Genomic DNA, 72,089 nt, shown 5'->3' with positions numbered 1-72,089 from the left:
AGACATTGCAGTACTTTTGGCATTTGAAAAAAAATCTTATTGGATATGCAATAGATACCGTAAAAGCTAGTAGAGGTTATTGGCCGTTTTCTTAGATATTTCCCTATAAAGATGAGATTTCAGTAGAGGATCTAAAGTGTTTATAAAGCTATTTAATACATAGATGTAAGATACATTGTTGATTGTTAAACAAAAACAGAACTTAAAGAGAGGTTTTGGATTTTTAAATATCATAAATGTAATAGTAATACACTTTATAAGAAGCTAGTATTTAAGTTAAAACCTATAGGGTGTATTTTACATGGACGGAAAAACAACAAGTATATGTACATAAAATTTTCAAAGGTTAGGCAGATTTAAAAATTTAAAACCACTTAGCATTAAACAATACCATACAATGACATATCTCTACTACAAAGCAAAATGAGCCATTTAATAGGCATACTCTATTACAAAAACATACCTGAGGGGAATTTGTCTTTTGGTAGATTAAGAGTACTGGCCTCAAGATATGTTCTATGGTCATGCATGAAATACAAACATACGTTTTAATGGCTCAAAGTTTAATGAATGGGCAACATGTATGGAAGTTGCCCAAAACACTTTTGAAGCTTTGACACTAACCTGAAATATACAGTGCAATCCTACAAAGGGGCAACATTTGCACATTCCCATGATAATTGATTTATATATGAACCCCACAAAATGAATTGAAACATGAATTATATAAATTAAAATTTCTTAGTCAACAAATGTATGATCTAAGGTGCACCCAATATTACTTGTAATATTAGTAATCTTCCCCATACATATATGTGTAGTGGTGAACTTCAAACATTTTAAACTGTTCATCTATAAGTGAATGATCTGTATTGGTCTATTTATAATCATATACTCATTACCCAGAGGCTGAAATATGGCTTAGCTGGGTTAAGTATGTTCTATAGTATACGCATAATGATTAGTAGTGTTTTGTTGGTTGCATATGACAACATTCTTCAATTGAATTCCACCAAAGGCAAGGATGTGGAGATCTGTAACGAGGGGAAGGAGGGGGCAACTCTGACACTCGAGACCGATCATATGTAGTACCCAGAACCCCAAGCCACGGGAAGCCCCCTCTCCATCCGGCGAGCCCATCCATGCCAGTCTCACTCTCCCACACTCCCTCTCTCTCTTCGTTGGCCGTGCACTACCCGAATGGGCTTATGCCTCTCCACCGCCGTACGCGGCAGCCCAAGCCACCACACTGCCAACGACAGCCTCTTCCTTCACCAGTGAACCCCTTCCTCAGAACCCCAAGCCACAGGAAGCCCCCTCTCCTCCTCCGTCACACGCACGCACGAAACCCATTTATGGGTTTCGCATGGCTTCAAGGCCACCGACGGCCCTAGCGCCGCCGTGTGCCGATTCTAGCACCACCAAGCGCCTCCCCTGGCCACCATGGCTCCTCCCCGATCTCCTCCAAGCCAGCCAATCTCTCCAGCCCTCTCAAGCTCTCTCTCTCACCCACGGCTTCTCCCCCTTTCCCAAGCTCGATCCACCGCTGTGAGCCATCGTGGCACCACCTCAATGCCACCATGAGCTCCACCCCAACCTCCTGAGCTCCTCCATGACCAGCCATGACCAACCAAGCCTCCCTCTCCCATTTCCATGCCTTGAGGCACACAGGTTTCACATGGAAACTCGCTCCGCCACCCCAGCCACCATGAAGACCAATAGCAACCTCCCTTGACCTCCCTTAACCCAACCCTAGGTCCAAACCACCACTTTGAGTGGTGGGTAATCACTGCACGTGATGGATAGCCACTGCGCGTGGTTGACCGCCACTGTACACGGTTAGATCGGCCGTGTTATGCCCCTTGCCACCATCACAAGGCCACCATGAGCCCTTCCAAGACCAGACCTAGCTATCCAAACGCCTAAATAGTCACCGTACGTGAGTTAGCCGCCATGTACGACACTTCCGACATCATCGGCTGTGACGATCAACGAGCAACACACGGGTTATCCCGACAATGGTATAACCCTCTATCCCTCGTTAATTATATTAGATATTGATTATTTGACTAGGTTGTGGACTATGCTGTTGGTTTTGTGAAATTGTGGTATTGTGATGTGGCGTTGTGTAACGAAGTGTTGGGCACTCTGTGTAATGAAGTGTTGGGCTTGTCTATGTTGTACGGAGGTGCATTGTGCCGTGTAGTGTACTGTGAAGTGTTGGGCGTAATTGGGAAGTGTGCTGTGAAGTGTTGTGGACATGTAATGTGGTTGGGGAATATGTGTTGTATTAGTGACGTGGTAGATGGAATGGGAATAGTACACATTGGGTGTACGTTGTGTGCGGCGTAATGTGTGATAAGGAGAGTATATGTAAAATATACCCTCTTGACATAGTGTGGAAAAGGATGAGTACGAGTGGAGTGTACTCAGTGGTGTAGTGTGTGTAAAAGGAGTACACGTGGAGTGTACTCTATGTGATGTGGTGGAGTGATGCACCATATGGCGGATATGCCATAATGGTGATGTGCCGTAGTGTGTATGAAGGGAGTACACGATGAGTGTACTCTGTGTGGGGTATGGTGTATGTGGGGAGTACATGTGGAATGTACTCTATGTGGTGGACGATGCACCATATGGTGTGTATGCCATAGTGGTGATGTGGCGTGTTTTATATGTGGGGAGTACAAGTGGAATGTACTCCATGTGATGGTGAAATGCACCATATGGCGTGTATGCCATAGTGGTGATGTGGCATAACGTGCATGGAGTATATGCAAAGTGTATTCCATGTAGCAGAGTGACACATCATATGGCGGGTGTGCCATAATGGTAATGTGGCGTAGTGCGTACGAAGAGAGTACACGATGAGTGTACTCCGTATGCCTGGGTAATGCACCATGTGGCGGATATGCCATAATGGTGATGTGGCGTGTTGTATATGTAAGGAGTACATGTGGAATGTACTCTATGTGTTGGAGTGATGCACCATATGGTGGGGATGCCATAATGGTGATGTGTCATAGTGTGTATGAAGGGAGTATACGAGGAGTGTACTCCATGTGATATAGTGATGCACCATATGGCTGGTATACCATAATGGTGATGTAGCATGTTGTATATGTGTGGAGTACATGTGGAATGTACTCTATGTGGTGGAGTGATGCACCATATGGTGGGGATGCCATATTGGTGATGTGTCGTAGTGTGTATGAAGGGAGTATACGAGGAGTATACTCCATGTGATATAGTGATGCACCATATGGTTGGTATACCATAGTAGTGATATGGCGTATGTGAAGGGAGTATACGTGGAATGTACTCCACGTGGCAGCGACACTCCGTGTGGCATGTCGTAGAGATAAGGATGGTTATGTGTTTGATGGGGGTGGAACATGATGGATAGTGTGGGGAACTATGGAACAGTGTCCCGAAGTAGCTATGGCATAGCCTGTAGTCTGAGGTGACAAGTGTCACTGTGATGGACTTATGGCTAGGAGTATGCGTGAAGTAGCAGAACAAGTGCAAGAGTGCGCAGCGGAAGCATGACTGAGGAATGTCACAAAGTGACATGACTACTGATAGTCGTGCTTGTGATGGACGAAGTAGTAGAACAAGTGTAAGAGTACACAACGGAAGCATGATTGGGCAACGTCATGAAGTGACGTGGTTATTGGAAGTCATGCTTATGATGGGTGATGTGTTAAAGTGTAGAAATGGCGTAATGGAAACGTGACGAGATGTCACGATGTGACGGGAGTACGTGAGGAACCGTACTCGTGATGTGTCAGGAGTTGACGTAGCAGAATGTTGGGTAACGCGACAAGGCCATAGTGTAGCTCTTGAGCAATCTCTGGCTATGTCACGTGACATAAGGCGTAGTTGTGAATTGAGCCTTGTCGTGTCAAGTGTTGGGATGAACTGTCAAAAGGGACGGGTAGCATGAAGAGTCATGATAGCCGGGTTAAGAGAAGATTGGTATCGGAGTATGGCTCGTCCCTACGAGCAGGTGATCAACATATTATATGTTGATCTTAGGTGATAAAGGGGTAAGGCACTTGTGTAACATGGTGAGACACACGTGTCGGACAGATTCACCATATGTAATGGGTAATCTGTCCTAAGTACAGTTACACGGTGCTTCAGCCTCAGAGTTGTCTTAGAGCCGTGTACTTGTATGGATGGGAATGAGAATTTAGTATGGGCTAAGGTGCATGAAGATAGTAAAGGACGTATTATCTAGGGGATGTGTGATTCCATAAGTCGGAATCATGCGTCGGAATGAGGTCAGTAAGAAGAGTAAGACAAATGTCTTAGTGTCTTAATCCTAAGGTGAATCATGAGTTTACTTTAGTGGATGAGCACTCGAGACAAGACTTTGAGTTGGAAGATGTGGTGACCGTAAGTGGTCCCCGAAGGGTTTAACATAGTAAAGGGCACGTAAGTGCACGGGATAGAAGGAGAGTGTTCTAAGTAAAGCGTAGTTCTATTTCTAGTTTAAGTTGATTATGCATTAGATAGCGAATGACGTTAAGGTTATGTGTATGCATATAGGTTGCCATCTGACAAGCACATGAATGGACTGCATGACATGCAAATAGAATGGAGTCCAGGTAAGTGTTACGTTCATACTCTTCTAGAGTCTTTATAAGATAAAAGAAAATGAAAACGAAAGCTTTTCCTTTATGACGCTTTAAGAAAAGACTAAATACGTTTTATGAAAGCAAATGCTAAGTGTTCAAAGGTATAAGTATGTACAGCCCCTCCTTGGCAGCCCCTTTTTACGCAACCAAAGTATTAATTGTATGCATGTGAATGGATGACTATACGCTGTATCTATTGTATGTATTTTCTGAGAAAATCCATAAACTGATGAAAATGCATGAAAGGCATGACAACGGATGCTTTTATGGATCCTACAAACCGACGCTCTCATGTGCGCCACGAGGTGACGCTCGTGGATGCCATGATTGACGACATTTAAGGTGACGCTTATGGATGCCACGAAAGCTGACGTTTAAGCCCATGTATGTTCTTAAATGACGTTTTCCATGAACAAACTATTAAAGAAAGGATAGAACTGAAATGAACTGAAAGACGAAAAGACGATTTTCGGGCTTACGCCCTAAACGATATTTTCTCATGAAAAGAAATGTTTTCTCATGAAAAGAAAGGACTGTTAAATGAAAGAATGAACTGAATGAAAGCTCCAGCTCTTTCGAGTTGACATGAACGAATGAATGCATGAATGAAAAGAAAGAAAGAAAGAAATGAAAGCATGAATGTATGAAGATACGTAACGGCCACATGATTGAATGAAAAGGGTACCAATGAATGGGCAGATTACAATGCCAGGTAAGTAGTACTGGAAGTGCACCCAGTGCTGCCCCTATGAAAGGGATTCCCAACCCGTGGCCACGGGCGGAATCCAGGTCCAAAAGAAGACCGCTAACCCCAAATACATGGGGCGTAATAGTGTGTACTGGCCTATGAAAGTGATAAGAATGAATGGATGTATGCATGTATGTATGAACGCATGAATGCACGAACCTTTAAGAAATGAAGGCACTGACGGGGGACACGTTTTAAAGAAAGGAAAGTCTTTTAAAAAGAAAGTCCTGTCCAGTGATGTTTTCAAAAGAACCCATACATGCACGAACTCTTGAAGAAATGAAGGCACTAACAGGAGAAACGTTTTACGAAAATGATGCCCATGTTTTAAAGAGAAAAACCTAGTCCAGTGAAGTTTTCAAACGAATGCACGTAAGCACGTATGCAAGCACGTAATAGTATGTACGAGTGATGAATGCATGAATGAGAACCTATGTTGTTATATTTTAACTGTATGAAGTAATGCTTACGAGTCTTCCACTCATTTTAGTTTTTATGCATGTCCCTCCCCCCACAGGAACTGCATGATCAGGATGGACACGGCCCATGGGGAAGAGTACGGAAGTCTAGGCAAGAGTTTTAAACGTAAGAGAGGCCTTTTTATTGTAAAATCAATGTTTTCTGCTGTAAACTTCTTTATTTACCAAAGCACATTTTATTTATGAACGTGGAGTCTCGCACCCTGGGTATGCAAGTGAAAAGTTTTAAATAGGACGGTAATTCTCGTTGTCCTTTTATAAAAATATTTTGGAAAAAGTCCCACCACAAGGACGGGCGTTACATAATTGCACGGAGGTTGAGCAATACATAGAGTAAGTACATCCTGCTTGGAAAGTTTCTGTATTAATTGAAATTTATAGTTTTTAACTTGTGTGATAATGTTTGCTCACATATATGCAGGGAGCACTATAACAAATTGAAAGAAGAGGACCCTCATAACATCGACCGGAGGCACTAGAGTCAATTCCCATCGTGACTCAAGTCATGTGTAACTATACCAAACCACTTTGCATACATATGTCTCCCTTATACAATTTATATTAGTAAAATAATAATTGTGCCTTTCTTAAGTCCTAGATTCGAGAGTTGCATGCAATTAGGCCAATTGAGGTAACCGATGACATATATGCATTAGCATGTGGTCCAGATCTGTAGGTCCCATCATATGCCGAATATATAATGAAGAGAAACAACGTATTGGCTGTTTTGGTAGTCTAGAAAAGGAAGCTTATAATTTGCTTCTGTTCTTGTTCCAGCGAGGAAGCAGAAGTTCTGGTGGTTAGCTTTTGAGGCACTGTACATTTCCAACGCTAGAGTTGCTTCTCTTCTTCCACTAAACAGACATAGAAAGTAACTGTGAATTGTTTGGTCTGCTTCTCTCCTTGACCTCTGACACGCAAGCCAAACCCAAAACCAGGTACAAGTAGTTTTGATTTTCTAATATTTTCCCTCTCCTCCTTCTACCTGGATAGATAATTTTCAAACAGCCTTTTGCTGTGTTTTACACAATCTCACTACATACCTTTCATTTTACGTGTTTTTTGTTATCTAAGTTTGGGAAAAAGTTAGAATATTGGGCTGAATATTCAAGTCTGCCATCTGATTTTTAGAAATTTCAGTTAGCCCTTTTGCATTTCAAAAGGTATAGAACACAGACACTGCAATACTTTTGGCATTTGAAAAAAAATCTTATTGGATATGCAATAGATACCGTAAAAGCTAATAGAGGTTATTGGCTGTTTTCTTAGATATTTCCCCATAAAGATGAGATTTCAGTAGAGGATCTAAAGTGTTTATAAAGCTATTTAATACATAGATGTAAGATACATGGTTGATTGTTAAACAAAAACAGAACTTAAAGAGAGGTTTTGGGTTTTTAAATATCATATATGTAATAGTAATACACTTTATAGGAAGCTAGTACTTAAGTTAAAACCTACAGGGTGTATTTTACATGGACGGAAAAACAACAAGTATATGTACATAAAATTTTCAAAGGTTAGGCAGATTTAAAAATTTAAAACCACTTAGCATTAAACAATACCATACAATGACAGATCTCTACTACAAAGCAAAATGAGCCATTTAACAAGCATACTCTATTACAAAAACATACCTGAAAGGAATTTGTCTTTTTGTAGATTAAAGTACTGGCCTCAAGATATGTTCAATCGTCATGCATGAAATATAAAGGACATAAAGGATGGCCATCGAGGTCCATCGTGCAAAAATGCCTCCATCTTCACTGGTCGAGCTATGTGAATCATTAAAGTATATGCTGACATGAGGCATGAAAGCTGGAGTTTTGTACCTAAGGAAGAGAAGCAAGAGCTAATTGACCGTGTTAGGGTAGGACAGTTATTTTATAGTAACCAATTAAAATGTAGTTCTTTACGCATTTAGCTAAATGTGCATTTGATGACAATATGTAACAACAAGCATAACTGAACTTGCAGGCAGATTTTATATTGGATTGGACAAAAGACAACCATAGGGAAATGGTTGTAACGCATTTGTCCGAAAAGTATAATGCGTATCATTATGAACTGCACCAAGTCTACCTAAAATATGCATCACATGAGGAGGCCCTACGTGGTGGGACACCTGTGGTTCCAAAACTTGTTTGGGAGTTGCTTTGTGAGAGGTGGGCAAGCAGAACATTCAAGGTATATTGTGGTTAGATTTCAGCTTCAAGTATGGCTATTTACGTTGTAATATTTTTTTGGTTTGTGTTAGATGTGATATATATATATATATATGTGTATATATATATGTAAGATGTGATATATATATATATATATACTGTGAGCTATTTAAATTCCAACGGTCATTACACAAAATGAGACTTGATTTCTTGGAAAAAAAAGCAGGAGAAGTCTTAGAAAAACACTATAAGTAGGCAAAAACTAAGGGTGAATCATACCGGCGAGAGGAAATCCTTTGTAAGGATTTTGGAAGAGAAGGTTTGTGCCTTTTATGATGTGTAATATTTGTATTATAAATGTTGTTCAGACTTGAATATTAATGTAGTAGGTTAATTATGTGTGGCAGAGGGAGATAACACCAAATATGATCGTTTTCTATAAAGAAACACATTGGTCAGGACGGAAGGGCAAATTCATCAATGGCACAACTGAACACAATTATGTGGGAAATACTTGTGTTTGAATAAAGTTGTGTTAGACTATATATTGGATCAAAATTAACAGTCTTTTGCTGATTTTCTTTCATATTATTTTCAGAATCTCATGCTAGAGAGATTGAATGAGAAAGATCTAGAGGAGGACGTTGATGAAGAGCAGCTGAAATTTTCAAAGACGTGTTAGGGTTCAAATCTGGATACGCATCAGGGATGGGTCACATGGCCATTCCTGAACCCTCTCCTTCAATGAAGAAGAACAAAGTTTTTATGCATCTAGCGGAGAAGAACGAACGGAACAAAAGTGATGCAGAAATGTATAAGAGCAAAATTGTAACACCCCCTATTTTAGTATATTTTTAATGAGAAAATATTTTTAATTATTCAGAAATTTATTATCTTGTTTTAAAATTATTGGAATTTTAGTTGGGTTAATTTTATGATTTTTAGTTTACGAAAATTATTTTTTGAAGTGTTTTCTCTAAATTAATTATTGTTATGCATTTAAATTTCTTCTCAAATTAAATTAACTTATTGTTGGGTTTAATTATTTATTTTCATTTTAATCATTACGTTTGAATTATTTTATTTCACTTACTGTTTTAAAATTGTTTCCGTTGCATCATTTTTGTGATCCAAGATGTGAGGATTGGACCTCATTTCTTTCCCTACATTTTCTCTTTCCTCTTTTCTTTTTCTTCTTTTCTTCTTTTCCTTTCTTTCTTTTTTCTTTTCTTCCTTGGCCTCTTCTCGCGCGCGCATGACTCTCCCCTCCCTCTCTCCGTCCGTTCCTTCATCCACCCAGCCCCGCCGCCTAATGCCACCGTGCGCGACACCGCCCGGCCCACCGTCCTCCCCAGCCACCGGCGACCACCCCTCTGTAATCTTAGCCCCAACCACCCCGCCGTTAGCTCCCACGCGCATCACCAAGCCGCGGCACTCCTTGCGCCGCTGAGCCGCTGCTCCGCCGTCGCGCCACCTCCGGCCACCATTTTCTCACTACATCATCCTCGACCTCCTAGCAACCCAATGGACCCAACCTCACCTCCAATCTGTCACTGGTGAAGCCCCACCATCAATATTTCCGTTTTGGGTATTTTTGCACTTCAACCACCCTTTGCGCCGCCACCCACGGCCAACCACCACCACCACTAGCTTCACCGACATCCCTAGGCCCTACCCTATCAATCTCGGGTCTTCGTTTGCATCCGTTCAAAAGTGGGTCTTTGAGACCCATGGCCACAATGCATTTAGCACTGTTTTGTTGCTGCGTTGTCGCTTCTTACAGCTCCGTGATTTTTCAAAAATTATATTATGGCATTCTAAGTATTTTTTTAAAGAACTTTTAAGATTTAAATGTATTACACGCTAACTCATATTTACTGTGAATTGATTGGTTGTGTCGGACTGAATTCGAGGAGTAAGGGGGTCGGTTGGATTGGATGATAGAGTTGTTTGTGTGATTGGTTTATGCTACGAGATTTGTTGGCTGTTTCGGATTTAAATATTAGTGTTTTGTGTTTGACATGGGTTATGGTGGATATTGGTGATTTTAGGAAATGATGACATATTTTGGGATTATGAAAATTTTAAGTTTTTAGGAATTAAAATAGGTTATTTAAGAAGCTTAGACTTAAATATCGAAATCCGTGATTGATTGGAAACTTACGGAAATTATGTGATTATTTTTATAGGTGATGATTTATAGTCGACTCGACATTTTTGAGGAAAATTCTGAAAAGCTAAGTTGTCCAGGTAAGCGGGGTTCCTATGCTAGATTTGCATAAAAATAAAATAGACTGAGGTTGATTTTTGAAAATATGCTTGTTTTGTTATGAAAAAAGATTTGAACTACCTCAGTTATTTGTTCTGCATTACTCATGAGATTCTGTTTAAGAATAAAATATTTTTTGGCATGACTGGTGTAGACATGAGCTATTTTGAATTTTACTTCTGAATTGTGCAAAAGAGAGCGAATAGGAAATTTTGTGCATAAAATTATGTTTTGTGACTTCTGAAAACTCTGTTCTGTTCTGAAGATATTATGTACTCTGATATGATGTGATTTCTGAAAACTCTGTTCTGTTCTAAAGATGTTCTATATTCTGATATGATGTAATTTCTGAAAACTTTTGGCATGACATTCTGAATCGGGATGTGGTTTGTGGATGGTGACCTATTTGACCTACCACGGGTGCTAATAGTGGCTTCTGTTTGGGTTGGTACCAATTGTTCTGTTTCTGGTGCACCCACTTTGGAAACAAAGTAGTTTTCTGGTGGTCTTTCCTGTGTGCACACTCGGGGCTCCGAGAATAAATAAGGAGAAGATTCACATTTTGTTTCTGCTCGGTTAGCTACCGGGATTTGCACAATCCTACCACGGGGGTTAAACATGGCCTCTGATGCAATATGATGCTCTGGTACGATGGTGGTCAGTTATGCTATGCCAAAAGAATTTGAATAAGAATATTTTTGAACTTTCGCTCTGATATTTTTATAACATGTTCTGACTCTGCATTCTGAAAATAAAGTGTTTTGTTCTGCATTCTGAAATCTGTAAATGCTCATGTTTGCATACAAGTATATGTTCTCTGCTTACTGAGTTGTTGATAACTCACCCCCCTCTTATCTCCAATATTTTCAGATGATTGTTGAATATTTCAGCTGAGGATCAGGACTATGAATAATTGAGTGAGATGACTTAACAATAATGGATTAAGAATAGAAAGCTTTCGATGAGTATTGGTAATTTTTGATAATTATATTGTTGAAATGTGAGTATAAGTGAAATGTAGAGAAGTTGGTAAAATTTTTGGGGTTATTGTATTGAGGATTTTATATACGAGTATGTGTGGTTAATTAAGTTTGAAGTGTTTATGTTTGATTTGAATCTTTTGGAAGAATATTAGTATCGTTGGAGTTGATTATCTAGTAATATGAGTTAACTCTCCGGACCCTCGGGGACGGGGCGTTACAAAAATAGAGTAGATGATGGTTGATATTTGCTTCTATTCAAGTTAATTATGCAAATACATAGTGGATGAATTATCATACTACATCCTTGGTAGGCACATATTCGATATTGTTAATGTGCATAATGCAGTTTGGTTCTTGTGTTTGAATGTGTAATAGTCGCTTTTACATTTATGCACTTGCCCTCACATATGCCATTCCAATCAGGGTATATCCTCATACTATCTATTTATTTCATTTCTCCTTTCTTCCAACCAAGTATTACACTCTTTTCCAGTGTCAATTTTTCTAGTGATTGTTTTGCCATTGAGCTATGAAAAAGGGTCATATTCTTTGTGGGTGTTTTTTTCTGATAACGTTTTTCTGTACCTAAACTAAGCCTTGACCCAACCATCTTAAAACCTAGAAGGAGTGATGCATTTTACTAGCAATGGTTGATTTATGATGTTATTTTTAACAGATACTTTAGTGTTTGAATAACAATGAGGCTGCTAGAATGAAGGTATTATGCAAGCATAAAAAACCTATGTTGTACTTCTGGCTAGGAACACTTAGACAATCAAATTTTGGGGCTAGTTATGATTGATCTACATCATAATATAATAGGCTTTGTGTGTAGGCCTTTTTGGGATCTAGACTGAAAATGGATGGGCAGTACTTGCGGCTAGATGATGTTATTTCCTTCAAGCATGCTCTTATTCTTATAACTGGAAGCGTTTATTTTGGAATGATCCTTTTATTTATGTATTTGCTCCACTTCCTTTTTTCCTGTGGTCTAAAAGTGAAAAACTGCCCCTTCCCCCAGCCATAATTTCCTTGTTGCTTTCTCTTGCCTCTCTTTTCATCTATTTATACATAGACTTGTGGATCGAGTTGCCTAGGCTAGTGAAGAATCTCAATACCAAGCGTGTAATTATTTGGTTGTATTGATGCTTTGTAGCTAAATTTGGTAGTTTTTGGTGGTTATACTCACAAACATATTTGTGTACTCTGGTATATAAAAAATTAATGGTGGTTAGCTTATCCAAAAACAAAATGGGTCCTAGTGTGCCAGCCATGATAAGTTGTGTACTTATCATTTGCTCATTTAAATTTTAGCTATATATTTTACGTGCATTTTCTTTTATCTTTTATTGTTTAACCTTGTTGAATATTGTGAACGAATATAACTACACAAAAAGGGCATCTATATGTATCGAGTGTTAGATCATTTGTTAGAAATATGTATTAATTGCTTGTACTAGTCCAATTCTCATCTTTCAGGTCTTAAAGGTACAACAGAGGATCCAATCTCTCCAGACAGGGAGCACTATTCCAAAATGGACACAAACCTTGGTTCATCAACATTAGTACTGCAACATGTGTTTACTGCAGTAATGTGTCTTTTAGTCCCAAAGTTATCATCCATGCTGAACAATTACATGGGATTTGTAATTCCATCCTATACTTGGGTTCTATTTGCAAACATACTTGTATTTTGATGGCCTATATTGACTGGTTAATCTAATGGACAAATTTGTAAATTACAATATTAATTATGTATATATACATAACAACTGTTGGTAATCTGAATTTTTGGTTGGATTAGTTTGATATATGTTGTTGGTTACATTTGTTGATGGATTATTGTGCTGAAAGAGGTTCAATACAGGCCTGTTTGTGGGATAACTGTATGAAGTGTTGATTTTTGATTGGATTAATTGTTTTTGGGATCTGATTGGTAGGAAACCCATTTTTTTCCTAGTAGTAGACACTAGTGATAACAAACTTTTTAAGAAGAGTTGATTTGGTCATAAATCATCTTTTCTCACCATCGTTTTTCCCATGACTAATATTCCTGTGAAATGCATCTTTTTGGATAGATGATTTTGATGGAAACTATTTAACCAAACTGAGAAAAAAAGTAATTTCCACCGAAAGTTGTCATGCCAAAACCTCTTTTGCCATGAATTAATCCTGTGGCTAAAAGTGGATCACTTTTGTTACAAATGAGCTCCTCCAGAAATAACTATTTACAATCAATCAAGTTGGTAGAAGATGCTATTTTCCAACCAAGAGATTGTAGTGGAAATTGTAATTTCCACCAGAAGTTATCTTCTAGATTATTTTTTTCCCATGAACAAATTGGTGGGTAAAATGCAAAAGACCCAGCTTTGCCACGAATTAATCCCCGTGGGGAAAAGTGGATCACTTTTGTTACAAATGAGCTTCACCGGAAATAACTATTTACAATCCACCAATTGGTAGAAAAATGCTATTTTTCGATAAATTGATTGTAGTGGAAATTGTAATTTCTACCTGATGTTATCTTTCGAATTATTTTTTTTCCATGAACAAATTGGTTGGTAAAATGCAAAATACCCATCTTTTGCCATGAACGCAATTCGTGGATATCGTAGTGTTGCCACGAATTTATTTCATGGATAACGGCATTATTACCGACCACAAGGTCATGTTAGTGGACTCATTTGCCACGAAATTTAAATGCTTTATCTGCCGTTTAGGTCATGGCAAAAAGCTAGCTTTTCCCATGAATTGAAAGTTTGGTGGAAAAAATACTTTTACCCACCAGTTATATGCCACTAGTGTCCCACCGATCATTTTGGTGGGAACATATGATTTCCCATTAAGTCTACACTTTTTCCGACCACAGTCCCTCTTGGAAAAAAATGAGATTTCTTGTAGTGATTAGGCATTTATTTTTTTGGTTAATCACTTTCATTAAGGTTGATAGTGGGATTAGCATTAATGTTGGCACTTAGTGTTAATGAGCTAAGGATTAGAGAGGCAAGCCCATTAGTAATTTTGGTGAGGCTTTTTAGGACCCAAGTGCATTCATGGGCCTAGCCCATGAAAATCCTTGAACCAAGCCCTTAGGAAATGAAGGCTAGTCTTGGCCCAAGTATAGGAAGGCATAATTGCCTTTGGTGTAGATTGGACCCTTGGCCATTTTCAAGCCCATATGGCCCAAATCTATGTTTGGACTCATTTTACCATTTAAAGACCAAAGCCCAATACACTATACCATTGGTTTCCTTAAGCCCAAATCACACTCAAAGTACCCAAATTAAGTTTTGAAAATTGGCTAAGGCAAAACCATCATACTTGAGGTTAGTCCACTTTAAGTTATGCTTTGAAGCTTAATCATGCTTAATCTTTTCTTAGACTTTTTAATTCAAATTTTCTTGAATTAATACTCCCTTAAACCATGATTAGAACATGTTAATACCCTAGCTAAACCATTCCACATGTCATTAAGAAAAATGACATAACAAGCCCAAACCATGCTTGAATCTGTTTTGTGCATTGCCCTTTGTAATACTTGGACTGTTTTGCTCTTGGGCCCAATATTTTTGTGGTTTTTCCTCAAGAGTAATATGATACTTAAACACCTTATGAGACCCTCTCAAACTCAGTTTGAGCCTTGGACGAAATTGGTTGCATCAACCAGCTCAAAGAACCAAACCGGGTGCACCTTAGTCTAATTTGTGTAGGAACCATTTGGATTGAACAAAGGCTCGAAGCAGGGAGTAATCAAGAATTTTGTCGTGGAGAAGCTCAAATGGAGATTTTTTGTTGAGTGTGGGCGAGGGTAATCAACGAATGGTGTATAGAACAGAAAAAGTAGCTTCACTCAAAGTTTTCTACGAAGGAAGTGGAAAGTAAAAGCACTGTTACTATGAGAAAACAGCTTTTATACTTTGTACAAAGGTATAGAAAATAGTATATTCAAATGTGTCTGTTCGATGTTCAAAAGCCATTTATAGAAAACAACTTTGCAACAAACTATAGAAAACAATTCCATACCATGTAGAAAACAGCGCTGCGACAAAAGTCATTTATTGCGGCCATCAGCAAGTTTATTTACTAATATATATATTGCCTTTGGATTTGCCATTAACGTTCAAATAAATTAATATTCACTTCTAGAATATTAATTTTACGCATAAGATAGTGGTCTTTGAGATAAGCAATACTTTGCTATTTTTATTTTTATTTTTGTTTTTCTTATATTCTTAGTACTCACTACAACACAATTATTTTTTAGTGACGGTTGGAAAATTGTGGCAGTCCCCAAACCATCACTAAAAATCCTTTTCTGTGATGGTTTATAGAAGCCGTCACTAAGGACAGATGAGATTGTTTTTACGTTCCAACATATGGAAAATTTACGTTCGAATATCACATATACGTTCGAACATTGTGGCTACTTACGTGCAAACGTGAAATGTTTTGGCACCAACGTTCGAACGTTTGTAGTTAATGTTCGAACGTAAAATATTTTGTGCCAACATGCGAACGTTAATTACTAACGTTCGAACATTGGAGCCAATTTTAATTAAATATGACTCTAATTTAAAAATTATGTAGTTTTTATAGTGCATAATTTGTGACAAGTCTATATAATTGACTTGTATATATTTATATAGACACAATTTGTAATATATAAATATATATTTATGTTTATATATATTTGAAGTGCAGTGATTTAGAATTAAAGATGGAAAATAGAACATTAAATAAGATTGAGAATTGAATAGTGAAAACCTATAGAAATATTAAATAATATTTTTCTTTACAAATAATAAAAGTAAAATACAAAATATGATCAAATTTCTTAAACAACACTCCGATGACAGTGTTGTTCGCGAAATTCAGACTCAGTATCTCCTCAGTCAAGGTATCAACCTTGTCGTTGATGATACCTACACGATGGGCAATCACAGAGACAAACGCCTCTATAGGCGCGAGCGATCGATCGATCTTACGATTGATATGCACAGTCAGCTGTGAGATCACCGCATCAACCCAAGTAGGTCGCGCATCTCCCGCAGATGTACTCGGCGGTTGCTTACTACTACTCCCCACATGACCTACCTCAGGCTGTGTCGGAGGAGGACTAGATCCTCTACAGGGGTGGCTGACGTCGCCTCGCCTGTCCAATGCTACGTCAATGTGTGGTCATGTCGAGTGGGCTCATTTGATCTTTGACCCGCTCCTCTAGCTGAGTTGGCACTCCCCTTGCAAGTAATAGCCAGCTGATCAGGACACTGTATGAGAGATTATCCGTAGAGACGATACTCGCCTCGTAATGGATCCTCTCAAAGATGTGCAATGGCAAATCTATGGGATCTTCACATGCCACTCGTATAAAAAACTGTGTCTGAAGCTAACTAAATGTGGTTTTATGTGCCACAGGATCTACGTTTGTTGCAACAATAAGATGCAACATACGGAAGAAATGAAGTAAATGGTTCTGGTTGAATAGGTTCTTCCTCTCGATCTGCATGCTGTAATACCCAGCTCCTTCTTCTTACGTACGCTTATCTCTTTCTTCTTACGTACGCTTATCTCTTTCTGACGTATGTTTCGTCTTGATGACGTAAGCAAACCCTAATGGCAGAGATTATGTGATCATCTGCCTTTCTCACTACCGACTACGAGTCACGTTATGCGTGTCAAACCATGATAGCGTGTCTCGAAAGATATCGTGTGACTTCTAGGGCACGCCCGGTGTTTTAAATATGCTGGAAATATTTATAAGGAGTATTTCCATCACTATTGAATTAATATTTGATCTTAAATACGACAATCATAATATTATTGAAGAGTTCCAAAAATATTATAATTGCCGGAAATCATTTTAATATTATTATTAAAATGATTTCAATTATTTAAGATATTATGATATTTAAATTATGTTGAGAACTTTTATTAAATAAATGGTTTAACCCTTTTAAATATGTTAAGTGAGACTTCGTCATTCTATTAATGATGAAAAATACTATTTTATAAACTAAAGTTAGTTTAAAATAATATCTACCTTAATTCCTCTAAGTGCTTTTAATTAAGTTAATGTTTTACGGATCTTCAAATCAGTGTTTTAATTATTCGTCGTTAGATCGTCGTGTAGACCCCCAGACGAAAGGACTGGGTTAAATACCCAGACCTCTCTCTTTTCCCTCTCATTTCCCCGTAACCCTCTGTCTCTCCTCCCTCTCTCATTCGGCGTACGAAGTACGCAGGCCACTCCAGGCCGAAGCCTTCCAACGCACAGCCCGGCGCCGCCGTGCGTCGCCAGGCCACACCGCCGACACCACCGGCTGCTCCACACGCCGGCAAGCTCAACCATACCAACCCCTCCACCTCACGCTCCCTCTTCCTCTCCCTTCGAAGTGTGAAGCCCGAACGGGCTTGTGCACGTAGCGCCGCCGTGCGCCCCCAATGGCTCCACCGCTCCCACGGCGAGCTCCTCTCCCACCGGCCATCATCCTCCACCGAAGCCAACCCCTATGAAGCAGTCCTCCCCCTCCTTCCACGGCAAGTACCCGAAATGGGTCTCTAGCCCATTTCCCACCGTGCGTCGCCGTACGCGGCCACCCACGACCACCATGCGACGCCATGGACCTCCTCTCCCTTTCCCCGAGCTCCTCCATGTGACCCATGGCCAGAAACCCCCTCCTCCACCTCACGACTCCTCACTCACGCACGCACGGGTTGCACGCTGTGCACCACCGTGCACCGCCACCCATGGCTGATGACCGCCATGTCCAGCCTCCTCAGGCCGCCACCAAGCCAACCCGACCTCCATTGGCCCCGATCTGCCACCCATGAGAGCACACTCTCTCTCACTCTCCCACGGCTTCTCCTCCATGGAATGGCCAGATCTGCCACCGTGAGCCACCGTGGCGCCACCTCGACGCCACCACGAGATTCACCACACCTCCTTTAGTCACTGCGTGTGATTGACCGCCACTGTACATGGCTAGATTCGCCATGTTGTGCCCCTTACCATCATCACAAGGCTATCACGAGCCTTTCCAAGACCACACCTAGCTATCTAAACGACTAAACAGTCACCGTACGTGAGTTAGCTACCACGTACGACTCTTCCGACATCATCGGCTATGACGATCAGCAAGCAATGCACGGGTTATCCCGTCGATGGTATAACCCTCTATCCCTCATAATTATGTTAGATATTGATTAGTTGACTAGGTTGTGGACTGTGTTGTTAGTATTTGTGGAGTTGTGGCATTGTAATGAAGTGTTGGGCATTCTGTGTAGTGAGGTGTTGGGCTTATCTGTATTGTATGGAGGTGCATTGTGCCGTGTAGTGTACTGTGATGTGTTGGGCGTAATTGGGAAGTGTGCTGTGTAGTGTAATTGGGAAATATGTGCTGTAATGGTGGCATGGTGTATGTGGAATGGATACAGTGCACACTAAGTGTACTCTGTGTGCCTGTGGCGTGTTGTATATCTAGGGAGTACATGTGGGATGTACTCCATGTGATAGTGAGATGCACCATATGGCGGGTACGCCATAATGGTGACATGCCATGAAATGTATGAAGGGAGTGTACGATGGGTGTACTCTATGTGGTGGAGTAATGCACCATGTGGCGGATATGCCATAATGGTGATGTGGCATATGGGATGGGAATAGTACACGCTGTGTGTACTTTATGTGTGGCGTAATGCGAGACAACGAGAGTATATGTAAAATATACCCACCTGGCATATTGTGGAATGGGATGAGTACAAGTGGAGTGTACTCAGTGACATAGTGCTTGTAAGAGGAGTACATGTGGAATGTACTCCATGAGATGGTGCGATGCACCATATGGCGTGTAAGCCATAATGGTGATGTGTCATAGTGTATGAAGGAAGTATATGAGGAGTGTACTCCATGCGATATGGTGATGCACCATATGGCAGGTATGCCATAGTAGTGATATGGTGTGTATAGATGGAGTACATGTGAAATGTACTCCATATGATGGGTGATTCACCATATGGCAAGGATGCCATAAGGGTGATGTGTCGTAGTGTGTATGAAGGGAGTATACGAGGAGTGTACTCCATGTGATATAATGATGTACCATATGGCGGCCATGCCATAGTGGTGATATGGTGTGTATGGATGGAGTGCATGTGGAATGCGCTCCATATGATTGGGGATGCACCATATGGCGTGTAGGCCATAGTGGTGATGGAGCTTATGTAAAGGGAGTACGAGTGGAACATACTCCCTGTGATGGAGTGATGTACCATATGGTAGGTATGCCATAATGGTAACGTGGTGTGTATGAAGGGAGTATACATGGAGTGTACTCCACGTAGTAGCGACACTCCGTGTGGCATGTCGTAGAGATAAGGATGGTTATGTGATTGATGGGCGTGGAACGTGATGGATAGCGTCGGGAACTATGAAACAGTGTCCCGAATTAGTTATGGCGTAGCCTGTAGTCTGAAGTGACAGGTGTCACTGTGATGGACTTATGGCCAGGAGTATGCATGAAGTAGTAGAACAAGTGTAAGAGTACGCAGCGGAAGCATGACTGGGAAACGTCACGAAGTGACTTGGTTGTTAGAAGTCATGCTTATGATGGGTGAAGTGTTAAAGTGTAGAAATGGCATAATGGGAACGTGACGAGATGTCACGACGTGACGGGAGTACGAGAGGAACCGTACTCGTGATGAGTCAGGAGTGATGTAGTAGAATGTTAGGTAACACGACAAGGTCACGGTGTAGCACTGGAGCAATCTCGGGCTATATAACGTGACATGAAACGTAGTTATGGATGGAATCTTGTCGTGTTAAGTGTTGGGATGAACTGTCAAAAGGGACGGGTAGCGTGAAGAGTCATGCTAGCCGGGTTAAGAGAAGATTGGTATCGGAGTATGGCCCTTGTCCCTACGAGCAGGTGATCAACGTGTTATATACGTTGATCTTAGGTGATAAAGGGGTAAGCTACCTGTGTAACATGGTGAAAGACACGTGCCGGACGGATTCACCATATGTAATGGGTAATCTGTCATGAGCATAGTTGCACGGTGCTTAAGCCTCAGAGTTGGCTTAGAGCCATGTGTCTTTATGGATTGGAATGAGAATTTAGTGTGGGCCAGGATGCATGAAGATAGTGACGGATGCATCGTTAGGATTGAGATGTGTGATTCCATTGGTTGGAATCATGCGTCGAATGTGGTTGTAAGAAGAGTAAGACGAATGTCCTAGTGTCTTAATCCTAAGGTGAATAAGGGGTTCACTTTAGTGGATGAGCACTCGAGGCAAGACATGAATGAAAGGGTACCGATGAATGGGCAGATTGCAATGCCGAGTAAGTAGCGCTGGAAGTGCACCCAGTGCTGCCCCCTATGAAAAGGGGTTCCCAACCCGTGGCCACGGGCGGAATCCGGGTCCAAAGGAAGACCGCTAACCCCAAACACACGGGGCGTGATTGTGTGTACTGGCCTATGAAAGCGATAAGAAAGAATGGATGTATGCACGCACGCACGCACGAACGCACGAATGCACATGTATGCACAAGAGGACAAGAGCACGGGCTCTTTAAGAAATGAAGGCACTGACGGTGGAAACGTTTTACTACGAGAAAGCCCTTTTTAAAGTAAAACCTCGTACACCGACTCTTGAAGAAATGAAGGCAGTGACGGGGGACACGTTTTAAATAGAGTAAAGCCTCTTAAAAGAAAAGCCCCGTCCAGTGATGTTTTCAAACGAACGCACACAAGACACGTAGGCACGCACGTAGTAGTATGTACGAATGATGAATGCATGAATGAAAACCTATGTTGTTATATTTTAACCGTATGAAGTAATGCTTATGAGTCTTCGACTCATTTTAGTTTTTATGCATGTCCCTCCCCCTCACAGGAACTGCACGATCAGGACGGACACGGCCCATGGGGAAGAGCACGAAAGTCTAGGCACGAGTTTCAAACGTACGAGTCCTTTTTATTATAAGATTTATGTTTTCCGCTGTAACCCTCTTTTATGATCAAAGCACATTTTATTTATAAGCGTAGAGTCTCGCACCCTGGGATGCAAGTGAAAAGTTTTAAACAGGACGGTAATTCCCGTCGTCCATTTTATAAAAATATTTTAGAAAATGTCCCACCACAAGGACGGGCGTTACACATGCGGTCCCTCCCGGTGAGGATGTAGAAATCCTTGCCTAGGTCATAATTCCAAGCCTCAGGGCCAGTATCCTCGGCCTCTGACCGGTCTGCATCTCTGGTTGATGCTGGCTCAAATGGACGGTTAGTAGATGATGCAGAAATGCCTACATCCTCACGGAGTGTAGCGTGTGCAGATGTCTCAACTCCTCAATGAATCCCAAGGTGCTCGGCGATGACATATGGGGAAATCTCAATGGAAACACTGCGTACAGTCACGATATGAGAGGATGTGTCCTGAGGCATGTCACACATCCCCAAATAGAACTCCTGAACCATTGAGGGGTATACCTTCCCCCTCAAAGTGCAGATATTTCCCCAACCTCTACTGACGAAAACATCTCTTAGATTCGTCTGCTCCCATATAAGTTTGTCGAACTCATTAATCAGGACCTCTCACTCTACCATAACAGTACGAGCCCTGATACGAGCAGTGTTCTGAGTTGCTCCTTCCCTCCCTCACTTCCTAGTATGCAGAGGATGAGTCATATCCTGAAAATAGAAAAGGAAAAAAAATTATTTACAATGATGCAATTTTTGTGTTAATTTTAAGCTGCTCTGCATTAACGTTCGAACATAGTAAACTTAAAGTTTGAACGTTAAGATAAAACGTTCGGATGTGTATACTTTACGTTCGCACGTAAAACACATACGTGTGAACGTATAACATACACGTTCGAACGTAAGTAGTGAATAAATTTAAATGACTATTTGGCCAATGGCAAGCCGTGGTGGTCGGAAAATGGAGTTGAAAATCCGGCCACCACTTGACCCATTTTAAATAAAACTGAATTTAAATCTCAAATAAAATACATGTTATTTGATTAAAAGATGAATGCCTACCTTTTAGTGACGGTTGTGGCGGATTTTGACAGTGGCAGCGATGGAGAAGTGGCGGCGTGCAAACGGGAACAAAGTTAGATAATGGTGAAAATGACATTTTGCCGTTCTGTTTTGGCCTTATTTACATGAAACATTCAAACGTAATTCTTATTAAGTTCGAACGTTTTTCGATTTATTTTTCAAAATAATGACTATAGAGTAAATTATATGACTAATATTATATTATATATTATAATATAATATATAATATATTATATATATATGATTCATTATAAACTAATGAAAAGAACATTAGAACCACAAACTCTTATTACTAACCAAAAACGATATACTTTATTATTACAATCTAGTACCCAAAATTCTAGTGTACAAATTTCTAAATAGATTAATTGGAATAAAATTACTCTCCCTAATGAATGACAATTAGTGAATTTGTGAGTGCTAGTTATATTTCTAAACTTTAGCAATATGTTTATACATGTTGTTATGATTTTATGCTTTCTCTTGAATAGTTTATGAGTTTGTGGTGCTCATTGATAAATTAATAAGTGTAGAAATTGTGATATGGATTTGGAATATTGTGATTATTGATTTTGAGTTTTTATTGAATATGTTTAACAAGAAAATTATAAGTTTAGGATCTTAATTTAAGTAAAGATTAAAGACGGGGCTGGCCATTGGATCAGTAAATAGAAAGCCAATTTTATTGGGAGGATCGATCCCTTTTGTTTTCAAAGTAATGTTCAAACATCCTCCATGATTGTGTTACAAGTAATAAATATATAGAGGACTAACTAGCTAGCTAGTTTGGTGATCACGTTGTAGTTGCGTACCTTCATTTGTTGCGTTTATGGCTATGAAGTGGGTCATACGTATCTTTAGACATCGATATAGGAGTCCATTAAGTGAGTCATAGCCGTACGGATCTGGGTTGGATGAAATTGAAAGTCATATATTTGGATGAAGTTGAAAGTCATACAAATTATGACCCTCAGATGATGTGATTCTAGAAAATCATTACTATATAGTATATATATTGTAATACCCAGCTCCTTCTTCTTACGTACACTTCTCTCTTTCTGACGTATGTTTCGTCTTGATGATGTAAGCAAACCCTAATGGCAGAGATTATGTGATCATCTGCCTTTCTCACTACCGACTGCGAGTCACGTTAAGTGTGTCGAACCATGATAGCGTGTCTCGAAAGATATCGTGTGACTTCTAGGGCACGCCCGGTGTTTTAAATATGCTGGAAATATTTATAAGGAGTATTTCCATCATTGTTGAATTAAGATTTGATCTTAAATACGATAATCATAATATTATTGAAGAGTTCCAAAAATATTATAATTGCCGAAAATCATTTTAATATTATTATGAAAATGATTTCAATTATTTAAGATATTATGAGATTTAAATTATGTTGAGAACTTTTATTAAATAAATGGTTTAACCCTTTAAATATGTTAAGTGAGACTTCATCATTCTATTAATGATGAAGAATATTATTTTATAAACTAAAGTTAGTTTAAAATAATATCTACCTTAATTCCTCTAAGTGCTTTTAATTAAGTTAATGCTTTACGCATCTTCAAATCAGTGTTTTAATTATTCGTTGTTAGGTCGTCATGTAGACCCCCAGACGAAAGGACTGGGTTAAATACCCAGACCCCTCTCTTTTCCCTCTCATTTTCCCCGTAACTCTCTCTCTCCTCCCTCTCTCCTTCGGCGTACACAGTACGCAGACCACCCACGCCGAAGCCTTCCAACGCACAGCCCGGCGCCGTCGTGCGTCGCCAGGCCACATCGCCGACACCACCGGCTGCTCCTCACGCCGGCAAGCTCAGTCATGCCAACCCCTCCCCCTCATGCTCCCTCTTCCTCTCCCTTCGAAGTGTGAAGCCCGAACGAGCCTGTGCGCGTAGCGCCGCCGTGCGCCGCCCAATGGCTCCACCGCTCCCACGACGAGCTCCTCTCCCACCGGCCATCATCCTCCACCTAACCCATCTCCCATGATGCAGTCCTCCCCCTCTTTCCACGGCATGACTGTCAAAAGGGACGGGTAGCTTGAAGAGTCATGCTAGCCGGGTTAAGAGAAGATTGGTATCGAAGTATGGCCCTTGTCCCTGCGAGTAGGTGATCAACGTGTTATATACGTTGATCTTAGGTGATAAAAGGGTAAGGTACCTATGTAACATGGTGAGAGACACGTGCCGGACGGATTCACCATATGTAATGGGTAATCTGTCATGAGCATAGTTGCACGGTGCTTAAGCCTCAGAGTTGGCTTAGAGCCATGTGTCTTTATGGATGGGAATGAGGATTTAGTGTGGGCCAGGATGCATGAAGGTAGGGACGGATGCATCGTTAGGATTGAGATGTGTGATTTCATCGGTCGGAATCATGCGTCGAACGTGGTTGTAAGAAAAGTAAGACGAAGGTTCTAGTGTCTTAATCCTAAGGTGAATAAGGGGTTCACTTTAGAGGATGATCACTTGAGACAAGACTTTCAGTTGGAAGTTGTGGTGACCGTAAGTGGTCCTCGAAGGGTTTAACATAGTGAAGGGCACGTAAGTGAAGGGCATGTAAGTGCACAGGATAGAAGGAGAATGTTCTAAGTATAGCGTAGTTCTATTTATAGTTTAAGTTACTTATGCATTAGATAGAGAATGATGCTAAGGTTATGTGTATGCATGTAGGTTGCCATCTGACAAGCACGTGAATGGACTGAATGACATGCAAGTAGCATGGAGTCCAGGTAAGTGTTACGTTCATACTCTTCTAGAGTTATCAAAGATACAAGAAACGCTTTTCCTTTAAAATGCTCACGAAAAGACTAAAGACGTTTTAAGAAAGAAAATGCTAAATGTTCAAAAGTATAAGTATGTACGGTCCCTCATTGGCAGCCCCTTTTTACGCACCCCAAAGTATTAATTGTACGCATGTGAATGGATGATTATACGCTGTATCTATTGTATGTATTTTCTAAGAAAAATCCATAAACTGATGAAGATGCATGAAAGGCATGGAAGCAGATGCTTTTGTGAATCCTACGAACTGACGCTCTCATGTGCACCACGAGGTGATACTCGTGGATGCCATGATTGACGACGTTCAAGGTGACGCTTATAGGATGCCACGGAAGCTGACGCTTAAGCCCATGTATGTCCTTTGTTAAAGAGAGGATAGAGCTGAAATGAAATTGAAAAAGAAAATGAAAAGACCATTTTCGGGCTTACGCCCCAAACGATATTTTCTCACGAAAAGAAATGTTTTCTCATAAAAAGAAAGGACTGTTAAATGAAAGAACGAACTGAATGAAAGTTGTCAGCTCATTCGAGCTAACATGAACGAATGAATGAAAAGAAAGAAATGAAAGCATGAATGTATGAAGACACGTAACGGCCACAAGACATGAATGAAAGGGTACCGATGAATGGGCAGATTGCAATGCCGGGTAAGTAGCGCTGGAAGTGCACCCAGTGCTGCCCCCTATGAAAAGGGGTTCCCAACCCGTGGTCACGGGCGGAATCTGGGTCCAAAGGAAGACCGCTAACCCCAAACACACAGGGCGTAATTGTGTGTACTGGCCTATGAAAGCGATAAGAAAAAATGGATGTACGCACGTAGGCACGAACGCACGAATGCACATGTATGCACAAGAGCACAGGAGCACGGGCTCTTTAAGAAATGAAGGCACTGACGGGGGAAACGTTTTACGACGAGAAAGCCCTTTTTAACGTAAAACCCCGTACAGCGACTCTTGAAGAAATGAAGGCACTGACGGGGGACACGTTTTAAATAGGGGAAAGCCTTTTAAAAGAAAAGCCCCGTCCAGTGACGTTTTCAAACGAACGCACACAAGACACGTAGGCACGCACGTAATAGTATGTACGAATGATGAATGAATGAATAAAAGCCTATGTTGTTATATTTTAACCGTATGAAGTAATGCTTACGAGTCTTCGACTCATTTTAGTTTTTATGCATGTCCCTCTCCCTCATAGGAACTGCACGATCAGGACGGACACGGCCCATGGGGAAGAGCACGGAAGTCTAGGCGCGAGTTTTAAACGCACGAGGCCTTTTTGTTATAAGATTTATGTTTTCCGCTGTAAGCCTCTTTTATGATCAAAGCACATTTTATTTATAAGCGTAGAGTCTCGCATCCTGAGGATGCAAGTGAAAAGTTTTAAACAGGACGGTAATTCCCGTCGTCCTTTTTATAAAAATATTTTAGAAAAAGTCCCACCACAAGGACGGGTATTACATATATTGTGTATTATATATATAATGCACTATATATATACTATGTAGTGTATTATATATATATGTTTTGTTGTTAGTTTTATTAATTATATATTATTGATTCATATATATAGTATAGTATATAAAAAATATCATTATGTTTTCATTTAAAGTATTATTCTATCATACTATATATATATAAAATATAGTATAGTATATACTATATTATATACTATATATAGTCCAGATTACACACCTTGGAATCCACCTCTCATATTCTTAAAAATGAACTTTTTTTTTCCAACATATTCACAAGTGATTGGAGATGATGCCAAATACACACCTTGAATAAAGAAGAATTTAATAAGCAACAATGAAAATCTCGAACAAGCGGGTTATATGAAAGAATAAAATAGTAACAAAAAGTTAGAACATGAAAAATGCAAAAAATTTCCCGCTCAATTTAGGCATCTCTGTGATGATTTGAAACGTTCAGACTTACGTTTTTACCATATGTACATTTTCAATCTAAACGTTCGAACTTAAACTTTTCTAACGTTTGAACGTGAAGATAAAAGTGCGAGAAATTTTTTGCTCGATTTAGGTATCTCTGATGATCTGAACGTTCGGACGTTGAAATTTTACATTCGAACGTTAGTCAATGAAAATCATTGGGAATGGTAAATGTTCGAATGTAAAATTTCTAATGTTTGAACATGAAAATAAAAGTGCGGAAAATTTTTCGCTCGATTTAGGTATCTCTGTGGTGATCTGAGCGTTTGGACGTTGAAATTTTATGTTCAAACGTCAATCGATGAAAATCATTCGGAATGGTAAACGTTCGAATGCGAAATTTCTTAACGTTCAAACATGAAAATAAAAGTGCGGGAAATTTTCCGCTCCATTTAGGTATCTTTGTTATGATCTGAACGTTCGAAAGTCTTTCACAGAAAACTTGCCCAAGTTTTTTAACATTCAAATGGTTACTAAAAATTGGGTGGGATAATATAACATTCAAACATTTTGTTTAAAAATTTTATGATTAAATGAGTACACGCACGAGAGGCAACAAATTCATTTCTGCTGCTTCTCCCGTGTGTGCAACAGAGAGAGATGTGAGAGAGTGTCTTTGTGGGTTAGAGAGAGAGAGTTAGAGTTAGAGTGAGAGAGAGTTGAGTGAGAGAGGAATGTGGGTTAGAGAGAGAGAGATAGAGTGAGAGACTGTTAGAGTGAGAGTTAAGTTGAGCTTTGGTAAGAAAAAAATATTTTTCTTTTGTATTTTCCTAAATTTTATGATATTTGTTTTGTGTTTTTGTTATATATATTTCTAATAAGTTAGTGTTGTATTTTTTTGAATGATTGGTTGTTTTGGCAAGTTGGAAGCTTTTGATTTGTAAGAAGATATGGTGAGTGCTAGGTATATTTCTAAACTTTAGTAATGTGTTTATACATTTTATACTTACTCTTGAAATATTGTAATTGTTGTTTGTATAGTTTTTGAATAGTTTGTGAGTTTATGGTATTCATTGATAAATTAATGTGTATAAATATTGTTGTGGGAATATTGTGAATATGTTATGATATGGATTTGAAATATTGTGATTACTGTTTGTGAATTTTGTTTGAATATGTTTACATGGTTAGAAATATATTGTCTTTAGGTTTTGAATTTATGTGAAAATTTTGATGTAATATTTTTTGGTTTTGAAGAATTTGTGAGTGCTAGCTATATTTCTCAAGTTTAGGAATATGTTAATACATGTACATGTGATTTTATGCTTCCTCTTGAAATAATTGTAATTATTGTTTGTAAATTTTGTGAATATTTTGTGAGTTTATGGTGTTCATTGATGAATTAATATGTGTAAAAATATTGTTGTGGGAATATTGTTGTTGTTGTGATATGTATTTGAAATATTGTGATTATTGTTTGAGTATGTTTACATGGTTAGAAATATATTGTGTTTAGTTTTTAGTATTTATGTGAACTTTTTTGTATTTTTTGAATTTGTTCTTTAACAAGAAAATTATAAGTTTAGACTCTTAATGTAAGTAAAGATTAAAAATGTTTAATATACATTTAATATGAGACTTAATATTTAACATTTAATAAGTATAGATAATATATTCATACTAATTTAGTTAGAATATGATTATTATTCAAGTTATAACTATAGTATAAAATTTAATTTTAAAAAGAAGAAAAAAGAAGTATATAACTTAACTATATATAAAGTATAATATATACATACAATAACTATAATTAATAATTACTTCTTAAATATTCTTACCATTGTGAGGTTTCAAACCATTATATTATTAAATATATATATATATATATATGTTATATATTTATAAATAAAGAAAGTAAAATACTCTTTATGAAAAAAGTGTTGAACCTACCAAATAAGTAGAGAGTTAGAATAAATAAATATACTTATTTATAATAAACTAGAGACTGAATAAATAAGGATCAAATAAATGCTTATATAGAAATTATATACATATTGTCTATATAAATAAGTAAATCACTCAATTAAGTATAACAATTAAAATTATACTTTGGGAATGATAATAATTAAAATTATATAATAATCTTTGAAATTATATATAACAATTATAATAAAAATTATATAATAAGAATTAAAATTATGGGGAGGCGCCAATTAATAATGTCCTAAGATATATAATAACAATTAAAATTATAACTTAGGAATAATAATTCGAGATCAATCATTATAATATTTCGCATAGGATAGCCCCAACCAATCCAATGTCACATTCGTATTGTATTATATTGTTAAACTAGAAAGAGATGAAAGAATATGTGAACAAGTTTCGTGTCTTGTACACCTCGGGAAAGAATTATCTTGAAGAAATGTTTGTCAAATTGCTTGACTCTCAAAGTCTCCGGCCTTGAGAGTTGTCAAGCTCGAACAGTTTGTGACGGTTAAGTTTAGACATTTCTTCAAAATCATTCTTTCTCGTTGTGTACTGATAGGAGATTTGTTCACATAATCTTCTATCTCTCTCTAGTTTAACAATATAACACTAATAGGATGTAACATTGTTAATTCAAATGACAAGGAGTTTGTAGTGATTTTTGATAGATATGTTGTGACATTGCATAAATAACTATAGACCCATTTGGGAATTAGTGTACATTTATATGTCCATTAATTCCTAAATTGTCCAGTGTGGACATCTTGAGATTATATTATCTGTATTGTACATGTTCGTTACTCCTACTTTCTATATTTAATGTGAAGTTTCGGTGTCTTCCTCTACTGTTCGGAGGATATACTGTTCGGAGGGTCACAATCCCTCTATTTGAACATGTATATTTGGAGAACTATGGGAGGTGCTGTCGAAATTTCTACTAATGTGGAAAGTAGTAGAGTGACGAGATTTGTGCAATATGGATAATATAATCTCGAATGGGATAGGGCCAACTACCTTATCAAAAAAGCAATGAGAATTGGGGCATATATGCATGTGGATTTTCTGTAACACCCGGACCCAATCAAGCTCATTTATTTATTTTTATTTATTTTGTTTTAGTTTATTTTATTTTTTTTCTTCACACGTTTATTTTTTTCCCGCATGTTTTATTTTGTTTTCTTCTCTTTCTGTATTTATTTCTTAATTCCCGTAAGTTTCCTCTCGTCCACTCCATGCACACACACAACACATCCGCGCACACGTCTCTCCCTCATCCCTCTAGGGTTTTATCATCACATATATATTTACACACAGATACACTTATCCCTCGTGCATGATGAAGCCAAGCTGCCGCCGCCCTCTATTCATGACCTCGGCCAACCAAACTTCCCAGAGCATCTGTGTAACAGCCCGCTAGAAATTTATTGGCGGAATTTCTATTGACTTTAGGAATCTCGTAAAAACCCCATAAGTTTTTATGAATCAACCAATCGCATAGGTTTTAGTCTGTCAACATAATCAGTGTTATCACTCACTATGGTGTTAGAAATATGAGTTTTATTTATTTGAGATGGTTAGAAGTGTCAGAATGCATTATGGTCTATGCCTTTAGGATTATTTAGGATTTTATGGCGCAATAGCCTATTTTCATAATTCCGAACAAAAAGTCTGTTGGAAATTGTGAAATTATTTTTACGGGCACTTTGAGGTTGAATTTCTATAAAAGATTTTCACTGTAGGTTAATATGAATATTTAGGAATTTTTAGTGTTAAGTTTATGATTCATTTTTTTGGAGTGAATAGTAATCTCGGTAAGCGCACCAATTGCAGTGTTTCAAAATCACAGTGTGGAATGTCTAAATTAGATTAGAAAAATTTTATTTGGACACTTGGCAAGATCTAAGCCACACTTAGTGAGTAATATTAGACACTTGGCACCATGAGGAGCGTTTGATAGATTTGAAGGAATCAAGCTGTGAAATCATGCCACTTAAGCAAAACTTTGTTTCATCTGCTCAACCAAATTGTGCCAGACTAAAGTGGGTTTCCATCCTAGTAAAACCCTAAATGGTGGAAATCCAATTGAAAGCCCAAAAGCATTGTTGAAATCAAAACCCTAAACGGTTTCCCCAAAACCCTAAAGTTGGCCTCCAAACATTTTCTAATCCGATTTCTAGCATTGTGTTTAATCACTTGATTAAATCACTTCCACATGCTATTAATCCTTCAAATTTGTGTTAGAACATCATTATCCAACCTTGTTAACCTTGAAAAATTGATTGGACCAAGTGATATTGGATTTGGGTTTGATAGCAACCCAAACCCTCTTTAAACCCCAAAATTTAGGCCCATTCGGTTTAGGCCCATTAAGGCCCACGAAATTGACCACATTAGCATTGCTTCATGGCTAAGTTTTGTACCCCCACTTGGCTGGTCAGATCTTTACAAGAAGGGCCTAGAAGGTTCTTGAAGTACAAAGCTAAAGGCCACCTCACTCTTTCACTCATACACTTTACCTTGAGAAAAGATCTTGGACTGATTTTTATGAGAAAAAAAGACCAACACTCAACATTTCCTTTAGTCTATGACTTTCCATAACTTGTGTAAGAGGCTCTTCAGTCAACTTCCCACGAAAAGCAGCTCTCCTTTACACTTTTCCTCCATAGAACACAAAAGACACTCTCGGGCAGTTTTTCTCACCTCTTTTGAAGGCCTATTTCGAAGCTTTTGTAAGTGTTTTCTCGCAAAGTTTCCTTCATGAAAGTTGTTTCTTTTGGAGTCTAGTGTACGTTGATACCTTAATCGTTCCATTTGGAGATCATTTGATTAATAAAATGTTGTTTATACCCCAGAAAGGTCATTCTGGGCGATAAACTGGAGAGTGTGTTATATTTTGGAGTTTTTGACCAAGCTAATGAATAGATCTTGGTCCAAAATTTTTATGGAGTACTATTAACATGTGTATATGATTATTGGTTGAGGATTCGTTGCATGATTAAAAGTTTTGGTGAAATATTTTCTTAGGTCCAGAAGATTAGAAACTGGAAGAGGAAAAACAGTTTCTGTTTTGAGAAAGTTTAAATCTTTTATGGTTTAATCTTATTCCAATGGCTTTGATATTTTTATTGGAAGATCCTAAGCATCTTATATACATGTTAGAATGTTATTTTGAAGATATTTGATGTTAGTTTCGAAGATATGAAATTTTATGCATTGAGATATTTGGTTAGGCCAAAGTGATGATATTCTTGGCTAAATTTATGCTTTGGGTGATGTTTAACCATGTGATCTTGAGTTTAAAGCTTGGATCTATTTTAGGAAACCTTTTTAAACCATGTGATGCTTTGGTTTGAAGATCACTTCTTTATAAGTCATGGATCAAGAGGTTGATCAAAACAAGTTATAAACAAAATTCTGTTTTGAACTTAGAAGAAAAACCAAAAAGTTCAAGTATGGTTTTAGTGATTTTGATGACTTTTGTTCATGATTCAAAATGTGATTATTCTTAGGAATATGTTATGACTATAGTAGAAGAAAAAAGTTTGGTTTAATTATGAGTTTTGAGATTTGAAAGAATTACAACAAAAATCAAAGGAAATAGCCTTTGTAAGTTTTGGCCCTATAGAGTTTTAATGGTTGTGTTTAGTTTTAAATTTTTCTGAATTGATATTTGAGCTTAGGACAAAATTTACATAAGGTGTGTAAATTTTGGTGATTTTTGGAGTTAGGATGCAAAATCCTTAAGTTAGGGGTAAAATGGTCATTTTTCCACATGTAGAAGATAAAATGGTAATTTTACTCTAAGTTGATATTTATCCATATTCTTAATTGTTAGTGATTAAGTTTTAATTTTTAAAAATCACTACTTTCAAATTCTCGTGATCGCATTGAGTTTTGTCTAAAAGCGCGAAGATCGAGGTAAGTTAGCTTTTAACTTACTATCAGTTTAATGTGTATGAATGATAAGTAAGGGAACTAAAGTGTATGTATGCATGTTATCATATGTGTCATGCCAAGTCATTACATATTTATCTGTTACACAGAATTTATTCTGTCATGAATTATTCATCTGTTACACAAGATATTATGTCACGTATTGCTATACATTGCAAGTATGTCATGTTAAGTATGCTATCTGTTACATGTATTTCATGTCACGTAATATTCATTGTCACATGTTACGCCATGTTAAGAAATATTGTCTATTATATGGTATGCCATTTTACGAAATGTTGCATGTTACAAGTATGCCATGTTATGAAATGTTCTCTGCTACATTTATGTCTCAAAGTATGTCATGTCTGTCCTCTTACGTTCCTGTCATGTTATGCTACGTCAGGACTTCTGTCTTTTATGTCACGTTCATGTTACGTCACGTTATAAAATGTCATGTATGCCAGTTAAGTTATTCATGTCAATCACGACCCTAAGCGCTAGGATGGGGTAATATCCTAGTGGAACTCCTTTGTTCACGCCGGAGTGTCTAAATAGGTGTGAAATTTCCTGGGTTGACGAAGTACAGTCAACAAGTTGCAAATGGGGCCTAATTAGCTGGTCACCGGAGCGCGCCAGGCACTAACACCGATGGTGCCACATATTATGTTACGTGTGTCCATAGCAAGTGTGGCACAAATAAATAAGTCATGGGGCCACAACAACTGTGGAGCATATACTACATGAGACACAGCAATTGTGACACGTAGAATACGTGGGGTCAAAACAACTGTGGAGTACGTATTAACGCACTCACAGCTGGTATAGAAACCTGTGATGTGATGCGGTAATCGGCAGGGCACACGGCTCAAGGGGACCTGTGTAGCACCCATATGGTCACTTTAATGATTAAGTCTATTGAATAAGATTCCAAGTTCAAGTCATGTTTCACGTTATGTTATGTTCAAGTTTACGTTCACGCAATCATGGTAATCCCATGAGACAAGAATATGTTTCAAGTCCATGTTATGTTATGTTCACGTTTACGTTATGTTCCAAGTTCACATTTATGTTATGTCATGCTCAGGTTCATGTTATGTTTCAAGGTGGTGTTCAAATTATGCATGTTCACATTCATGTTATGTTTCAAGTCCATGTTATGTTCCAAGTTCACGTTCATGCTATGTTTCAAGTCACGTTCATGCTAAGCTTCAGTTTCAGTTTAAGTTATGTCAGTTATGTTATGTTGTATGTCAAGTTATGCTATGATTACTTATGATTTGATTATGCATTCATGCTTTTACTGCCATGCATGCATCATTAACCTGTGTGGAAGTTTCCTATTAACTTGCTGAGATTTGTAATCAAATCTAACTGTGGTAGTCCCAACTACCATTCCCCCCAAATGGTAGATTTTGTTACAGGATCTGAAGGAGAATCGAGAATCGACCAACTGGAAATGATCGATTAAACAATGGTGTGACGTAAATGGTAGTACAGTAGTTACCTCATTACTACTTGTATTTGTGGTGTTCAATCTCCAACACTCTTTTGATCACAACCATTTTGGACTAGTGTTGTGATCTTAGTTGTTTAGTACGTCATTATGTATGAAGTATGTTTTAAGTATTTGGGATATTTCGGTTTGGTGCATAGTATTGCTGAAGAAAAAATTTATCCGCTGCGAATATTGCATAATGCTAGATGCATGTTAGGAATATTGCATCTTATATGTCATGAATGGGGGCAGGTAACCTTGTGTTGCATGTCTCGACTCTTCAAATGTTCGTCTGATCCCAAGCGAAATTTGGGGGCGTCACAATCTGCCCTCCTTTGTGAACCACGGTCATCACCCAAACTCCTCCTCGAAACCATTTCCAGCCACTGGGCATCATAGTCGAGCCCAACCCGAGAAGCATTTGGTTGTTGTTCCGTGCATTGTTCCTTAAAAACCAACACCCGTGTGACCTCGCCATCAGTGGAAGCAACTTGGGTCGTCCACCGCGCGTAAGCAACTACCCAGACCTCCACAACCGTAACCAGCCTTGTAACCACCATGTATGAAAGCCACCAAGTCACCTGCAGTCTCACGGTGAGCCTCTATTTTCACAACTAAAAACAGAGCAATCCTCATACACCCTCCCACTGTCCAACTTCAGTGCCGTCCTCACCACCGCGTGAAGCCTAGCAACCAGTTTTCCTAGTGTCAACCACGGGCCCACCGTGGAACAGCCACTGCCTCCACATCCAGGAAACGCCCAGCAGCAGCAGTGCACCGCAACAACGCCTCACGTAAGACTCTGTTTTGCACCACCGAAACCAGAGCACCTACTTCCCTCCATAGTGAACTGCAACGCCGCTGCCCAACTGCTCAGCCTCAAGTGGGAACCTCCAAAACACGCCGGTTGTGCACCCAGGTCCGCCGTGTCCCTCTCGGTAAGCCCACGACGAGCCTTCTTCCCCCCACTCTTTTTTTTTTCTCTGCTCCTTTTGCCCTCACGTCAAGTTTCTCTCACTCTCACCCCACAACCCCACCACCACGCAACGGAGACCACGGCCAACTGGAAGCCATCTTAGTCCCAGTGCCACTCTGATTGGCTGTTGCCATTTACTCTCGGTGAGTACCTCGCGTCACTATCGCCGATTGTTGCATCGAGATTGCATGAAGCGTTTCCTGTAAAGTTTACGTAAACTTAGACTTTGCATAGTATTTGGATATGAAATTACAGTTTTACCCTTAGTATGGGATGGGTTCAATTTGAAATTTTTGCTTATATTAAATCTATTTTTATGTGGTTTATGTGGGTAGTATAAGAAAATTTTGTAGAGAATAGATAGGATTTCCAAATTGTACTAATGGTAGTATATTATTTTTACAATAAGTGTGAAATTTTATTTTAACATTTTTAATTATGATCACAGAAAATCACTTAAGTATTTTCACATGTTATTAAGTAAAGATTTAATTTAAGAGTAAACAATATTGGAATAATGTTGTTTTTACACTTTAGATATGATTTCGTCTATTTAAAAATATAGTTATGGTTATTTTTAAAATATTTTGGGATAATTATATTATCTAGTATTAAACTTTATAATTGGTTTTCAATAATAAATAGGACTGACTTTTATATGTTTTAGTCATAGTTATTAAATCAATAGTGATGATTTTAGAAGGTAATGATTTGAAATTTTAGGTTTTGAGGATTTTAATAGGTTATTTTAGAAGCGTAGGATTGAATATAGAAATAAGAGATTAATTGGAAATTTACGAGAATTATGTAATTATTTTATAGGTGACGATTAATTATTGTTCGACATTTTTGAGGAATTCCGAAAAAGCTAAGAAGTTCAGGTAAGCGGGGTTCCTATACTAGATTTTGCATTAAAATAAAATGTGTTGAGGTTATTTTTTGGAAAATATACATATTTGATTTTGAAAAGAAATTTGAACTACCTCGGTTATTTGTTCTACATTACACATGAGATTCTGTTTAAGAAGAAATTATTTTTTGTCATGACTGGTGTAGACATGAGCTTATTTTTGACATTCTATTTCTGAACTTTGAAAAAGAGAGCGAATATGAAATTTTATGCATAAATTATGTTGTGTAATGATTTTGTTCTGTTCTAAAGATTTTCTGTACTCTGATATAATCTGATGTGATTTCTGAAAACCTCTGGCATAACATTCTGTTTTTGTTTCTGTTCCGTTCTGACCTCACTACGAGTGTAAAACTATGGCCTCTGTTCGGGTTGGTACCAACTTTTCTGTTTCTGGTGCACCCACTTTGGAAACAAAGTGGTTTTCTGCGTGGTCTTTCCTATGTGCACACTCGGGGCTCCGAGAATGAATAAGGGGAAGATTCACATTCTGTTTCTACTCGGTTAGCTACCCGGGTTTGCACAACCCTACCACGAGGGTTAAACATGGTATTTGTTCTGATATGATAAGATAAGATGTGATGTTTCAGTTTATGCTATGCCAAATGAATTTTGATTATGAATATTTTTGAACTTTCGCTCTGATATTTTTGATAATATGTTCTGACGCTGCATTTTGAAAACATTATTCTGATTCTGCATTCTAAAAGAAAATATTTTTGTTCTGCATTTTGAACTATGTAAATGCTCATGTTTACACACTAGTATATGTCATCTGCTTACTGAGTTGTTGATAACTCACCCCTTATCTCCATATTTTTTCAGATAATTTTGATGGTTCAGCTGGAGAGCAAGAGTAGAAAGTTTTAGCAAGTGTGATGATCAGAGTGGAATAAGTGCCCGAGGGTACAAGTACTTATTTGAGAGTCGTAGTTAGTAAATTGAATTTATGTTTCGGATATTTTGATTTGATGAGTTAAGGATAATTTCGAGTTTTTGAGAGTTTTTAATTTTTGTTATTGAGATTTTCTTTATTGTCCCCATAGAGGAACTTAGATATTTGGATTGATTAATATTTTATTGGATTTTTCAGATTTTATAGTTGTACTATTTAAGTTGATTTGAGGTATTAAGAATTAACTCTCCGGACCTTCGGAAACGTGGCGTTACATTTTCTATGTACTTATTATTAATAGATAGATGTTATTAGAAATGGACAAAAATTGGATTCGTCTGGGCGATAGACTTGGAAAGGATTACATACCTTATGCAAGTGGAGTAAGTACCTTCATTAATTTTGCACAAGACTCTGCTAATAGCGGTTGTTACATTAAGTGTCCATGTCGAGGGTGTAAAAATTTGTGTGCGATAGTGTTGGATGAAGTAGAAAGTCATATATTTGTGAACAGTATGGATCTGGGGTATACCCGATGGGTATTGCATGGTGAGCCGTATGAATAATCAGCAGATGTATTGGTCGATTATCACAATTATTTGCGGCACATGGATAATGATTATGAGCAGGATGAGATGGAGGAGATGTTGGGTGACATTGGAGAAGGGATGTTTATGGATGAGGTTGACGACAATGCCTCAAGTGGCAGAGAGACTTATTGTGAAGATTTCGCTTCAATGTGGGAAGATGCAAAGTGCGAGCTTTATCCAGGCTGTACAAAACATTCCAAAATGTCGTTTATTGTACGATTGCTTCACATTAAGTCATTGTGTGGGATGTCGACGAAAGCAATAAACATGGTATTGGACTTATTTAATGAGGTACTTCCCGAAGGGTCTGCATTGCCCAAGAACTTTTATGAAACGAAATAATTGAGAAAGAGATTAGGATTTGAGTACAAGTCCATACATGCATGCAAGAATGATTGTGTTTTGTTCTGGAATGAGAACGAGGAGAAACAAGCATGTCCTGTATGTGGAGAGTCGAGGTGGAAGGGTAAGAAAAACATGCCGGTTAAGGTGTTGCGGTATTTTCCCTTGAGGCCTAGGTTGCAAAGACTATATATGTGTAAGAAAACAGCTCACGATATGAGGTGAGAAAAGGGTTAAGGATGATAAATATATAAGGCACCCTGCTGACTCACTTGCATGGCAGTCTTTCGATAATCAATATCCAGAGTTTGGGATAGAAGCTAGGAACGTGCGCCTGTGACTCACAACCGATGGACTCAACCCTTTTGGGAATATGAGTACAAGTTATTGCACTTGGCTTGTAGTGTTGATTTCGTACAATCTTCCACCATGGAGGTGCATGAAGGTGCCCAATTTTTTGTTAACTTTACTTATCCCCAGCCCGAGATCACCTGGGAATGACATTGACGTATTCATGCAGTCGTTGATTGAAGAGCTAAAAGAGTTATGAGAAATAGGCATTAGAACTTATGATGCATCCACGACAACATCTTTTCAGATTCATGTTGTGGTAATGTGGACCACAAATGACTTTCTGGCATATGAGAATCTTTCTGGCTGGAGTACGAAAGGGAAGTTAGCATGTCCGACGTGTAATAAAGAAACTACTAGTGAGTGGTTAAAATATTCTAAGAAGTTGTGTTTCATGGGTCATCGACGTTATCTACCAGCAAATCAAACATGGAGAAGAGAATGTGCTAAGTTTGATGGTAGGGTAGAAGATATAATTGCACCAAAAGAGCTGTTTGGGGAAGAGATAGTGGAACAACTGGTACATGTTAGAGCGAACAATTTTGGCAAAGGTTGGGAAAAGAACAAGAGAAAACGAAGTGCAACAGAATTGAATTGGACAAAGCGTAGTATTTTTTGTTGACTTGCCGTATTGGTCGTCCTGTATGTTGCGACATAGTTTGGATGTAATGCACATAGAGAAGAATATTTGTGATAATATACTGGTTACATTGATGAGCATTAACAAAAAAACAAAGGACACGATCAAGACGAGGAAAGATCTTGATAGAATGGAGATTAAACATAATCTACATTTACGGGTGAAGGGAATAGGGTGGTTATGCCGCATGCATGTTTTACAATGACGAGGGAAGAGAGAATGCACTTCTACAAATGGTTGCAAGGTGTGAAATTGCTAGATGGTTATGCATCAAATATTGGTAGATGCGTGAGTCCTGATGATTGGAAAATCAATGGATTGAAAAGTCATGACTATCACGTATTTTTGTAGAGGTTATTACCAGTGGGAATTCGTGGGAAGATGACATCTAATGTACGTGTCGTCATATCCGAACTCTGTATGTTTTTTAAGGATTTATGCGCTCGGGTAGTAAATCGAGATGTCTTGTGGAAATTGGAAGAAGACATTGCTACTATACTATATAAATTCGAGCAGCTCTTTCCACTATCATTTTTTTTATGTCATGGTCCATTTAGCAATACATTTACCGTGAGAAGTAATGTTGGGAGGGCCGATGCAGTTTCGTTGGATGTATCTACTTGAAAGATATTTGGATCGACTGAAGCGCACTATTGGGAATAAAGCCAGAGCTGAGGGTTCAATAGTAGAGGTCTATATACATGATGAATGGTTAACATTTTGTTCTCTATATCTTCGTGGTGTTGAGACACGATTTAATCGTCAAGAGAGAAATGTTAATGGATGGAGAGTTGGGTAAAGTTCGATGGTATTTAATTAATGTATGACCCTTGGGTGCACAAATGGGTTACTATTTAATTGATGGAGAGTTGGGTAAAGTTCGATGGTATGTGCTAAATAATTGCAGGGAGATTGATGATTATCTCAAGTATGTCATTCTATGCTTCGAATAATTCTAATGTTCTTCAAGTTTAATTATAACTATTGTGCTCAAAATAAACTTCTTTTGCATTTACCTATAACAGTGAGCACATTGACAAACTTAGAAAGGAGGGCATAGAAAACATAAAGGCAAGACACAAGGAAGAATTTCCCGGATGGTTTGAAGAACGTGTATGAACTAAACTTATATATATGTTATATTTTGATACTTTTAACTATGGATAATGAAATAATAAATATATACTATTTCAATTGTTAGATTTTGGAACAATGTGCTCATGATTCCGAATCAATTTCTTCTGAATTGTATGCATTGGCCTGTGGTCCCTCAAATAGAGCACTTCGATACACTGCATGCACGGTTCGAGGTTATAGATTTCATACTTTAGACCGTGAACGTAATAGAAAGACTCAAAACTCTGGTGTGTTGGTCGAGGGGAGTCATGGAATAGATGATATTGACTATTATGGTATCATACGTGATATTATCGGATTAAAATATCTGGGTGGGTCTGTAACATATGTCTTTAAATGTGATTGGTGGGATCTAGGCAGTAGTCGGGTTTCGATACATACGGATAATCGCTTTACCAGTGTCAATATTGCATCTAAATGGTACGAAGATGATCCATTCGTATTGGCTTGTCAAGCTACCCAAGTCTATTACTTGATTGATCCAATGAAAAGTGTTGATGAAGATTGTGGAGATAACTTGGCGAGTCGTTCAAAAATTTGTCCCTCGAAATATATATGAAGTAGGAACGAGTGCAGATTAAGAGAATAGTGGAGAGACCATATGGGTGCTACACAGGTACCCTTAAGCAGTGTGTCCCTACCGATTACTGCATCACATCAGAGGTTTCTATACCAGCTGTGAGTGCGTTAATACGTACTCCACAGTTGTAACACCCCGTTCCCGAAAAGACATTTTAGAATTTTCGAGGAGCCAGTATGCTACTACTAAACTTAAATATAAAAGTTTTTCTTTTTTAACAACGTGCCAGATACTAAAGAATTCCATAAAATAACAAACTTCAATAAATATTGAAAATCCAAAATAAAGTCTGCGGAAGCATTTATTAAAAATACAGAAGTCTTATGTGCTTATCAAAATAATTTATTTAAACTTTAAACCATAGAAATAGTCATAGCAAGATTTGTCTAGGCCTCAGCCTTGCCTCCCGGAGTCAAGTTCTGTCCTGCAGTCTCATCTTCATAAATGTCATCACCTGGGGGGTTTTAAAAACATGAAAACAAGCTAAAATGAGTCGAATACTCAATAAGCAACACATCATACAATAAACATAATAAACATAAGATTTCTTGAAAAGCGTGCATATTCATAAATACATTCATAAATAACATGAGCATGAACATTAACTTATCTTTCACTTGTCATAGGTTGTTACCCACTGTTGACCCCTGTGAGTTAGGGTTAGCGAATCTAAATAGATTCCGATTCCGCCCATGGCCGTGGGTTGTGGAATCCATACATAAGGAAGACAATACTGGGTGCACTACCAGCATGCACGACCTGACAATGCAATATGCCCATAATATAGGTACCGTTTTCATATCATAACATAGGCCGTTACATATTTTATCAAATCATACTTGCATACTTGTCATTTCATAGATTTCAAAAGAAATCACATACATATCATATCATAGATTTCAAAAGAAATCACATACATACTTGTCATATCGTATCATAGATTTCAAAAGTCGTGATACATGTTTCATCGCATAAAATCATGATTTTTCATAAATATTTTACGAAATAACTCTCTCATAAAATCATGCATTTCTTAAATAATTTTATGAATAATCTTTCACATAAAATCATGCATTTTATAAATAATTTTATGAATAATCTTTCACATAAAATCATGCATTTCATAAATAATTTCATGAATAATCTTTCACATAAAATCATGACTTTTTCATAATTTTATCATGTTTTGGATATGTAAAAAGGGGTTTCCAATAAAGGGCATACATGCATAATATCTTTTATAAAAAGACAAATAGCTCACTGTACATACGCGTAAGGATATGATCATGCTACTTACCTCGTAGCGCTAATCCAATATTTCCGGGCGCGACTGATTTCCTATAAGATAGACACGTAGCTTACGTAAATTTCTACTTAAAGACATACCTCATAATTAAACTAGAAATTCCAACTTAATCTATATTTTTCATTAACTTTGGTCTTTCAAACTCTAAAATCACATTGACTCCTTAATATTGACATCAATTCTGTATATCTAGAGTTTATATGTCCCACTTAAAATACAACTCTATCACCATGATACAAATCTAATTAACCTCAAGCCCAGCCCACAGCTAAGTCAAATCCAATTTAAAAATACAAGTCCATTTAAACATAATTATAAATTTGTAAAAGTCAAAAACCTGGCCCATAAAACAATACTACCTGAGCCCATCGTACGCACAAGGGCTTAGGGCCCAACGGCCCACTAAGACTTACGGATTCTTTCTAGAATCCGAAAACATGGCAAAACAAAAAAAGGAAAACAGAGAGTTGAGAGAGAAAGAGAGGTCTGCGATGGAGGCTCACAGAGGGAGAGGGGCTGACTCGATGACGGTTCAGGCGGCTGGGAACCAAAGCGGCGCAACTGGGTCCCTTTGGGCTGGTTAGTGCGACGCCGTGAGAGAGGATGAGTGAGAGAGAACGGAGAGAGATTTTAGAGAGAGAGAATTCTGCTAAACTGAAAACAATCGAGAGAGAGTGGAGGCTAGCGATGGTCGTGGGCTTACCGGAAGGGAGTGGGCTCGACGGGGTTCGGTTGGTCTCTACTTTCTATGCCGTGGGAGAGGTGGTTCGGTGTCTCTTACGGTGGCTACCGTGGAAGAGGTGACTGTATGCTCTGTTTCGGACGTGCAAAAACAGAGGTTCGTCCGTGGCTGCTATGGCGTGTCTTGGCGGCTGAGGGTGGTCCGATGTAGTCTGTGGTGGCCGGTGGTGGTGTCGGCGTGTTCTGGGTAGGTAGCGTGGAGTCGTTGTCGTGTGGGTTCGAAGCTGGGCTACTCTGTGGTTCTCGGTGCAACTAGCCAGTGTGTGGACGAACTGTGGGGAGGAGGTTTGTGAAAGGTACTCTGTGTGCGTGAGTGTATAAATAAACACAGTGTCGTGCAAGCGGAGGAAATGGATGAAGCCATGCATGCATATGTTTGATGCGTGAGAGGAGGATTCACGGTGGAGAACTTGCGGCTTGCCGATTCTTTGATGAGTGTAACATGCGTATGAATATATGTTTGAGAACCTAGAAGAAAACCCTAGATAAAAATAAAGGAAGAGACGTGCATGTGCATGTGGGTGGCTTGTTTGAAATTCAAAGAAGAAAAAAAAAATCCGGTAGAAAGGAGTTGTATTATGAAGAGGATTCAAGGGCTTGGGGGGAAATTAATAATAAAAAATAATAATAATAATACTGGTGGAGCCTTAATTAAAAAAAATAATCTATCCGATAAATTCTAATGGGCTCTAACTCATTTGTTGAGTTTAATAAAATTATTCGAATTTTATCCCTAAGAATGAAAATATAGGGTCGGGTCGTTACAACAGTTCTTGTGGCCCCATACTTCATGCTCCACAGTTGTTGTGGCCCCATGACTTATTTGTTTGTGTCACACTTGCTGTGAACACACGTAACATAATGTGTGGCACCATCGGCGTTAGTGTCTGGCGCGCTCCGGTGACCGACTAATTAGGCCCCATTCGCAACCTGTTGACTGTACTTCGTCAACCCAGGGAATTTTACACCTATTTAGACACTTCAGCGTGAACAAAAGAGTTCCACTAGGATATTACCTCATCCTAGCGCTTAGGGTCGTGATTGACATGAATGACTTAACTGACAGACATGACATTTCATAACGTGACGTAATATGAACGTGACATAAAAGACAGAAATCTTGACATAGCATAACGTGACATGAACTAAGACGACAGACATGACATACTTCGAGACATAAATGTAATAGAGAACATTTCAAAACATGTCATACATGTAACATGCAACATTTCATAACATGGAATACCATATAACAGACAACATTTCTTAACATGGCGTAACATGTGACAGTGAATATTACGTGACATGAAATACATGTAATAGATAGCATACTTAACTTAACATGACATACTTGCAATGTATAACAATACGTGACAGAATATCTCGTGTAACAGATGAATAATTCATGACAATATAAATTCTGTGTAACAGATAAATATGTAATGACTTGGCGTGGCACATATGATAAAATGCATATATACAATTTAGTTCCCTTACTGATCACTCATACACATTAAACTGATAGTAAGTTAAAAGCTAACTTACCTCGATTTTCGCGCTTTGAGACAAAACTCAAGTGCGATAACGAGAAACTGAAAGTAGCGATTTCTAAAAAATTAGAACTTAATCACTAACAATTAGGAATATGGAGAAATATCAACTTCGAGTAAAATTACCATTTTACCCTCTACATGTGGGAAAATGACCATTTTGCCCCTAACTTAAGGATTTTGCATCCTAACTCCAAAAATCACCAAAATTTACATACCTTATGTAAATTTTGTCCTAAGCTCAAATATCAATTCAAAAAAATTTAAAACAAAACACAACCATTAAAACTCTATAGGGCCGAAACTTACAAAGGCTATTTCCTTTGATTTTTTTTTTAATTCTTTCAAATCTCAAAACTCATGATTAAACCAAAATTTTTCTTCTACTATACTCATAACATATTCCTAAGAATAATCATGTTTTGAATCATGATCAAAAGTCATCAAAATCACTAAAACCATACTTGAACTTTTTGGTTTTTCTTCTAAGTTCAAAACAGAATTTTGTTTCTAACTTGTTTTGATCAACCTCTTGATCCATGACTTATAAAGAAGTGATCTTCAAACCAAAACATCACATGGTTTATAAAGGTGTCCTAAAACAGATCCAAGCATCAAACTCAAGATCACATGGTTAAACATCACCCAAAACATAAATTTAGCCAAGAACATCATCACTTTGGCCTAACCAAATATCTGAATGCATAAAATTTCATATGTTCGAAACTAACCCCAAATATCTTCAAAATAACATTCTAACATGTATATAAGATGCTTAGGATCTTCCAATAAAAATATCAAAGCCATTGGAATAAGATTAAACCATAAAAGATTTAAACTTTCTCAACATAGAAACTATTTTTCCTCTTCCAGTTTCTATGTTTCTAGACCTAAGAAAATATTTCACCAAAACTTTTAATCATGCAACAAATCCTTGACCAATAATCATATACACATGTTAACAGTACTCCATAAAAATTTCGGACCAAGATCTATTCATTAGCTTTGTCAAAAACTCCAAAATATAACACACTCTCCAGTTTATCGCCCAGAATGACCTTTCCAGGGTCTAAACAACTTTTGATTGATCAAATGATCTCCCAATGGTACGAATAAGGTATCCACGTAAACTAGACTTCAAAAGAAAGAACTTTCATGAAGGAAGCATTGCGAGAAAATACTTACAAAAGCTTCGAAACAGGAGTTAAAAAGAGGTATGAAAAACTATCCGAGAGTGTCTTTTGTGTTTTATGACGGAAAAGTGTAAAGGAGAGCTGCTTTTCGTGGGAAGTGGACTGGAGAGCTTCTTACACAAGCTATGTAAAGTGATAGGACTGAAGGAATGGTTGAGTGTTGGCCTTTTCTTCTCATAAAAATCAGACCAAGATCTTTTCTCAAGGTGGAGTGTGAGAGTGATAGAGTGAGGTGGCCCTTTAGCTCTGTCTTTCAAGAACCTTCTAGGCCCTTCTTGTAAAGATCTGGCCAGCCAAGTGGGGGTACAAAACGTAGCCATAAAGCAATCCTATGGTGACCAAATTCGTGGGCCTTAATGGGCCTAAACCGAATGAGCCTAAATTTTGGGGTTTAAAGAGGGTTTGGGCTGCTATCAAGCCCAAATCCAATATCACTTGGTCCAATCAATTTTTCAAGGTTAACAAGGTTGAATAATGATATTCTAACACAAATTTGAAGGATTAATAGCATGTGGAAGTGATTTAATCAAGTGATTAAACACAATGCTATAAATCGGATTAGAAAATGTTTAGAGGCCAACTTTAGGGTTTTGGGGAAACCGTTTAGGGTTTCAATTTCAACAAAACTTTTGGAATTTCAATTGGATTCCCACCATTTAGGGTTTAACTAGGATTGAAAACCTCTTTGGTCTGGCACAATTTGGTTGAGCAGATGAAACAAGGTTTTGCTCAAGTGGCATGATCTCACACCTTGATTCCTTCAAATCCAACAAACATTCCTCATGGTGCCAAGTGTCTAATATTATTCACTAAGTGTGGCTAAGATCTTGCCAAGTGTCCAAATTAAACTTCTCTAATCTAATTTAGACATTCCACACTATGATTTTGAAATACTGCAATTGGTGCGCTTATCGAGGTTACTATTCACTCCGAAAAAGTGAATCATAAACTTAACACTAAAAATTCCTAAATATTCATATTAACCTACAGTGAAAATATTATACCGAAATTCAACCTCGAAGTGTCCCTAAAAATAATTTCACAATTTCCAACAGACGTTTCGTTCGGAATTATGAAAATAGGATATTGAGCCATAAAATTCTAAATAATCCACTGAGTCTAATGACGTGGACCATAATGCATTCTGACACTTCTAACCACCTCAAATAAATAAAACTTATATTTCTAGCACCACAGTGAGTGATAACATTGACTATGTTGACAGACTAAAACCTATGCGATTGGTCGATTCGTAAAAATTTATAGGGTTTTCACGAGATTCCTAAAGTCAATAAAAATTTCACCAATAAATTTCTAGCGAGCTGTTACAATAATGATGTTCTAACATAAATTTGAAGGATTAATAGCATGTGGAAGTGATTTAATCAAGTGATTAAACACAATGCTAGAAATCAGATTAGAAAAGGTTTATAGGCCAACTTTAGGGTTTTGGAGAAACTGTTTAGGGTTCCGATATCAACCATGCTATTGGGCTTTCAATTGGATTCCCACCATTTAGGGTTTCACTAGGATTGAAATCCTCTTTGGTCTGGCACAATTTGGTTGATCAGATGAAACAAAGTTTTGCTTAGGTGACATGATCTCACACCTTGATTCCTTCAAATCCATCAAACGTTCCTCATGGTACAAAGTGTCTAATATTATTCACTAAGTGTGGCTAAGATCTTGCCAAGTGTCCAAATAAAATATCTATAATCTAATTTGGACATTCCACACTGTGATTTTGAAACACTGCACTTGGTACGCTTACAGAGGTTAGTATTCATTCCGAAAAAGTGAATCATAAACTTAGCACTAAAAATTCGCTAAGATCTTGCCAAGTGTCCAAATAAAATTTCTCCAATCTAATTTGGACATTCCACATTGTGATTTTAAAACACTAAACTTGGTACGCTTACAGAGGTTACTATTCACTCAAAAAAAGTGAATCATAAACTTAGCACTAAAAATTCCTAAATATTTATATTAACCTATTGTGAAAATCTTTTAGCGAAACTCAACCACGAAGTGCCCCTAAAAATAATTTCACAATTTCTAACAGACGTTTCGTCTGGAATTATGAAAATAGGCTATTGTGCCATAAAATTTTAAATAATCCATTGAGTCTAATGGCGTAGACCATAACGCATTCTGACACTTCTAACCACCTCAAATAAATAAAACTCATATTTCTAACACCATAGTGAGTGATAATACAATGTTGACAGACTAAAACCTATGCGATTGGTCGATTCGTAAAAACTTATGGGCTTTTCACGATATTCCTAAAGTCAATAGAAATTCCACCAATGAATTTCTAGCGGGCTGTTACACGTACTACTTGCATTCAAACGCTCATTCATTTACATTCGAAATAACGTCCAAAAGTTAAACCCGTAATGTTTGAACATTGGTCCGTTAACGTTTGAACGAATATTCGAACGTTTATTATAATTAACGTTCAGACGCATAAACATTTGAACATAAATATGATACGTTTGAACTATAATCAACGACCATCAACTTCTCTCATTCGTTCGACAATCGGTAGGGTCGTCGTTCGAACAATCAATTGGACGTTCGAACGTTACTTTCTGTGACAAATCTCAACTGTCACAAAAAAAGGGAACATTCGAACTTTCAACCAAACGGAACACCTCCAACGGTCACTAAAAATATTTTTAGTGACGGTTCAACAGTAAACCGTAGGGCTGTACAGAAACCGACAGCACCGGCCGCCATCGACGCGAACCGACCGGCCGCATCAGGAACCGGTGGAGAACCGGTCTGCGTGCGGTGGAAATTTCAAGAAATCGATGTTCAGCGGTTCGGTCTCGGTTTGAAGTTGGACCGGACCGCTGAACCGACCGATATAATAAAATCTTTTTTTTTTTTAATATACCCTTATCAAAACGGCGTCGTTCCACTTAAGTTTAAGTTGAACGGCGCCGTTTTAGTTAATAAGTACTGCAAATGATACTGGAAACGACGCCGTTTGGCATTAAACCAAACGTCGTTGTTTTATTAAGGACGTAAGAACAAAATAATAAGTCTGAAACGACGCCGTTCCACTTAAACTTAAGTGAAACGGCGTTGTTTCGTTAAGAGTTCTTCTTCTCCCCCGATCTTCTTCTTCCCCGAACCCTCCTTTGTAACCCTCTCTCTCTCTCTCTTCTGCAACTCTCTCTCTCTCCTATGCATCTCTCCCTCTCTCATTCTCTCTCATAATTATCTCACTAGAACCGCCAAAGAACCGACGCCGACCGAGAACCGGCAGAGAACTGCCTCGATCGGTGTCCTCCTCGCCATCGACCGGTTACGGTCGGCACCTCATCCATTTTTCCAGCCGTCGGTCGGCGTAGGTTTTGCCCAAAAACCGCGCCGACGAAGTCGGTTTTCACCCCTAGTAAACCGTCACCAAATATCTTTAGTGACATTTTGACAATTTTTTGTGGAGATTTCTTCTATCACCAAAGACAAATTGTGTTGTAGTGACTGTCTCTTCATATCTACGATAGATTCGACAAAAAAAGGTTTTCCACTACATTCCATGTACAAAGATTTCTCCTTGTCTGCAGGATATGATTTCCTGCTTTCCAAAGTAAAGCTTTCACCCCACCATGAACCTTTATACATTGAAAAAACTTATTTAAAGGAAAATGATAAAAATAAAAAGGAAAAAATTTATTCGTTAGAAAAATGCACCAACAAAAATTTCATCAGTTTTTGCTTTTGGATTTTTTCGAGCGCAAAGCCCATGTGCAAAACGATACCACTACAAGAAATTAGGTTTTTTTTAGCGCCCAAAATCTTCGCAAATACCCCTAATAATCGCTGCGATTGATCATTTTCAGCGATTTCTATTTCGCTGCATGTTCGACGAAATTAAAGTACCTTTTCTGATCAATTTCAGCGATAGCTAAAAATCGTCACAAAAACTACCTTTTGCGGCAATTTTTTTCCCGTTGCAATTGTCTCAAAAATCGACGAAAATGGCATTTCCATTTACTATTTTATCGTTGAAAAAACTCAATTGCGGCGATATATAGCATCGCAAAAGGTTAAGAAATCGCCGCAAATGACTCAATATTTTTCCAGAGTTTTGAATTATTGTCGCCATTATACATTTCTAGCAGTTAAATCTCGCTACAAATAATTGGTTCCCATTCGGACCAACGTTCGAACATGAATACATAAAATTGTATAGTAACATTCGAACGTACTGACCCTCAAACAAACAAAACTTTTGAATGATTAAACGATTAATGTTCGAACAAACCTCCGAACATACTACTTCCGTTCAAACGCTCATTCTTTTACATTCAAAATAACGTCCGAACGTTAAACCCGTAACGTTTGAACATTGGTCCGTTAACATTCGAACAGATATTCGAACGTTTATTATAATTAACGTTCAGATGCAAAAACATTCGAACGTAAATATGATACGTTCGAACTATAATCAACGGACGTCAACTTCTCTCATTTGAGGTTATACGAGGAAAATTATGAAAGTTTATTTATTATTTTATGTGGAGACAATTACTCACTATTATTTGGAGAAAGATAATAGTTTGAGTGATATTATTAGTAGGTATTTGATCAATTTTGTTGTCGAGGTATACACTTTAGGCTTGTAATGTATTTCTAAGCATGTAATCATTGATAGTAAGTACACGTGTAAAAGGATTTGGAAAATATGAGAGATTTAGGAATGAATAAATGAAGTTTAAAATTTTGAAATGTTAGGCTCGACTAAATGATCGAAGATCTAAAATAGAAACATGAAAAGAATGCGATGGACAAGTATGTAGGTTACTTGAGGAATTAGCAAATTCCGAGGATGGAATTTTTATAAGGAGGGGAGTTTGTAACAACCCGATCCTAAGTTTAGGTCATAATATAAGTTTTATGTATTTTTTTCATATAGCTATAAATATTCTATTATTATCATTATTATTGTTATTATTATCATATTTTACATTTATTAATTTTAATAATTTCTATTATGATTTTGTTTGACTTTTGTAGAGTTTTGTTTTATTATTAATAATTATTACTAGATTTTTATCAGATTTTAGTTTTAGTTTGAATTTAAGTCTTACTTCATTCTATCTCCAACAAATCCTCTTTTTAAACACATTAAACCTCCAAACCCTACGTCTCTCAGTTGATGATAAATTTCTCCACTCCGCATGTCTCCACTCCCATGCTCTTTCATGTCTCTTTTCCTCTAGGTTTCCTCTTGTTTTCATCATATATATATGTATACGTGGCAGCTCTACTGCATGAAGAAATCTCACACCGCAACCGAGAAGTAAATAAATATATTAGTCATGAGCTCATTTTTAATGAAGTGTTAGAGAACTGAATTATATTTCAAAGTATATTATTGAGACTAATATTTTGTTAATGTTCTTTTATCTGTTTAGTAGAATTTCTTAAAATTATATGTTAAGAATATTTAAATGATATTATTAATTATGTTTCTTATTATGTTAATTATAAGAAAGGAAACATATTTTAAGAATTGAAGTTTTTATGACTTATTTTTAGTAGAATTGATTTGTAACACCCTGTTCCTGAAAAGACATTTTAGAATTTTCGAGGAGCCAGTGTGCTACTACTAAACTTAAATATAAAAGCTTTTCCTTTTTAACAACGCGCCAGATACGAAAGAATTCCATAAAATAACAAACTTCAATATATACTGAAAATCCAAAATAAAGTCTGCGGAAGCATTTATTAAAAATATAGAAGTCTCATGTGCTTATCAAAATAATTTATTTAAATTTTAAACCATAGAAATAGTCATAGCAAAATCTGTCTAGACTTCAGCCTCGCCTCCCGGAGTCGAGTCCTGTCCTGCAGTCTCATCTTCATAAATGTCATCACCTGGGGGGGTTTAAAAATATGAAAACAAACTAAAATGAGTCGAATACTCAATAAGCAACATATCATATAGTAAACATAATAAACATAAAGTTTCTTGAAAAACATACACATTCATAAATACATACATAAATAACATGAACATGAACATTAACTTATCATTCACTTGTCATAGGCCGTTACCTACTGTTGATCCCCGTGAGTTAGGGTTAGCGAATCTAAATAGATTCCGATTCAGCCCATGGCCGCGGGTTGTGGAATCCATACATAAGGAAGACAATACTGGGTGCACTACCAGCATGCACAACCTGGCAATGCAATATGCCCATAACATGGGTACCGCTTTCATATCATAACATAGGCCGTTACATATTTTATCAAATCATACTTGCATACTTGTCATTTCATAGATTTCAACAGAAATTGCATACATACTTGTTATATCGTATCATAGATTTCAAATGAAATCACATTCTTTCATAATATCATGATACATGTTTCCTCACATAAATTCATGACTTTTCATAGAAAATTTTATGAAATAACTCTCACATAAAATCATGCATTTCATAAATAATTTTATGAATAATCTTTCACATAAAATCCTGCATTTCATAATTAATTTCATAAAATATCTCTCGCATAAAATCATGACTTTTTCATAATTTTATAATGTCTTGGGTACGTAAAAAGGGCTTCCAATGAAGGGCATACATGCATAATAGCTTTTATATATAAAATAATAAATAGTTTACCATACATACGTGTAAGGATATGATCATGCTACTTACCTCGTAGTGTTAATCCAATATTTCCAGGGCGCGATTGATTACCTATAAAATACACGTAACTGGCGTAAATTTCTAACTTAACATGTATTTCGTGATCAAAACCTGAATTTCTAATTTAACCTATATTTCCAAAAATCTTGATCCTTCATAACTCTAAAATCACATCAACTCTATGCTATTGACATCAATTTTGTATAATTAGAGTTTATAAGCCGAGCTTAAAATACAACTCTATCACCATGATACAAATCTAATTAACCTCAAGCCCAGCCCACAACTAAGCCAAATCCAATTTAAAATACAAGTCCATTAAAACATCATTATAATTTTGTAAGATTCAAAACTTGGCCCATACTAATAATACTACATGAGCCTAACAAAAGGAATAAGCCCATCCCACCCACATACGGGCCTAGGGCCCAAGGCCCATCAAGAACTAAGGGTTCTTTCTAGAACCCGAACATTGCTAAACAAAAACAAGGGCAAAACAGAGTTTGAGAGAGAGGGTCTGCAATGGAGGAGCTCACCGAGAAAGGGCTGAGGGTGATGGAGGGTTGCGGTGGCTGGCCAGGTTTCACGGTGGCTAGGAGTGGTCGGCGTGGTGCTGGGCTTCTCTGGGCTGGGTGGTGCGACTCAAAGAGAAGGATGAGTGAGAGAGAACAAAGAGAGATTTTTCGCACCACGCAGCGTGCATGGGGGCTTCGGGTGGTGGCGCTGGGCGTCACTGGGCAGTGGAGGCTAGACCTCCGGCGTCATTTGTTGCTGCTGATGGTGGCGTGGCGGCCCACCAGTGGCAGAGCCTGACTCTCGGTTTGGGGAAGGATGCTCTGTTTCGTTGGGCTAAAACAGAGTAGCTTCAGCTTCCGTTTTCCACGAAAGATGATGATGATGGCTACTATGTTTGGGCTGCTTTCGAGGGTGGAGAGGAAGAGCTATGGTTGCTGCGTGTGTGTAGTTGTGCGGTGGTCTCGTGTTTGTCCTACGGTGAGTGTTGGTTGTGTTTGGAGGGTGAACGCTAAGTGGTGAACCGGGGGTTGCCGTGCTTCGGGACAGAACGTGGGGTTGGTTTCGGTTCTGAAAACCTTAGGATATATCAAAGGCAGTGTGTGTAAGGCTGTGCGTGAGTGTATAAATAAACACAGTGCCGTGCAAGCGGAGGAAATGGATGAAGCCGTGCATGCATTTTATTGATACGTGATTAGAAGACTCACGGTGGAGGGCATTGCGGCTTGCATTCTTTGGTGAGTGAAACGTGTGTATGTATATATGTTTGAGATCTTAAAAGAAAACCCTAGATAAAAATAAAGGAAGAGACGTGCATGTGCATGTGCATTTGGGTGGCTTGTTTGAAATTCAAAGAAGAAAAAAATCCAGTAAAGAGGAGTTGTATTATGAAGAGGATTCAAGGGTTTGGAGGGAAAATAATAATAAAAAATAATAATAATAATACTGATGGAGCCTTAATTAAAAAAAATAATCTATCCGATAAATTTCTAATGGGCTTTAACTTATTTATTGAGCTTAATAAAATTATTCAAATTTTATCCCTAAGAAAAAAAAATAGGGTCGGGTCGTTACATGATTATATCTCAAGTATTATACTAAATTATATTTTTTAAAATAAGATTATGCTAATAGTATTTTAAATAATTTAAGATATCACTATTCATTAAGTTTGTGATAAATAGAATATTTGTTTGACTGTCTTTTAGATTCTGAATTTAGTTATGTAAGATATTAGTATGTGTTTGTTTCCAAACAAATTTAGTGATAGTTATTATTGTATATAGGTCTCAAGTTACGAAGTGTTATTCAAGAAGAAACGCAGCGAGGTAAGTGATTTGTTCATAAATTAAGATCATCATAGTTTAGCTTATAAATAAGTATTATTCAAGCCAGTTCATTTCCAGCCATGAATCACTCATGTCATATGCAAACATGTCATCCAGCATAGCATACGGTCATGTCATTCCGCATCATGTTTAAATTCAGAAATTATGATTATGTATGTAATATGTCATGCATCTCATGTGAACGAGACATGTAAGCCATCTTAAATTCAAGTGTAAGATAAGATCAAATCAGTTAATAAGATGGCCATTCAGATGCATGGTACCAATGCAGTTCAGTTCAAGGTGCATGTGCAAGCCACGAACTCAGTCGTGGTCCACCATGGTATGCTAGAATACTATCAGCGGTTCCCCTTGTTGCAGCGGGATGTGGGGCCGATCCACAACCTCGCACACACGGTTAAGTGTGTTGGCCAGTCAGATAAATCAGTTAACTCAGACAAATCAGTCAGATCAGTCAGTTAATTCAGTTAAATCAGTCATACATAGCATAAGCATCATTATGAACAATCATGAATTTTAAGCTCAGCATGAAAGTTTTTATGAAAATATTATGTTTATTACGTTTACGTTGTGATGGATTTCTTACTGAGTCTTCGACTCAATTTAGTTTATTTTCATGTTTTTAACCACCCAGGTGAAGATGATGATTATGAGCAGGTAAGCCAGGAGCAGAAGGAGCATTTATTTATAGTTCAGACTTTCTAAAAAAAACTATGTTTTTATGACATGAATTTATTCAATTTATTCATTTAATATTTTTAGAAAACATTTTTATTAGACAGTTTTTCTACAAAATAAATCCTAAGTTCATTTTACTAAATATGAGATCCCTTGCATGGTTTATTTCATGAAAAACACGTGACACACATAGCTTACGGGAAGGGGGTGTTACATGATGATATTCATGAAAACTGCAAAACGCATCCTGAGGGAGAGAGTTGCCATCAAGACCCAGCTAATAAATACACCAGAGGCTGTGAAAAAGAGACTGATTGCCGACCACCACAATATGGTTAAGATGACGATAAAAATATGATAAGCGTTCAAAAATATAATAAATTAACAAATGATTGCGATTCCATGCATCTAATTAATTATTCGTTCTTCCATCTGGACAAAGTGTACGTATTATATCGACTTACTCATGTGTCATGTATTGTCCCAATGTTTTATACGATTTGTATAAGAAGGGCGCACGTTGTATATAATTTTTTTAGACCATATTTATAACATAACCATATTAACGCGTGGACGTATTGTGTATATGACGTATATTGTACGTACTTGGTCATGTATTAGTTCGAAAATCCAAATGTACGCATGCATGGGTACTACTACGATGACAAATGCTGTGATCCTTCTCTTATTAGTTGTCAATTATATCTTTATATATAATAAAAAAAAAAGTTTTACATATACATCGAAAAAACTTATTTAAAGGAAAATGATAAAAATAAAAAGAAAAAAATTTATTTGTTAGAAAAATGCACCAACAAAAATTTCATCATTTTCTGCTTTTGGATTTTTTCGAGCGCAAAGCACATGTGCAAAACGATACGCACTACAAGAAATTAGGCTTTTTTCAGTGCTCAAAATCGTCACAAATACCCCTAATAATCGCTGCAATTGATCATTTTCAGCGATTTCTAATTCGCTGCATGTTCGACAAAATTAAAGTACCTTTTCTGATCAATTTCAGCGATAGCTAAAAATCGTCACAAAAACTACCACTCGCGGCAATTTTTTTCCGTTGCTATTGTCTCAAAAATCGAAGAAAGTGGCCTTTCCAATTACCATTTAATCGTTGAAAAAACTCAATTGCGGCGATATATAGCATCGCAAAAGGTTAAGAAATCGCCGCAAATGAACCAATATTTTTCCAGAATTTTGAATTATTCTCGCCCTTGTACATTTCTAGCAGTTAAATCTCACCGCAAATAATTGGTTCCCATTCGGACCAACGTTCGAACGTGAATACATAAAATTGTATAGTAACATTCGAACGTACTGACCCTCAAACAAACAAAACGTTTGAATGATTAAACGATTAACGTTAGAACAAACCTCCGAACGTACTGCTTGCATTCAAACGCTCATTCGCTTACATTCGAAATAACGTCCGAACGTTAAACCTGTAACGTCTGAACATTGGTGCGTTAACGTTCGACCAGATATTCGAACGTTTATTATAATTAATGTTCAGACGCATAAACGTTCAAACGTAAATATGATACGTTCGAACTATAATCAACGAACGTCGACTTCTCTCATCCGAACGACAATCGGTCGGGTTGCCGTTCGAACAATCAATTGGACGTTCGAACGTTACTTTCTGTGACAGTTCTCAACCGTCACAAAAAAGGGAACATTTGAACGTTCAACTAAACGGAACACCTCCAACGGTCACAAGAAATATTTTTTGTGATGGCTCAACAGTAAACCGTCACCAAATATCTTTAGTGACATTTTGACACTTTTCGGTGATGGTTTCCTCTATCACCAAAGAACAATTGTGTTGTAGTGACTGTCTCTTCATATCTATGACAGATTGGACAGAAAAGAGGTTTTCCACTACTTTCCATGTATAGAGATTTCTCCTTGTCTGCAGGATATGATTTCCTACTTTCCAAAGTAAAGCTTTCACCCCACCATGAACCTCTAAGTGCCATAAATATTTCTAATTTCCATCACTTGAGTTGATGAGAACTCTGGGGCAAGTATTAATTCTGAGAATTCTACGAAGTGACAAGAATTCCTTCACTTCTCGTATTAGTTCTCCCACCAGCACCTACCTACCATCGAAAGTAGGTGGGTGCTGGTGGGAGAACTGTTCTAATGTGCATCCTACTTGTGTGGTTCTACCTACCACCATATCACCATTGACCATCCTTTGAAAGAAACGTGTCGCTGCAGCAACGAGTACTTCTGAATTACCATCTTGTACGGTATTATTCTCAGAGGTGGGTACGCGTGGTCTTCTTCCACGAGGTGCCATTCTGACATGCATGTTTTAACAATGTCAATCAAAATGCATTCAACTACTAAAAGAAAATTTATAACATACTTACTGCAGAGCAGAACTTGCCTTGGGAGACCTTGGCCTAGACATTCATTTCCATCCTTTTCTATTCTTTCAAAACTTCTCTGTTTTAAGAAAAAAATTTCTTTGCAAATGTTTTCCACTCTTGATTTTGAAAAGTCTACAGAATCTTTCGACCTGGCTCTGATACCAGTTGTAACACCCCGTTCCCGAAAAGACATTTTAGAATTTTCGAGGAACCAGTGTGCTACTACTAAACTTAAATATAAAAGCTTTTCCTTTTTAACAATGCGACAGATACGAAAGAATTCCATAAAATAACAAATTTCAATAAATACTGAAAATCCAAAATAAAGTCTGCGGAAGCATTTATTAAAAATATAGAAGTCTCATGTGCTTATCAAAATAATTTATTTAAACTTTAAACCATAGAAATAGTCATAGCAAAATCTGTCTAGGCCTCAGCCTTGCCTCCCGGAGTCAAGTCCTGTCCTGCAGTCTCATCTTCATAAATGTCATCACCTGGGAGGGTTTTAAAAACATGAAAACAAACTAAAATGAGTCGAATACTCAATAAGCAACACATCATACAGTAAACATAATAAACATAAGGTTTCTGGAAAAGCATGCATATTCATAAATACGTTCATAAATAACATGAGCATGAACATTAACTTATCTTTCACTTATCATAGGCCGTTACCCACTGTTGACCCCCGTGAATTAGGGTTAGCGAATCTAAATAGATTTTGATTCCGCCCGTGGCCGCGGGTTGTGGAATCCATACATAAGGAGGACAATACTGGGTGCACTACCAGCATGCACGACCTGGCAATGCCATATGCCCATAACATAGGTACCGTTTTCATATCATAACATAGGCCTTTACATATTTTATCAAATCATTCTTGCATACTTGTCATTTCATAGATTTCAAAAGAAATCACATACATATCATATCATAGATTTCAAAAGAAATCACATACATGTCATATCGTATCATAGATTTCAAACGAAATCGCATTCTTTCATAAACGTCGTGATACATGTTTTATCGCATAAAATCATGATTTTTCATAAATATTTTACAAAATAACTCTCTCATAAAATCATGCATTTCCTAAATAATTTTATGAATAATCTTTCACATAAAATCATGCATTTTATAAATAATTTTATGAATAATCTTCCACAAATAATCTTTCACATAAAATCATGCATTTAATAAATAATTTCATGAATAATCTTTCACATAAAATCATGACTTTTTCAGAATTTTATCATGTTTTGGGTACGTAAAAAGGGGCTTCCAATAAAGGTCATACATGCATAATATCTTTTATAAAAAGACGAACAGCTCACTGTACATACGCGTAAGGATATGATCATGCTACTTACCTTGCAACGCTAAACCACTATTATTGGCACGAAATCGGTCGCCTATAAAAATAAACACGTAATTTACATAAATTTCTAATAAAACAAGAGATTTTATTAAAAATCTAAACAAAAAAAAAATATCCTATATTTCCTAAACTTAAAATCTTCCTAACACTGAATTATTCTAAACTGTTAATCTTTATAACAAAAAGATCTAAAGCCCGTAAATAAGAGCCCACGAAAAAATAAAATTAAAGCTCAAAATAAAATATAAGTTCAATATGTTGCTATTTGGTTTAAAACTAAGGGACAAATATGTAATTTAAAAATAAAAGAATCTACCCTTCAGTAATTGAAGCCGTCAGAAACGTAACTCCTTCAAACTTGAAGACACAGGTATTTTTCTTGAGGGAACTCTAAGCCGTGCGATATCCTTACCAAGAGAGGAAACATGCGACAAAGCAGGGGCTGAGGAGAGGGTGGCGAGTGAGGCAGCATAGCTGTGAGAGAGAGTGAGAGAGGGAGACTTTACGGGATGAACGAGAAGGAGTTCTGTCAAACTGAAAACAACCGAGAGAAAGAGGGGGACGACGACGGTCCTGGCTTACCGGGACGGAGTGGGTGCCACTGGGTTGTGCTGGTCGGCGTGTTCTGTGGCTGAGGGTGGCTGGGCTGTGGCTCACAGTCAAAGAGCTCAATGCCCTGTTTTTGGGTGTGGAAAACAGAGGTGTCGTAAGTGGTTGCCGTGTGTGTGCAGTGGCTATCACACAGTGGCTGAGCAACTGGAAGAGGTTGCGGCGAGGTGGCGCAAGTGAAGGCTTGGCTGAGTGACGATGGTGGAGGGCAGCGACGAGGGCTTGTTGTCTGGGTTTGCATGGGGATATCGTGAGTTTGCTGTGTGCGAAGAAATTGACGCAGACCAACTCGGCAAGTGAGGTTATTTCTATGGTTTATGGTGGTCGACATGGAGAAGGTCTTGGATGCAACTAGCCAGTGTGTGGACGAACAGTGGGGAGGAGGTTTTGTGGAAGGTGCTCTGTGTGCGTGAGTTTATCTAGACGTTTGCGGTAGTGGCTATGTCTTTCATGTAGAGGTGGAGGGCCTAACCTATTTACAAACCTAGTCAATTGAGAGTCAAGAGGAAAACCCTAGGGAAAAATAAACGAAGAGACGTGCATGTGCATGTGAGTGTCTTGTTTGAAATTCAAAGAAGAAAATCCGGTAGGGAGGAGTTGTATTATGAAGAGGATTCATTGGTTTGGAGGGAAAATAATAATAATAATGGAGATTTAACTCTAGGTTAATAAAAAAAAAAATCATCTGATAATTTGCTTTAACTCAAAACAAATTTTATCTGTAATTTTATTTCTAAATACAAGATCGGGCCGTTACGGTTGGATAGTGAGAATACATAAGAAGTGTTGAGAATGTTTGTGAATAGTAGTGAAAAACTAATAAAAAAATAATAATATAATATTGAATAGTAGTAAAAAGTAGATGAAAAATAATGAATAGTAGAAGGGTAGGTGAAAAGTAATAATAAAGTAAAGAATAGTAGTGAGAGTACTTGAGATACTCTTGGTTGCCAAACTATTTGAGTTATCAGACACTAATAGATTCTTGCAAATATGATGGTCTTTTCTGTAGCTAAATCTCGAACCTGTATATTGTTGATGCGCAGGTTTTTAACAAGTTTTGTTACAAATTTACATCACATAATGATGCCGTAGGAATGCAAAAATAGAGCACTTAAATTATGAAGTTTGTTTTAATTGTTAGATATTGCTTTGTTTCATCGAGTTCGGAACCACAAATGCAACAAATGTCGTAGAGGGAAAAACAATTGTCTTTAACAGCTTAGAAACAGGATAGAATTTCTTTGTTGCATTTGTGGTTTTCCGAACTCGGTGAAACAAAGAAATATAAATATATGCCTAAACAAACAAGAAGCTATCCAGATAGTATTGGTGTAACACCCCGTTCCCGAAAAGACATTTTAGAATTTTCGAGGAGCCAGTGTGCTACTACTAAACTTAAATATAAAAAAGCTTTTCCTTTTTAACAACGCGCCAGATACGAAAGAATTCCATAAAATAACAAATTTCAATAAATACTGAAAATTCAAAATAAAGTCTGCGGAAGCATTTATAAAAAAAAAATACAGAAGTCTTATGTGCTTATCAAAATAATTTATTTAAACCATAGAAATAATCATAGCAAAATCTGTCTAGGTCTCAGCCTTGTCTCCCGGAGTCAAGTCCTGTCCTGCAGTCTCATCTTCATAAATGTCATCACCTGGGGGGTTTAAAACATGAAAAATAAACTAAAATGAGTCGAATACTCAATAAGCAACACATCATACAGTAAACATAATAAACATAAGGTGTCTTGAAAAGCGTGCATATTCATAAATACATGCATAAAAATCATGAGCATGAACATTAACTTATCTTTCACTTATCATAGGCCGTTACCCACTGTTGACCCCCGTGAGTTAGGGTTAGCGAATCTAAAAAGATTCCGATTCCGCCCGTGGCCGCGGGTTGTGGAATCCATACATAAGGAAGACAATACTGGGTGCACTACCAGCATGCACGACCTGGCAATGCAATATGCCCATAACATAGGTACCGTTTTCATATCATAACATAGGCCGTTACATATTTTATCAAATCATACTTGCATACTTGTCATTTCATAGATTTCAAAAGAAATCACATACATATCATATCATAGATTTCAAAAGAAATCACATACATACTTGTCATATCGTATCATAGATTTCAAACGAAATCGCATTCTTTCATAAACATCGTGATACATGTTTCATCGCATAAAATCATGATTTTTCATAAATATTTTACGAAATAACTCTCTTATAAAATCATGCATTTCTTAAATAATTTTATGAATAATCTTTCACATAAAATCATGCATTTTATAAATAATTTTATGAATAATCTTCACATAAAATCATGCATTTCATAAATAATTTCATGAATAATCTTTCACATAAAATCATGACTTTTTCATAATTTTATCATGTTTTGGGTACGTAAAAAGGGGTTTCCAATAAAGGGCATACATGCATAATATCTTTTATAAAAAGACAAACAGCTCACTGTACATACAGCGTAAGGATATGATCATGCTACTTACCTCGTAGCGCTAATCCAATATTTCCGGGCGCGACTGATTTCCTATAAGATAGACACGTAGTTTACGTAAATTTCTACTTAAAGACATACCTCTTAATTAAACTAGAAATTCCAACTTAATCTATATTTTTCATTAACTTTGATCTTTCAAACTCTAAAATCACATTGACTCCATAATATTGACATCAATTCTGTATATCTAGAGTTTATATGCCGAACTTAAAAATACAACTCTATCACTATGATACAAATCTAATTAACCTCAAGTCCAATAAAAATATAAGTCTATTTAAAGATCATTAGAATTTTGTAAGAGTTGAATTTATAAAATCATGCATTTCTTAAATAATTTTATGAATAATCTTTCACATAAAATCATGCATTTTATAAATAATTTTATGAATAGTCTTCACATAAAATCATGCATTTCATAAATAATTTCATGAATAACCTTTCACATAAAATCATGACTTTTTCATAATTTTATCATGTTTTGGGTACGTAAAAAGGGGTTTCCAATAAAGGGCATACATGCATAATATCTTTTATAAAAAGACAAACAGATCACTGTACATACAGCGTAAGGATATGATCATGCTACTTACCTCGTAGCGCTAATCCAATATTTCCGGGCGCGACTGATTTCCTATAAGATAGACACGTAGTTTACGTAAATTTCTACTTAAAGACATACCTCTTAATTAAACTAGAAATTCCAACTTAATCTATATTTTTCATTAACTTTGATCTTTAAAACTCTAAAATCACATTGACTCCATAATATTGACATCAATTCTGTATATCTAGAGTTTATATGCCGAACTTAAAAATACAACTCTATCACTATGATACAAATCTAATTAACCTCAAGTCCAATAAAAATATAAGTCTATTTAAAGATCATTAGAATTTTGTAAGAGTTGAAATCTAGCCCATAAATATAATACTGTACTACCTGAGTCCAAACAAAAATGAAAATAAGCCCATCTCACCCTCATACGGGCCTAAGGCCCAAGGCCCATCAGAAACTAAGGGTTCTTCCTAGAACCCGAAACATGGCTAACCAAAACTAAGGCAAAAACAGAGTTGAGACTGACTCTGCGATGGTCCGAAACTCACCGAGGGATGAAGAAGCTCACTGCGATGGTAGTCTGGGCGGCTGGCAGGGGGTCACGACGGCGCAACCGAAGGCTCCACTGAGTATGGTGGTGCAATGCAGTGAGAGAAAGAGAGAGAGTTTAGAGAGAGAGAATTCTGCTAAACCGAAAACAACCGAGAGAGAGTGGAGGCTAGCGACGGTCGTGGGTTTACCGGAAGGGAGTGGGCTCGACGGAGTTCGGCTGGTCGGTACTTTCTGTGCCATGGGAGAGGTGGTTCGGTGTCTCTTACGGTGGCTACTGTGGAGAAGGTGACTGCATGCTCCGTTTCGGACGTGCAAAAACAGTGGTGCGTCCGTGGCTGCTACGGCGTGCCTTGGCGGCTGAGGGTGATCCGATGTATTCTATGGTGGTCAGTGGTGGCGTCGGCGAGTTCTGTGGCTGAGGGTGGCCGGGCTGTGGCTTACGGTCGAAGAGCTCAGTGCTCTGTTTTTTAGGGCTAAAACAGGGGAGGATGCAGCGGGTTTATGGCTTTTTCGAGGGCGGGCCGTGCGGTGGTTCTGTGCGTGTGGAGGAAAAGTGAACTAACACGGCAGTGGGATTTACGGTGGAGGGAGAGGTGGTCTGCTGGACGAGCTTGAGGGAGATGGTGGAGCTTGTCTTCTCGGACGTGTGCTGCGGTTTGAGGGGAGGAGGTTTGTGGCAAGTGCTCTGTGTGCGTGAGTGTATAAATAAATACAGTGTCGTGCAAGCGGAGGAAAAGAAAGGAGCCGTGCATGCGTACGTTTGATGCGCGATGGGAAGACTCACGATGGGGCATTGCGGCTTGCATCCGTATGAATAAAAGTTTGAGAACCTAGAAGAAAACCCTAGAAAAAAAAAGAGACGTGCGAGTGCATGTGCATGTGATGTGAGTGGATTAGATTTCGCGTTTGAAATTCAAAATAGAAGAAAAAAAAATCCGGCAAGAGGAGTTGTATTATGAAGAGGATTCAAGGGTTGGACAGAAATAATAATAGTAAAAATAATAATAATAATAATAATAAAAATAATAATAATAATAATAATAGAGCCTTAATAAAATTATTCAAATTTTATCCCTAAAAAAATATAGCGTCGGGTCGTTACAATTGGACCCTTCTAGAAAACATTGACCAGCAAAAGTGTCCAATAAAATCGTGCACGCAGAAGATCTACGCGAATAGGTTATATTTAGCGCAACGTTGTGCTATAAATCTCCCAACACCACCCACCTGTTTATAATATCCAAGAGTCAGCTAGCTACCAACCCTCTTTCTTTCTTTCTATCTTTCTTACTTAACATCTCACCGACCCGTAAACTCCACTCGGACAAGAGAACGTCCTTTAATTGCATTCTTCATTGAAGCACGATGGCAATGCCAAGAAGAACTATTATTTTCCTGATCTGCGTGTTTATAGTTTGTGGGCTCTGGGTTAAAGATACAAATGCCAGCTCCCTCAGCAATGGAGCTGTACGAGGTGATGATGATATTCATGAAAACTGCAAAACGCATCCTGAGGCTGCGAGTTGCCATCCAGACCCAGCTAATAAATACACCAGAGGCTGCGAAAAAGAGACTGATTGCCGACCGCCACAATATGGTTAAGATGACGATAAAAATATGACAAGCGTTCAAAAATATAACAAATTAACAAATGATTGCGATTCCATGCATCTAATTAATTATTCGTTGTTCCATCTGGACAAAGTGTACGTATTATGTCGACTTACTCATGTGTCATGTATTGTCCCAATGTTTTATACGATCTGTATAAGAAGGGCGCATGTTGTATATAAATTTTTTAGACCATATTTATAACATAACCATATTAACTCGTGGACGTAATGTGCATATGACGTATATTGTACGTACTTGGTCATGTATTAGTTCGAAAATCCAAATGTACGCACGCATGGGTACTACTACGACGACAAATGCAGTGATCCTTCTGTTATTAGTTGTCAATTTTATCTTTATATATAATAATAAAAAAAAGTTTTACATATACATCGAAAAAACTTATTTAAAGGAAAATGATAAAAATAAAGGAAAAAAATTTATTTGTTCGGAAAATGCACCAACAAAAATTTCATCATTTTCTCCTTTTGGACTTTTTCGAGCGCAAAGCACATGTGCAAAACGATACGCACTACAAGAAATTAGGCTTTTTTCAACGCTCAAAATCGTCGCAAATACCCCTAATAATCGCTGCAATTGATCATTTTCAGCGATTTCTAATTCGCTGCATGTTTGACGAAATTAAAGTACCTTTTCTGATCAATTTCAGCGATAGCTAAAAATCGTCACAAAAACTACCATTCGGGCAATTTTTTTCCGTTGCTATTGTCTAAAAAATTGACGAAAATGGCCTTTCCATTTACCATGTAATCGTTGAAAAAACTCAATTGCGGCGATATATAAGAATTTTGAATTATTGTCGCCATTGTACATTTCTAGCAGTTAAATCCCGCCACAAATAATTGGTTCCCATTCGGACCAACGTTCGAACGTGAATACATAAAATTGTACAGTAACATTCGAACGTACTGACCCACAAACAAACAAAACGTTTGAATGACTAAAATATTAACGTTCGAACAAACCTCCGAACGTACTACTTGCATTCAAACGCTCATTCGCTTACATTCGAAATAACGTCCGAACGTTAAACCCGTAACGTCTGAACATTGGTGCGTTAACGTTCGAACATCCGTTCGAACGTTTATTATAATTAATGTTCAGACGCATTAACGTTCGAATGTAAATATGATACCTTCGAACTATAATCAACGAACGTCGACTTCTCTCATTCGAACGCCAATCGGTCGGGCTGCCATTCGAACAATCAATTGGACGTTCGAACGTTACTTTCTCTGACAGTTCTCAACCTTCACAAAAAAGGGAACGTTCGAACGTTCAACCAAACGGAACACCTCCAACGGTCACTAAAAATATTTTTAGTGATGGTTCAACACTAAACCGTCACCAAATATCTTTAGTGACATGTGACAATTTTCGGTGATGGTTTCCTCTATCACCAAAGACAAATTGTGTTGTAGTGACTGTCTCTTCATATCTACGACAGATTGGACAGAAGAAAGGTTTTCCACTACTTTCCATGTACAGAGATTTCTCCTTGTCTGCAGGATATGATTTCCTGCTTTCCAATAAGTCTTTCACCCCACCATGAACCTGTAAGTGCCATAAATATTACTAATTTCCATCACTTGAGTTGATGAGAACTCTGGAGCAAGTATTAATTCTGAGAATTCTACGAAGTGACGAGAATTCCTTCACTTCTGAGAAAAATCTCAACCAAGTACTAACTGATGATAGTTGGTTCCAGTTTTAGTACTATCATGTCGTTTAGGGATAGGGTCGTGTGTTTCTAAGCTGTTAGATAGTGAGACTACATAAGAAATGTTGAGACTGTTTGTGAATAGTAGTGAAAAGCTAATAAAAAAATAATAACATAATATTGAATAGTAGAAAAAAGTAGATGAAAAATAATGAATAGTAGAAGAGTAGGTGAAAAGTAATAATAAAATAAAGAATAGTAGTGAGAGTACTTGAGATACTCTTGGTTGCCAAACTATTTGAGTTATCAGACACTAATAGATTCTTGCAAATATGATGGTCTTTTCTGTAGCTAAATCTCGAACCTGTATGTTGTTGATGCGCAGGTTTTTAACAAGTTTTGTAACAAATTTACAGTGCGTAATGATGTCGTAGGAATGCAAAAATAGAGCACTTAAATTATGAAGTTTGTTTTAATTGCTAAATATTGCTTTGTTTCATCGAGTTCGGAAACCACAAATGCAACAAATGTCGTAGAGGGAAAATCAATTGTCTTTAACAGCTTAGAAAAATGATAGAATTTCTTTGTTGCATTTGTGGTTTTCCGAACTCGATGAAACAAAGAAATATAAATATATGCCTAAACAAACAAGAAGCTATCCAGATAGTATTGGACCCTTCTAGAAAACATTGACTAGGAAAAGTGTCCAATAAAATCGTGCACGCAGATGATTTACGCGAATCGGTTATATTTAGCGCAACGTTGTGCTATAAATTTCCCAACACCACCCACCTCTTTATAATATCCAAGAGTCAGCTTGCTACCAACCCTCTTTCTTTCTTTCTTTCTTTCTATCTTTTGTACTTAACATCTCACCGACCCGTAAACTCCACTTGGACAAGAGAACGTCCTTTAATTGCATTCTTCATTGAAGCACGATGGCAATGTCAAGAGGAACTGTTATTTTCCTGATCTGCGCGTTTATAGTTTGTGGGCTCTGGGTTCAAGATACAAATGCCAGCTCCATCAGCAATGGAGCTGTACGAGGTGATGATGATATTCATGAAAACTGCAAAACGCATCCTGAGGCTGCGAGTTGCCATCCAGACCCAGCTAATAAATACACCAGAGGCTGCGAAAAAGAGACTGATTGCCGACCGCCACAATATGGTTAAGAGGACGATAAAAATATGATAAGCGTTCAAAAATATAATAAACTAACAAATGATTGCGATTCCATGCATCTAATTTATTATTCGTTCTTCCATCTGGACAAGGTGTACGTATTATGTCAACTTACTCATGTGTCATGTATTGTCCCAATGTTTTATACGATTTGTATAAGAAGGGCGCACGTTGTATATAAATTTTTTAGACTATATTTATAACATAACCATATTAACTCGTGGACGTAATGTGTATATGACATATATTGTACGTACTTGGTCACGTATTAGTTCGAAAATCCAAATGTACGCATGCATGGGTACTACTACGACGACAAATGCAGTGATCCTTCTGTTATTAGTTGTCAATTTTATCTTTATATATAATAATGGAAAAAAGTTTTTCATATACATCGAAAAAACTTATTTAAAGGAAAATGATAAAAATAAAAGGAAAAAAGTTTATTTGTTAGGAGAATGCACCAACAAAAATTTCATCATTTTCTGCTTTTGGAGTTTTTCGAGCGGAAAGTGCATGTGCAAAACGATACGCACTACAAGAAATTAGGCTTTTTTCAGCGCTCAAAATCGTCGCAAATACCCCTAATAATCGCTGCAATTGATCATTTCCAGCGATTTCTAATTCGCTGCATGTCCGACGAAATTAAAGTACCTTTTCTGATCAATTTCAGCGATAGCTAAAAATCGTCACAAAAACTACCATTCGGGCAATTTTTTTCCGTTGCTATTGTCTAAAAAATCGACGAAAATGGCCTTTCTATTTACCATGTAATCGTTGAAAAAACTCAATTGCGGCGATATATAACATCGCAAAAGGTTAAGAAATCGCCGCAAATGACTCAATATTTTTCCAGAATTTTGAATTATTGTCGCCATTGTACATTTCTAGCAGTTAAATCCCGCCGCAAATAATTGGTTCCCATTCGGACCAACGTTCGAACGTGAATACATAAAATTGTACAGTAACATTCGAACGTACTAACCCTCAAACAAACAAAACGTTTGAATGACTAAAATATTAACGTTCGAACAAACCTCCGAACGTACTGCTTGCATTCAAACGCTCATTCGCTTACATTCGAAATAACGTCCGAACGTTAAACCCATAACGTCTGAACATTGGTGCGTTAACGTTCGAACGTTTATTATAATTAACGTTCAGACGCATTAACGTTCAAACGTAAATATGATACGTTCGAACTATAATCAACGTACGTTGACATCTCTCATTCGAACGACAATTGGTCGGGCTGCCGTTCGAACAATCAATTGGACGTTCGAACGTTACTTTCTGTGACAGTTCTCAACCTTCAGAAAAAATGGAACGTTTGAATGTTCAACCAAACGGAACACCTCCAACGGTCACTAAAACTATTTTTAGTGACGGTTCAACACTAAACCGTCACCAAATATCTTTAGTGACATTTGACAATTTTCGGTGATGGTTTCCTCTATCACCATAGACAAATTGTGTTGTAGTGACTGTCTCTTCATATCTAGGACAGATTGGACAGAAGAAAGGTTTTCCACTACTTTCCATGTACAGAGATTTCTCCTTGTCTGCAGGATATGATTTCCTGCTTTCCAAAGTAAATCTTTCACCCCACCAAGAACCTGTAAGTGCCATAAATATTTCTAATTTCCATCACCTGAGTTGATGAGAACTCTGGAGCAAGAATTAATTCTGAGAATTCTACGAAGCTACGAGAATTGCTTCACTTCTGAGAAAAATCTGAACCAAGTACTAACTGATGATAGTTGGTTCTGGTTTTAGTACTATCATGTCGTTTAGGTATAGGGTCGTGTGTTTCTAAACTGTTAGATAGTGAGAATACATAAGAAGTATTGAGAATGTTTGTGAATAGTAGTGAAAAACTAATAAAAAAATAATAACATAATATTGAATAGTAGTAAAAAGTAGATGAAAAATAATGAATAGTAGAAGAGTAGGTGAAAAGTAATAATAAAATAAAGAATAGTAGTGAGAGTACTTGAGATACTCTTGGTTGGCAGACTATTTGAGTTATTAGACACTAATAGATTCTTGCAAATATGATGGTCTTTTATGTAGCTAAATCTCGAACCTGTATATTGTTGATGCGCAGGTTTTTAACAAGTTTAGTAACAAATTTACAGCACATAATGATGCCGTAGGAATGCAAAAATACAGCACTTAAATTATGAAGTTTGTTTTAATTGCTAAATATTGCTTTGTTTCATCAAGTTCGGAAACCACAAATGCAACAATTGTCTTTAACAGCTTAGAAACAGGATAGAATTTCTTTGTTGCATTTGTGGTTTTCCGAACTCGATGAAACAAAGAAATATAAATATATGCCTAAACAAACAAGAAGCTATCCAGATAGTATTGGACCCTTCTAGAAAACATTGACCAGGAAAAGTGTCCAATAAAATCGTGCACGCAGATGATCTACGCGAATCGGTTATATTTAGCGCAACGTTGTGCTATAAATTTCCCCACACCACCCACCTCTTTATAATATCCAAGAGTCAGCTAGCTACCAACCCTCTTTCTTTATTTCTTTCTTTCTATCTTTCGTACTTAACATCTCACCGACCCGTAAACTCCACTCGGACAAGAGAACGTCCTTTAATTGCATTCTTCATTGAAGCACGATGGCAATGTCAAGAGGAATTGTTATTTTCCTGATCTGCGTGTTTATAGTTTGTGGGCTCTGGGTTCAAGATACAAATGCCAGCCCCATCAGCAATGGAGCTGTACGAGGTGATGATGATATTCATGAAAACTGCAAAACGCATCCTGAGGCTGCGAGTTGCCATCCAGACCCAGCTAATAAATACACCAGAGGATGCGAAAAAGAGACTGATTGCCGACCGCCACAATATGGTTAAGAGGACGACAAAATTTTGATAAGCGTTCAAAAATATAATAAACTAACAAATGATTGCGATTCCATGCATCTAATTTATTATTCGTTCTTCCATCTGGACAAAGTGTACGTATTATGTCGACTTACTCATGTGTCATGTATTGTCCCAATGTTTTATACGATTTGTATAAGAAGGGCGCACGTTGTATATAAATTTTTTAGACCATATTTATAACATAACCATATTAACTCGTGGACGTAATGTGTATATGACGTATATTGTACGTACTTGGTCATGTATTAGTTCGAAAATCCAAATGTACGCATGCATGGGTACTACTACGACGACAAATGCAGTGATCCTGCCGTTATTAGTTGTCAATCTTATCTTTATATATAATAATAGAAAAAAGTTTTTCATATACATCGAAAAAACTTATTTAAAGGAAAATGATAAAAATAAAAGGAAAAAATTTATTTGTTAGGAAAATGCACCAACAAAAATTTCATCATTTTCTGCTTTTGGACTTTTTCGAGCGCAAAGCCATGTGCAAAACGATACGCACTACAAGAAATTAGGCCTTTTTCAGCGCTCAAAATCGTCGCAAATACACCTAATAATCGCTGCAATTGATCATTTTCAGCGATTTCTAATTCGCTGCATGTTCGATGAAATTAAAGTACCTTTTCTGATCAATTTCAGCGATAGCTAAAAATCGTCACAAAAACTACCATTCGGGCAATTTTTTTCCGTTGCTATTGTCTCAAAAATCGACGAAAATGGCCTTTCCATTTACCATGTAATCGTTGAAAAAACTCAATTGCGGCGATATATAGCATCGCAAAAGGTTAAGAAATCGCCGCAAATGACTCAATATTTTTCCAGAATTTTGAATTATTGTCGCCATTGTACATTTCTAGCAGTTAAATCCCGCCGCAAATAATTGGTTCCCATTCGGACCAACGTTCGAACGTGAATACATAAAATTGTACAGTAACATTCGAACGTACTGACCCTCAAACAAACAAAACGTTTGAATGACTAAACGATTAACGTTCGAACAAACCTCCGAACGTACTACTTGCATTCAGACGCTCATTCGCTTACATTCGAAATAACGTCAGAACGTTAAACCCGTAACGTCTGAACATTGGTGCGTTAACGTTCGAGCATCCGTTCGAACGTTTATTATAATTAACGTTGAGACGCATTAACGTTCGAACGTAAATATGATACGTTCGAACTATAATCAACGAACGTCGACTTCTCTCATTCGAACGACAATCTGTTGGGCTGCCGTTCGAACAATCAATTGGACGTTCGAACGTTACTTTCTGTGACAGTTCTCAACCTTCACAAAAAAGGGAACGTTCAACCAAACGGAACACCTCCAACGGTCACTAAAAATATTTTTAGTGACGGTTCAACAGTAAACCGTCACCAAATATCTTTAGTGACATTTGACAATTTTCGTTGATGGTTTCCTCTATCGCCATAGACAAATTGTGTTGTAGTGACTGTCTCTTCATATCTATGACAGATTGGACAGAAGAAAGGTTTTCCACTACTTTCCATGTACAGAGATTTCTCTTTGTCTGCAGGATATGATTTCTTGCTTTCCAAAGTAAATCTTTCACCCCACCATGAACCTGTAAGTGCCATAAATATTTCTAATTTCCATCACTTGAGTTGATGAGAACTCTGGACCAAGTATTAATTCTGAGAATTCTACGGAGCGACGAGAATTCCTTCACTTCTGAGAAAAATCTGAACCAAGTACCAACTGATGGTAGTTGGTTCTGGTTTTAGTACTATCATGTCGTTTAGGTATAGGGTCGTGTGTTTCTAAGCTGTTAGATAG

The sequence above is a fragment of the Juglans regia genome, chromosome 10 (genome assembly GCF_001411555.2).
Source record: "Juglans regia cultivar Chandler chromosome 10, Walnut 2.0, whole genome shotgun sequence".
NCBI lineage: Eukaryota > Viridiplantae > Streptophyta > Magnoliopsida > Fagales > Juglandaceae > Juglans > Juglans regia.
Note: the sequence above shows the minus strand (reverse complement) of the source record.